The sequence below is a fragment of the Pan troglodytes genome, chromosome 4 (assembly GCF_028858775.2).
Source record: "Pan troglodytes isolate AG18354 chromosome 4, NHGRI_mPanTro3-v2.0_pri, whole genome shotgun sequence".
Taxonomy (NCBI): domain Eukaryota; kingdom Metazoa; phylum Chordata; class Mammalia; order Primates; family Hominidae; genus Pan; species Pan troglodytes.
In genome coordinates, this window is record NC_072402.2 from 17,056,506 (window position 1) to 17,120,168 (window position 63,663).

General features: G+C 42.4%; 1 protein-coding gene and 2 long non-coding RNA genes across 3 annotated transcripts; all 3 read right to left on the reverse strand.

Moving 5' to 3' along the window:
- Positions 1–15,779: 15,779 nt before the first annotated feature.
- LOC134810058 (uncharacterized) lies at positions 15,780–22,932 on the reverse strand. The gene is made up of 3 exons (XR_010157168.1): positions 21,847–22,932; positions 21,450–21,663; positions 15,780–19,627 (listed from the first exon to the last, which is right to left on the reverse strand). It is a non-coding gene; the product is annotated as an uncharacterized LOC134810058 (long non-coding RNA).
- A 7,505-nt stretch (positions 22,933–30,437) lies between these two features.
- Positions 30,438–32,665, reverse strand: LOC134810057 (uncharacterized). The gene is made up of 3 exons (XR_010157167.1): positions 32,404–32,665; positions 30,943–31,138; positions 30,438–30,532 (listed from the first exon to the last, which is right to left on the reverse strand). It is a non-coding gene; the product is annotated as an uncharacterized LOC134810057 (long non-coding RNA).
- Positions 32,666–42,546: 9,881 nt separating this feature from the next.
- On the reverse strand, positions 42,547–57,345 carry ZNF622 (zinc finger protein 622). Its single transcript, XM_003310632.6, has 6 exons — positions 56,038–57,345; positions 54,475–54,735; positions 54,103–54,265; positions 49,507–49,619; positions 44,041–44,184; positions 42,547–42,812 (listed from the first exon to the last, which is right to left on the reverse strand). Exons 1-6 carry the CDS (start codon positions 56,657–56,659, stop codon positions 42,685–42,687), a joined length of 1,431 nt encoding a protein of 476 aa, XP_003310680.1. The 5' UTR covers positions 56,660–57,345; the 3' UTR covers positions 42,547–42,684.
- Positions 57,346–63,663: the final 6,318 nt, after the last annotated feature.

Consider the following 63,663-nt stretch of genomic DNA (forward strand, 5'->3'; position numbering starts at 1 on the left):
TGCACAGCATCAAGCAGTCCTTCTAATTAGTCATGTGAATCCAGAGTATTGGTTCGCCTTTCCTGACTCCACTGTAAATGCCTTCCATCCCTTTGCAGGAACCCAGTATTTGGGTATCTTTAACCCTGAAAAGCAGATTCAGCCTTTTCTGGGTTTTCCTGCAAGTGCTGAGTTAATGGAATGCAAATGCTCTCTTGGCAAGTGCCTCAGGAAAAGCATGAGCAATCCCTGAATACAGCCGACAGGCTGCACCCACACAACCGTGGAGCACCTTATTCACTACCAGACCCTCCATGACCCAGAGCCAGCCATCGCCACTGCCACTTTAAACTTTGATACTCTGTTCCTCTCATCCGTATTCCCTGTGTAGTTAAACACACATCACACACAGACAGACACACACGCACACACACATGCACATATGTGTGTATGTATGCGTGTGTATGTGTGTGCAGCTCATAAGCCTGGTGCCAAAAGAAATGTGCACCAGAAACTATGTCAGTAAGTTGTGAGGAGGGAGCTGCCTTGGGCACCTCTCCAAGGATAATGAGTGTGCAAGGGAAGTTGGGGGTAAGAAGGTATTCAGATGTTTCCGGTTGCAAGTTAGTAAATATCCAATTCAAGTAGCTCAAGCAATAAAGATATAAAACAAGAAGATCAGAGAAAAGGTGATTGCTCAATTGCTGCAGCATTTCATTGATAGGATCCAGGTTCTGTCTACCTTTTTGCTCTGCCACTTCCTGGTGTGGTAATATCTACTCTCAGGGCTATCAGATATCTGCTGCAGATCCCAGCATCATTTACAGTCAGGGACTGGCGCCTGTCCCTGTGGCTCCCTTTTCATTAGGAAGTCAACCTTTTTTTAAGACCCCCACACAGACACACACAGCACACTTTCCCCCTCATGTTCCCCTCTGCCAGGACTGGACCATAAACACAAGTCCCAGCTTGAAGCAAGTCTGGGAGCATGAATATCCAGCAAGTGTGTATCCCTAGAGGGAAGGTGGATCCACCAGGAAAGAAGCAGATGCAGGGCTGAGGTAGGGACAGAATGGGTGGTGAGTAATAGCCCACACTGGATGACCCAGGGACTCAGGAATGAATGAAGAGAAGAACAGAAGCATTTTTCCTGCCTGTAACTTGGATGGTCTCTCTTCCTACTGCACCAGAAACCATAAAGCATTCCAGTAGTCTCTATGTATCCAGATATATCTCAGAGGTGAAGGTCCAGATACTCAGGCCTCACCATTTTTGGTCACTACCTAAGGACATCAAAAGCATTTCACATCTTTCTAGGCACCAAAAGAAACCTGGGAAGGCATTCTCTTTTTAAGTACGTACCCCACACAGACACACAAATTCTATAAAGGTCTGAAAGGTCTGCCTTAGCTCAGGCTGCTACAGTAAAAATACCATGGATTGGGGTCTTAAATGATAGTTATTTCTCCAAGTTCTGGAAGCTGGGAAGCCTGAGTTCAGGGTGCCAGTATGGTCAGGTTCTGGTGAGAATATACTTCCTGGTTTCAACAGTCACCTTCTTACTGTGTCATCACCTGGCAAAAAGAGGGGGAACTAACTCTCTGGCCTCTTCCCAAAGGGCACTAATTTCACTCATGAGGACTCCAACCTCATGAACTAATCACCTCCCAAAGGCTCCATCTCCACACCCCAATACATTGGGGATTAGGGTTCCAACAGATAAATTTGGAGGGATACAATCAGTCTACAACAAGGTCAAAGTGAAAAGAGGAAAGGAGGTGGTAGGCAGTGACTGGACTCACAGCTCACCTTCTGGTTAATAGTGGGAAGAGTCTGCCAAGCACACTGAGTCATGTCTGAGGCTCACCTGGGCTTCCACAGAGGACAGTTAAACTGAAAGAAAATGAATGAGGGCACCAACTATTAAAGAAATTAATTTCAATATAGAGCTTGCGAAGCCTGCAAATTTGTGGATAAGGAAAATTAACAAGGAATGTTAGCAAGTAATGGCTGAAGCAGGAGCTTAGAAGTCCAAATCTGGGCTTGAGTCCAAACCCTGGCCCTGGATCATGGTGCAACCTCAGACAAGGCCCTCTGGATGGCACAGGGCTGCCAGAATATCATATAAACGGTGTGGGGCATGTTCTGAGTTTGCAGTGAGAGGAAACAGCAATTATTCACAGATAGAGGGTGCCGACACATGCAGGCAGCTTAAAAGTTAGGTCAAAAGTCTAATTAATTAGCTCAAAAGGCTAATGCTCATTGACACCAGTGAAAATTGGGCAAGGCATTGCAGCGTTTGGCAATTCTACAAACTTCCATGGCAGTGCTACTTCTATGGAGAAGAGAAGGGAGCCTTCTGGACCCCACTGGCCCTCCTCACATGCTCCACTTAGTCCTTCTCTGCCCTCCCACACAAAAATTGTATCTGATAATTTTATGGGGTCAGGGACCCCCAGTCTTGCTCCCTTAGTCCCCTGAAGCACTTCAACATCTTAGGACTGTTTCCAGTGCCCTGCCCTTCTCTAATTCTTGTGCTTCTTCAAAACTTACCTCTCCTGCCTACCATTACTTCTGAGGCAGACAGGTCACCTAAATGCTTTCAAGCAGGGGTGCTACTAGTTGATTCGGGGTCAAGAAGTGCCCCATCATCCTCTCCCTCTCCCGTGAAATATCTTCCATGGAGTATTTTCTCTCTACAGGGGCCTTCTGTCTACATATAGGAAATTCAATCATGGGAAGACATCTACTGTCCTTGAAATCATTACTCTGTTCTGTCTGTAGCTAAGGCAAGATTTCTCTTGAGAAATTATCATTCTTTTGCTTTAGATGCAGTATAGCAAATTGGATAAAAGTGCAGACTCCAAGGTCTGAGTCACTGAGTTGAAATCTTGATTGTCTTAGTCCATTTTGTGCTGCTATAACAATACCATAGACTGGGTAATTTATAAACAATAGCAGTTTACTGGGCTCATGATTTCTGGAGGGTGGGAAGTCCAAGATCTAGGGGTTGCATCTGGTGAGGGCCTTCTTGCTGCATCTGCATCATAACATGGTGGAAGGCATCACATGGTGAAAAAAGCACATGAGAGCAAGCAAGAGAACTCACTTTTATAACAAGCTCATTCTCAAGATAATGACTCGTTCATTCATGAGAGCTCTTCCCTCAAACCTTTAATCACCTCTTAAAGGTTCCACATCTCAGTACTGTTGCATTGGATTTAAGTTTTCAACACGTGGACTTTGGGAGACATATTCAAACCATAGCACTTTTTCTACCGTTTGTCACCTGTGTAAACTCTGGCAAGTTATTTAACATTTCTGTACCTAAGTGTTTACACAAGAAAGAAAGAGACAGACAGAGATAGAGGTAAAAAGCTTGCTAGTAGATACTTCATTGGATTGACTTGAAGCTTTATTGAGTGTTAATGGACTGAATGTTTGTATGCTGAAGACCTAAATATATACATTGAAGTCTTAAGCCTCAATGTGATGGTATTTGAAGGTGGGGCCTTCAGGAGGTAATTAGGTTTACATGAGGTTATGAGAGTGGGCCGCCCCCATGATGAGATTAATGTCCTTATAAGAGGAAGAGACACCAGAGCTCACTCTCTCCACCATGTGAGGACACAGTGAGAAAGTGGCCATCTGTAAGCCAGAAAGAGAGCCCTTACCTGAACTCAACCAGGCTGGCATCCTAAAGTTGGACTTTCAGCCTCCAGAACTGTAAGAAATGAACGTCCATTATTTAAGACACCCAGTCTACAAGCTTTTGCTCTGGCAGCCCAAACTGACTTAGACAATGAGTTAATGCATAGAAATAGAATAGAACAGAAGACATTGATGTGTGGAAGCACTTATAAGCATCAGTCAGAGGTTAAAGATTTATAGGCAATAACAGGAGGGACAGAGTTTGATGATTTTTTTAATATTTCATCTAAATATTATTTATCTTGATTACTGAGTTTGTTGATGCACCCTTAAATTTTGTGCGCAACATAAGTGCCTTCCTCATCTCACCCACTCCTAGCCCTGGTTACTCTTCCCTGACACTTGGTAAGTGCTCAAGGGCAGTTAATTGTTATTTATGGGGCAGCTTAAAGATAAAAATGTATATATTAATAATATTTTTACAAAAAAAAAATTAGTGGTGTTTGTTTTCCAATTGGTCTGATGAGAAAATACATTTACAGATCCCTTTCCTGGTGTTTTGGGTCATTACTTTGCACTGTGGTTTATGAACAGGTCAGAATATGATTTTTTTTAAAAACTAGCCTGAGTTGTGACACAGCCTGACGCAGAAAGATGTATGACTTGTAATAATGGAAGCAGCCTAAATTCACGTGGAAGAGGTCTGGCCACATCATGAATCTCCATCAGGATCCTTGTCTTAGACGCAGAACAAACTCAGCATGGTCCTTTCTGTTTCTTAGCCCCACTTGACTCATTAGGGCTGACTGCTTACCCTGTTTACTGAACTGGGGCTGACAAGAACATTTCTCACTTTATATGACATTTCAGTCACCCACAATAGACATCCCTTCTGAATATGAGGAACATCATGAAAAACATCACAAAAAATGTTTTGATATGTTCCCCCTGGACTTCTATGGCCCCTTTCTTTCAGGGAGTGTAGATCACTTTCTAGTATGTGTATAGCATTCCTGTGCACCAGGCAAGAAGAGACATGATTTCTTCTTCCTGGTAAGTGCAAATGCTGCATAAAGCAGACTCACACCTCATCACATTGCTGCAGAATGATGTTGTTCAAGCTATTTTCTGAGGCCATGATTCTTGGCCTTCTTTTCACAAACCTTCCAAGTTCATCTTCCTCTCCTCACCAGTGCTTTTACCTCAAGGATTCAAGTATTAAGAGTTCATTTAGAGTTAGTAAAAAGGACCAGATGTTTTTAACTGGGAATCCCATTTCTAAGCCTCATATTAATTCCACAGTTGGTAGAACTCTTCCCCACAGTCATGCATTAAAGGGAATCTTTATGTGATAATCATGGCACCACCATGGTCATTACTGTGGCTATTGGTCAAGAAAGTAAAAAAGGGAAAGTGCAGAGGTAGTGGACGTTGGATGGGGCCAGGGTCCTGATGCAGTGAGCATCTTTGGGGAGAGTCAGACAACCATGTCCACATGAACAACCCAGAACAGGTCACTGGAGCTGGTGAACTGGCCCTGAACTCCTGTGAAGAGAGAAGGGACTCTTGCAGAATTCTGGCCCTGGCCTGGGAGTCAGGAAACCAGAAGCTTCACCTAAGATGTTCCCCTAACAAGCAGGGTGACTTTGAGGAACTCACAAAGCTGGATCTTGGATGCCTAATCCAGATTATAAGGAATTTAGGCTAGACCAGTGGTTTTCTACATGGGTCCCTCTAACAAGTAGAAGTGCCTTCAGGCCACTGTGGGAATAGGCATAGGGACCCAAGCTCATGGGGCCCAGGAGCTGCCATGTTTGCGACAGAGCAGTTTCCCTTTCATCTGCTTTCTATACTGGGATATGACTTAAGATTTTGTCTAAAAAAAGAGTTCTGCTGTTGGTAATAAAGCAAAGTAAAACAAAATTAAAAAGGAAGGAATGAATGGTCTCAAATCTGCCTTTCGTTGTCACTAGTCAATGATTAAATGAAAAGAAAATGATATGGTTTGTAAATTTACCTCTGTCAATACCCTTCAGCCAAAGCCCATCAGGAACACTCCATCATTGAAACTGGGTTTATTATTCATTGCAGCAAGGAAGAGTGTTCTCCAGGAGGAACCACAAAGAGGGTGTTAGAAGGAGCCTATCATACAACTGGGGCTTTGATTTGATTAGATCATTGGCAGGGAGAAGGTCTAAGGAAGTGGGAGCTTGGTTTAGATTGGATGCTGCCAGAATGTGGGGAGAATCCTATTATTTGGTATATTAATATTTTCCATGGGGAGGGCAGACTAGAGCAAGGATAAAACTGTAATTGATAAAGAAACAGCGGTCACTCATTTTAGCTGAGAGAGGGAGATGTTTGGTATTTTATGGGTTGCACATGGCCTTGCTTTGTCTCACTTCATCATGGTCTCAGAGTGACCTTGCTTGGTCCTGGTTGCTCTGTGAGATTGTTTATGTAAGCAGGAGAGCAACAGGGCCCAGCTATGAGCTCCAGGCCAGCTTGCAACAGCACTGAGGTCCAGCTAGGAGTATAAGGCTCCCAGATGGCAGAGACTGCTTTTCATTTCTTTATTTTTTACTTCCCTAAAACAACTCATTTTAACTTGGGGCAGAACGTTATATCAGCACCTCTTCACCTGAGAGTCCCTCGATACAATTAGATGCTTCTCTGAACAACCTGCACAAGATACTCTGTGAAACATTTATGTGAAAAATCATCCTCAAAGTGTCTTCTGCACCAGACACTTTTCTCTTTTCTTACCAACTCCAACTCTCCCCCACCCAGAGATAGCTGATGTGATGCTGAGGTCTGCCTGCTTTGTACCTCCAATCCTCCAATCCCAGAATTTGGAAATTCTGGGAGATGCCAAACAAATATGAACAAAGAACAAAAGGGGAAAAAAATAAAAATGAGATGGAAAAATATATGGAATTTTTCATAAATGTTGCTCATTACACCAACAAGCCAATCAGAGCAAATACTGCCTGATTCTTTTCATTAGTTAGTGACAGGTCAGTGGCCATATTAGCATCAAGGTAGAATTCCTTGTATAGAGAAAATTTGGAGGGTATGTGTGTCCTCTTGAAGGAAGATGGAGATGAAAAGAAAAATGTTTAATAAACAGTTTATTTTTGGGGGGGTGAAATAGAGAAGGGGATATGAAAGTAAATTGCATTTGCGCTTTTGGTACATAGATATAGAAAATTGGTGAATATCAATTAAAAGCCACTGTCACATACATACATAGACAAACATACATGTTTGAGTTTTTTTTTTTTAACACTATATATGATTCCCTTACAGGAAAAGGGTTACTTAGTGGACTAAGTGATGAGAGAAGAAGGAAATATCCAATGAGAACATTTGGCTTTCCTCATTTTTGAGCAGGTCTACATTATTTATTGCTTCTAGACTGCAAATCTGCACAGCATATTACTGTACTGAATACTGTAGGAAATTATAACATGATGGTAAGTCAAAATATGGTATTATAACCTTACAGTACCACCCTTCATATATGTGATCCTTCATCAACTGAAACATCGTTATATGGCACATGACTGTTTATAATACAATCAAAGAAATGTAAACTGACAAGGCATTTGGCAATATTAAATAATTATTGTTAATTTTTTTAGATGTGACAATGATATTGCAGGTATTTTTTAAAAGAGTCTTAATCCTTTAGAAATACAAAATGGAATCTCTATAGATGAGATAGCATCTGGGATTTGCTTCAGAATAATTGCTCTGTGGGGAGGGAATAGATGAAACAAGATTGGCTGGGTGTTGATAATTGCTGAAGCTGGTGATGGGAATGCTGGATTCATAACAACATTCTCCCTACTTTTAGATATACTTGAAATTTAGGGCCAGGCATGGTGGCTCACACCTGTAATCCCAGCACTTTGGGAGGCCGAGGCAGGCAGATCACCTGAGGTCAGGAGTTCAAGACCAGCCTAGCCAGCATGGTGAAACCTCATCTCTACTAAAAATACAAAAATTGGCCAGGCATGGTGGCTGGTGCCTGTAATCCCGGCTACTTGGGAGGCTGAGGCAGGAGAATAGCTTGAACCCAGGGGGCGGAGGTTGCAGTGAGCTGAGATCACTCCATTGCACTCCAGCCTGGGCGACTCTGTCTCAAAAATAAAAGAATTCTGGACTGTAATTTTTAAAATTTAAAATAAACATACACACTCTTTTACACAATAATTTCACTTTTGAGAAATGATACAAATTATAGACAAATTTTCCTTTTAAAATTATTTGTAATAGAAAGAAACTAAGTGTATCTATTTAGATTATAGTAATTCCTTTCATTATAATATGTAGCCTTTGATTATGTCAAGGAGCAATTTTTAAAGACACGAAAATGTGCTTTATTCTTTGTTAACTAAAATATATATCAAGATTATAATATCTCATATAAGTGAAATATATATTACATAAAAGACTGGATTTATTTCTAAATAAGGCCATGATTATTATTAAAGGGCACATATAATTATGGCTAAGATTGCAGGTTCCAGAGTGAATTGGAGCCTCAGCCCAGCCACACAACACCTATGATCTCAGACAAATTACTTTGTCTCCATTTTCTAAACTCCCCAGTGGGGATAAGGATGGTACTTACAAAGTATCTACCTAGTAAGTGCTTAATAAGTCTTGGCTATTATTACCATTCCCAGTATCAAGCATATAATAAATGATGACTATTGGTTGCCTGAAATTTGATTATTTGTATGGATCGTACTGTCAATTTGAAATAAAAAATACATAGAGATGAGTCTCCAGGCAAAAAGGATTTATTTAGGAATAAACAAAGAAATAGGATTACAATTTCGGACAGATACAGAGACCAGTGTGGTCTCTGGTATGTCCAGAAAACAAAGGAAAGTTAGAGTTTTACTAGGGAGAGAGGAGGGTATACAAGTTGTTTTGAAAGAAAGCTCGTTGGTGTTGGCATCATCTAACAAGAGCTGGCAAATTCTGATTGACAAGTGTCAGCAGTTGCTAGGTTGGACTTGTAATCTTGGAGTTATGTTTAAGCCCTTGTAGTTTTGAACTGGGCTTGTGAGACAGTTTTTGAAACAAGCAGGTGTTCTTGTATAAGTGGCTAGCCATCCTTGTGCTGCTAACTTGCCTTGAGTGACTCATGTAGTAAGCTGCGGTTTGAAAACATTTCTTGTGATAGTTCCCATTATCAGGAAAATTGTGCATGAGAGCCCTCCATGGCCTTCCCCAGCTCCATTTGCTAGGGTTTGACACGAGGGACTCCATTTTTGTTATGACAACTTTCACACCACAATTGACCCTTGAACAACATGGGGGCTAAGGCGCTAACCCTCTGCACACTAGAACATCCATGTATAACTTTTAACTCACCAATAACTTAACTAATAGCCTACTGTTGACCAAAGCCTTACCAGTAACACAACCAGTCAGTTAACCACGTATTTTGTACTTTATATATATTATATACTGCATTCTTGACAATAAACTAGAGAAAAGAAAATGTTATTGAGACAATCACACAGAAAAGAAAACCTATGTCCTATTCATTAAGTAGAAGTGGATCATCCTGAAGGGCTTCATCCTTGTTGTCTTCACCTTGAGTCAGCTGAGCAGGAAGAGGAGGGAGAAGAGGGGCTGGTCTTGCTGTCTCACGGGTAACAGAGGTAGAAGAAAATTCTCATCTAAGTGGATGCGCACTGTTCAAACTCATGTCAAGGGTATTTATAATTTTCCAAAGGGCTGTTGCCACCTTATTGCATTTTATTCTAATAATAAGAGTCAGATGATAACTGTTCACAAAATGAAGATGAAAACTTAGCTACAGAGAAGTCGGCCAGACTTTCCTGCATGACCTTGGTAGTCTGCTGGTGATTCAGAATCTCCCTACCTCAGCCTCCTGGCTTCACTCGGCCAAGACTCCTTATCCACCAACAATAAACAGCACCATGTGGCTGGCTGTTCACCACTGTCCATCAGGCCCAGACATTGTTTTTAATCCCTCTACTCTAACAGAAAATGGTTCCAAATTCCAGGACTGGAGCGATAAGAGCTCCCCTGCTAAGCACTCAGAAGCCAGATGCCATTTAATGTGCCTGGGGCCGCCGATAACTGATAGCACTCCACTACTCCAGCTAAATTTAATTTCTCCTGCTTCTGCTCGCCTTGTCTGGGCACCTTCAGAAGAGTGTTGTCCTGACAGCTGTCTTGATTCTGATGAGCTTTGTCTGCACCTGATTAGCATTCTATTTCTATGCAAATAAGCACTTGCCTTTGTGGCTCCTGGATTAATGGACACTGTGAATTGGAGCCCTGGTCTTCAGAATCCAGAGAGCTGTGGAATAGAAGGGGTGGATGGGACTTTACAGAATCAGAAGCCAAATGTCTTCATTTTAAAGATGAGGAAAGTGGGGCTGAGAGTGACCTAGTGGGTTTCCCAGGTGCATATCACTAGTGAGTGCAGTCAGTCCCAAAATTTGGATTATCATAGCCCATATTTTTGTCTCTATGCTATAAGCTCCAGTTCAAATGAAAAAAAAGTTACAGATTTCTGATTACTATCAATTATTCAGTGTGTGTGTGTTTGTGAGAGAGAGAGAGAGAAAGGGAGAGGGAGAGGGAGAGAGAAAGGGAGAGGGAGAGGAAGGGAGAGAGATGCAAAAACAGAGGTAGGAGTGCATTTCTCCAAACTGTAGGACTCACTCCTTTAAAGGGAGTGCTCAGTTAATAAGTTCTAAAAAAAACTTCTATTTTTTAAATAAAAGTTATATTTAGTAAATGTATATGTTTAAATTATTGACCATTTTTATTTGCTGAACAGTTTCATTAAGCTGATACTAAGAGTACAAACACATACTATGAAATGAATGACCAATAAATTTTTTTTTTTTTTTTTTTTTGAGGCAGAGTCTCGTTCTGTCACCCAGGCTGAAGTGCAATGGCGCTATCTCCGCTCACTGCAAGCTCCACCTCCTGGGTTCACGCCATTCTCCTGCCTCAGCCTCCCGAGTAGCTGGGACTACAGGCACCCGCCACCACGCCCAGCTAATTTTTTTTTTTTTTTTTGTATTTTTAGTAGAGACGGGGTTTCACCATGTTAGCCAGGATGGTCTCGATCTCCTGACCTTGTGATCCGCCCACCTCAGCCTCCCAAAGTGCTGGGATTACAGGCGTGAGCCACTGCACCCGGCCCCTAAATATTTTAATATAAAAGGAGAGGGAAGGTTGTGGGGAGAAGCTATAAGTCAAAGGGAAAGATAAAAGAGGGGCACATCATTTGAAGATGAAACAGAAGGGAACCACGATTGCTTCATAAAAAAGTAAATTATTATAACTGACTTCCACCTCCCATAAATAATGGCAAATCAGCCATAGTCCTTGTCAGGCCTCTGAGCCCAAGCTAAGCCATCATATCCCCTGTGACCTGCACGTACACATCCAGATGGCCGGTTCCTGCCTTAACTGACAACATTCCACCACAAAAGAAGTGAAAATGGCATGTTCCTGCCTTAACTGATGACATTGTCTTGTGAAATTCCTTCTCCTGGCTCATCCTGGCTCAAAAGCTCCCCTACTGAGCACCTTGTGACCCCCACTCTTCCCGCCAGAGAATAACCCCCTTTGACTGTAATTTTCCTTTACCTACTCAAATCCTATCAAACGGCCCCACCCCTATCGCCCTTCGCTGACTCTCTTTTCGGACTCAGCCCACCTGCACCCAGGTGAAATAAACAGCTTTATTGCTCACACAAAGCCTGTTTGGTGGTCTCTTCACACGGACGCGAGTGAAATTTGGTGCCATGACTCGGATCGGGGGACCTCCCTTGGGAGATCAATACCCTGTCCTCCTGCTCTTTGCTCCCTGAGAAAGATCCACCTATGACCTCAGGTCCTCAGACCAACCAGCCCAAGGAACATCTCACCAATTTTAAATCGGGTAAGCGACTTCTTTTTACTCTCTTCTCCAGCCTCCCTCACTATCCCTCAACTTCTTTCTCCTTTCAATCTTGGCGCCACACTTCAATCTCTCCCTTCTCTAATTTCAATTCCTTTCATTTTCTGGTAGAGACAAAGGAGACACGTTTTATCCGTGGACCCAAAACTCCGGCGCCAGTCACGGACTAGGGAAGGCAGCCTTCCTTTGGTGTTTAATCATTGCAGGGACACCTCTCTGATTATTAACCCAGGTTTCAGAGGTGTCAGACCATGCAGGGACGCCTGCCTTGGTCCTTCACCCTTAGCAGCAAATCCCGCTTTTCTGGGGGAGGTGCAAGTTCCCCAACCCCTTTTCTCCGTGTCTCTACCCTTTCTCTGCTTTTCTGGGGCAGGGGCAAAAACCCCCAACCCCTTCTCCTTCACCCTTAGCGGCAAGTCCTGCTTTTCTAGGGGAGGGACAAGTACCCCAACCTCGTATCTCTGTGCCCCAATCCCTTATTTCTGTGCCCCAACCTCTTATATCTCTGCGCCCCAATCCCTTATTTTCATGCCCCAACCTCTTATATCTCTGTGCCCTGATCCCTTATTTCCATGCCCTGACCTTGTATCTCTGTGCCCAGACCCCTTTCCCACTTTTCTGGAGGGTAAGAACCCCCGAACCACTTCCCTCCGTGTCTCTACTCTCCCTTTTCTTTAAACTTGCCTCCTTCACTATAGGCAACCTTCCACCCTCCATTCCTCCTTCTTCTCCCTTAGCCTGTGTTCTCAAAAACTTAAAACCTCTTCAACTCACACCTGACCTAAAACCTAAATGTCTTATTTTCTTCTGCAATGCCTCTTGACCCCAATACAAACTCAACAGTTCCAAATAGCCAGAAAACGGCACTTTCAATTTTTCCATCCTGCAAGATCTAAATAATTCTTGTCATAAAATGGGCAAACGGTCTGAGGTGCCTGACGTCCAGGCATTCTTTTACACATCCGTCCCTCCCTAGTCTCTGTGCCCAGTGCAACTCGTCCCAAATCTTCCTTCTTTCCCTCCCACCTGTCCCCAGTCCCAACCCCAAGCGTCGCTGAGTCTTTCTAATCTTCCTTTTCTACAGACCCATCTGACCTCTCCCCTCCTCCCCTGGCTGCTCCTCGCCAGGCCGAGCTAGGTCCCAATTCTTCCTCAGCCTCTGCTTCTCCACCCTATAATCTTTTTATCACCTCCCCTCCTCACACCCGGTCCGGTTTACAGTTTCATTCCGTGAGTAGCCCTCCCCCACCTGCCCAGCAATTTCCTCTTAAAAAGGTGGCTGAAGCTAAAGGCATAGTCAAGGTTAATGCTCCTTTTTCTTTATCAGACCTCTCCCAAATCAGTGAGCATTTAGGCTCTTTCATCAAATATGAAAAACCCAGTCCAGTTCATGGCTCGTTCGGCAGCAACCCTGAGATGCTTTACAGCCCTAGACCCTAAAAGGTCAAAAGGCCATCTTATTCTCAGTATACATTTTATTACCCAATCTGCTCCCGACATTAAATAAAACTCCAAAAATTAAATTCTGGCCTTCAAACCCCACAACAGGATTTAATTAACCTCGCCTTCAAGGTGTACCATAATAGAAAAATGTTGCAATTCCTTGCCTCCACTGTGAGACAAACCCCAGCCACATCTCCAGCACACAAGAACTTCCAAACACCTGAACTTCAGCGGCCAGGCAATCCTCCAGAACCTCCTCCCCCAGAAGCTTGCTACAAGTGCCAGAAATCTGGCCACCAGGCTAAGGAATGCCTGCAGCCCAGGATTCCTCCTAAGCTGCGTCCCATCTGTGTGGGACCCCACTGGAAATTGGACTGTCCAACTCACCTGGCAGCCACTCCCAGAGCCCCTGGAACTCTGGCCCAAGGCTCTCTGACTCCTTCCCAGATCTTCTTGGCTTAGCAGCTGAAGACTGATGCTGCCCGATCACCTCGGAAGCCCCCTAGACCATCACGGACGCCGAGCTTCCGGTAACTCTCACAGGGGGAGGTAAGTCCGTCCCCTTAGTCAATACAGAGGCTACCCACTCCACATTACCTTCTTTTCAAGGGCCTGTTTCTGTTGCCTCCATAACTGTTGTGGGAATTGACAGACAGGCTTCAAAACCCCTGAAAACTCCCCCACTCTGGTGCCAACTTGGACAACACTCTTTTATGCACCCTTTCTTAGTTATTCCCACCTGCCCAGTTCCCTTATTAGGCTGAGATATTTTAACCAAATTATCTGCTTCCCTGACTATTCCTGGACTACAGCCGCATCTCATCGCCGCCCTTCTTCCCAATCCAAAGCCTCCTTCGCGTCTTCCTCTCATATTCCCCCACCTTAACCCACAAGTATGGGACATCTCTACTCCTTCCCTGGCAACCGATCACATACCTGTTATTCTGTTCTGGAACTCAAACATGCTGTCTTTACTATTCCTTTGCACCCGTCATCCCAGCCTCTCTTCGCTTTCACTTGGCCTGACCCTGACACCCATCAGGCTCAGCAAATTACCTGGGCTGTACTGCCGCAAGGCTTCACAGACAGCCCCCATTACTTCAGTCAAGCCCAAATTTCATCCTCATCTGTTACCTATCTCGGCATAATTCTCATAAAAACACACGTGCTTTCCCTGCTGATCGTGTCCGATTAATCTCCCAAACCTCAATCCCTTACAAAACAACAACTCCTTTCCTTCCTAGGCATGGTTAGTGCAGTCAGAATTCTTACGCAAGAGCCAGGACTGCACCTTGTAGCCTTTCTGTGCAAACAACTTGACCTTACTGTTTTAGCCTAGCCATCACGTCTGCATGCAGCAGCTGCTGCTGCTTTAATACTGTTAGAGTCCCTAAAAATCACAAACTATGCTCAACTCACTCTCTACATTTCTCATAACTTCCAAAATCTATTTTCTTCCTCATACCTGATGCATATACTTTCTGTTCCCCAGCTCCTTCAGCTGTACTCACTCTTTGTTAAGTCCCACAGTTACCATTGTTCCTGGCCCGGACTTCAATCCAGCCTCCCACGTTATTCCTGATACCACACCTGAACCCCATGACTGTATCTCTCTGATCCACCTGACATTCACCCCATTTCCCCATATTTCCTTCTTTCCTGTTCCTCACCCTGATCACACTTGATTTATTGATGGCGGTTCCACCAGGCCTAATCGCCACACACCAGTAAAGGCAGGTTATGCTATAGTACAAGCCACTAGCCCGCCTCTTAGAACCTCTCATTTCCTTTCCATCGTGGAAATCTATCCTCAAGGAAATAACTTCTCCGTGTTCCATCTGCTATTCTACTACTCCTCCGGGATTATTCAGGCCCCCTCCTTTCCCTACACATCAAGCTCGAGGATTTGCCCCCACCCAGGACTGGCAAATTAGCTTTACTCAACATGCCCCGAGTCAGATAACTAAAATACCTCTTAGTCTAGGTAGACACTTTCACTGGATAGGTACAGGCCTTTCCTACAGGGTCTGAGAAGGCCACCGCAGTCATTTCTTCCCTTCTGTCAGACATAATTCCTCAGTTTAGCCTTCCCACCTCTGTACAGTCTGATAACAGACCAGCCTTTATTAGTCAAATCAGCCAAGCAGTTTTTCAGGCTCTTAGTATTCAGTGAAACCTTTATATCCCTTATGGTCCTCCGTCTTCAGGAAAAGTAGAATGGACTAAAGTCTTTTAAAAACACACCTCACCAAGCTCAGCCACCAACTTAAAAAGGACTGGACAATACTTTTACCACTTTCCCTTCTCAGAAGTCAGACCTGTCCTCGGAATGCTACAGGGTACAGCCCATTTGAGCTCCTATATAGATGCTCCTTTTTATTAGGCCCCAGTCTCACTCCAGACACCAGACTAACTTAGACTGTGCCCCAAAAAAACTTGTCATCCCTACTATCTTCTGTCTAGTCATACTCCTATTCACCGTTCTCAACTACTCATACATGCCCTGCTCTTGTTTACACTGCCAGTTTAAACTGTTTCTCCAAGCCATCACAGCTGATATCTCCCGGTGCTATCCCCAAACTGCCGCTCTTAACTCTTGAAGTAAATAAATAATCTTTGCTGACAGGACTATGCTGAATCTCCTTAGGCACTCTCTAATCAGATGTCCTGGGTCCTCCCAATTCTTAGACCTTTTATACCTGTTTTTCTTCTTCTCTTATTCCGTTTAGTTTTTCAATTCATACAAAACTGTATCCAGGCCATCACCAATAATTCTAAATGACAAATGTTTCTTCTAACAGTCCCACAATATCACCCCTTACCACAAAATCTTCCTTCAGCATAATCTCTCCCACTCTAGGTTCCCACACCGCCCCTAATCCCGCTCAAAGCAGCCCTGAGAAACATCGCCCATTATCTCTCCATACCACCCCCCAAAATTTTCACCGTCCCAACACTTTACCACTATTTCATTTTATTTTTCTTATTAATATAAGAAGACAGGAATGTCAGGCCTCTGAGCCCAAGCTAAGCCATCATATCCCCTGTGACCTGCACGTACACATCCAGATGGCCGGTTCCTGCCTTAACTGACAACATTCCACCACAAAAGAAGTGAAAATGGTCTGTTCCTGCCTTAACTGATGACATTGTCTTGTGAAATTCTTTCTCCTGGCTCATCCTGGCTCAAAAGCTCCCCTACTGAGCACCTTGTGACCCCCACTCTGCCCGCCAGAGAACAACCCCCCTTTGACTGCAATTTTCCTTTACCTACCCAAATCCTATCAAACAGCCCCACCCCTATCTCCCTTCGCTGACTCTCTTTTCGGACTCAGCCCACCTGCACCCAGGTGAAATAAACAGCTTTATTGCTCACACAAAGCCTGTTTGGTGGTCTCTTCACACGGATGCGAGTGAAAGTCCTCACCTCCATCTACCAGAGTAGGACTAGAAAATGCCCAGGGTCAAAACAGGGCACAGAGAGGACAAAAATGCCCATGCTCTCCTAGACAGAAGGAGATTGAGGAGCTCTGCTGCTGCAAGGATCCTAATGCCACCCAACACTGAGGGACACGCAAATCATAATGCCACTCAACACTGAGGGACACGCAAGGATCCTGATGCCACCCAACACTGAGGGACACGCAAGGATCCTAATGCTACCCAACACAGGGACAAACCGGTGTTGCCTGTACACAGGTCTTCTGGAAGGAAACAGCCTTTTGAGGCATAGCTGATAAATATTGGACTGGGCCTGACAGTGTCCGGTGGAAAACTGATTGCAGCACTGAGAATATCTGCAAAGGCTTGGGAGCGATTTTGGTGATCATGACAACATGCCTGGGAGAGAAATTCAAACGCAAGGCACTGGCTTTAGATGGCAGGATGGCTTTAACGGGCGAGAAGGCCCCAGAAGGCTGCAATGGATGTAAAATGGGCCTAAGGACAGTTCAGAGGGGCCCAGCAAGACCCAGCTGGATTCACACATGCAGTTTGCAGAGCTGTGACCCCTGTGGGCACCCAGGTCCATACACTGATATGCTTGGGAACCGATCAATGTTTTTGGTGCCAGAATGAGGAGAGGGAAGTCATGTGTGCAAAGGGAAGAAAGGAGGCCGAGCCTGAGACAACCTGGCAGCTGTCCCCCTTCCTCCCTGCCCCGCCCCATCCCACCCAGACCAGATTTGAGCCCTAGAAAGAAGTCAGATAAGAGCATGAGGTAGCAATGTTAAAGAATGGGCAGCTGTGGTGGCAGGAGAGGGGGGTCTCCTTCTACAGAAGGCACTGAAGGCACCTTTCTAATCACTTTACATACATGCTGTCACTTAATTTTCATGACATAACAATAGTAGGTACTACTATTATCCATATTTTACAGATATGGAAACCAAGGTACAGAGAAGGTAAGTAGTTCCCCCAAAGACACAGAGTAAGAGGTGGAGCCAAGATTCTAGGAGAGATGATCAACTCAACTACTGAGCAATGCTGCCTCGGCCACACAGGCGACCATGCTCCCAGTACCTGGGTAACACAGGAGCCCCTCGCCCCTTTCCAACCCACTCTTCTCAGAAACTTCAGAGGATTCTTGGCACCATTAGGACCCTGAAGGCAAGCAGCTTTCAGGATGTGGAGTGGAGCAGGAGAGGCCTTGGGGCAGGGACGGCAGTGGCCCCTTGGCCAGGAGCATGCAGCAGACAGGGCAGGCAGGCTTGCTCCTGGTGAAAAAGTGACGCCCACTCAGACACACCCACACCACACACCCAGGGCCATATCCAAATTGATGGCCCATCAGAAATTAAGAAGCCATCCAGAGGAAAGATCTTTTCCCCAGCAACAGGTACATGAGTATGGGCTGTGTGTTGAACAGAAGGACCGAGCTCCCACAAGAGGATCCAAGGAATGTGATTGGTTTAGTCCTGGCCTCACCTTCTCCCTTAAAAATCCAGTCAACAGGACTCACTCATGCTCCAAGCTCTCGAAGGAGATAGTCAGAAAAAGGAGAAAGAGAAACCCCATAATATTCTGCCTTCATTCTTCCTCCATGCCCAGACATTACCCTGACCAGTTCTCTTTGGGGCTAATGTCAATATCCTTAATACCTCAAATTATGGGCATTTAAGGGAAGGAATTAACCAAGCTAACTATACCATCTCAGAAACCTATTCAAATAACCACCAACCTCACTGAGCCCCAGTGACTTAGGAATACTCTCCGGGCTACTAAGCTAGAGTAAAAAAACTAGGCACTTGGTGAAATGGGAGATGTAAAATGTGAAATGGTAGATTGTGTACACCATTAAAAACAAGGAAGCTGGGCACAGTGGTGAGTGCCTATAGTCCCAGCTCCTTGGGAGGCTGAGGAAGGAGAATCACTTGTTTGAGGCCAGCCTAAGCAACATAGTGAGATGGCTTCTTTTTGGAAAAAAAAAAAAAAAAAAAGGAGAAGAAGCCAGCCAGAGCACTATTACTTCTGCTGGAGTCTGGGTTTCTCACCAGGTGTGTCCAATGTCCTTCATTTTGGCCATCAGCAGATTATGTAGTCTGTTTTGGCAGAGGGAGCTGGTCAGAGGTGCCACCCAGGGAGAACTTAGCTCTGCCCCTCCCTCGAGATCCAGGTGAGGATGGCTTCTGAATCTTGCTGCCATTAGGAGAGAGGAGCTCCCCCAATGCAGCCTGCTTTGTGTCCGCAAAGAAAACCAGCGCATTATTATTCCTCTGTCATCCTAAGAGTTGCTGAGCCTTGAAAGCTCCAACAGAGGCGGCTGCTGGAACGTGGCTGCGGGGGCAGTGCCACATCTAATTGCTTCACACGCGGCTGCCAGTTTATGGGTCCTTCGCTCTGCATTTAACACCGTAGCTGCTGATGGACTTTCGCTGTTGGAAAATATGCCCCGGTCCTCTGCACACGGTTTTATAACTGATGGGGGAAGATGCTCTCTCATTTGGTAAATTGTATCTGGCCTTTCCAGCTCAGTGGTCATTAATGTTTGTTCTCATCCAATGAGCAGATTCAAAGAAATACAGCTCTCATTAGCTCCTGCTCAATTAAGAAAAATGCTCATCTGCCCCCATGACTCAAACACAGCTTCCTAGCTGGAGCTGTTTGAGTTCCACAGCTGGAGAGACTGGGGAGGTCATCCAAGCCATCTCTGATGCTTCAGCCCCAGCCCCAGCCCCAGCCCCAGCAACATCCAGACTGCAAATCCCCTCCAGCACCTCCTGCCTCACTCATTCCACACCTGCCTCCTAACGAGCGAGGACTACAATAAGTGACCCTGCTGAGTGCTTGCTGTGTACCAGGTGCTGTCCTAAACGATGTGCATGGCGTAGCTCACACAGGCATGCTTACAAATCTATGATCTCCAAAGTCACAAGAACGCTCTGGAGCAGGGTTCAAGTTTGACTCCTGACACCTATGTATGGGCTGTGTGAACGTGGAGAAATCACAAAGACCCACATTTTTGTACTTAAACCAGATCCAGGTGTAATAAGGTGAATCTCTGGGGTCAGTGCCTCTATGGATAAGTTACCTTCACTTGGTTCTCTTTCCTCAGACTATTCCCAGGCAGCTGACTTCCACATCCTTGTGATTGGCCACCAGGGGCATGAGGGAAAAGGAGAGAATGAATCAGCCAAAATCCCGTCACTATCCTTGGAAAAAATGCCATGTGATGTTATATTCTAAAATTTGCAAGTTGGAGCTGAAAATAATCAGTGGTAGGTGTGTTAACTGGCATGGCCTCTATGGAGGACAATTTGCTAATATGTCAAAATTTCAAATGTACATCCTCTTTGACCTGGCAATTCTACTTCTAGGAATGTATCCTGAAAAATAGGTTTGGTGAGGGAAAGTGTGTGTTCAAAGATATTTATGTCCATATTGTCTTACTAGCATAAGCCTGGAACAATCTAGATGAGGACTGACTAAATAAATTATGGTATATTTGCACAATGCCATATTATGTAGCAATAAAAAGGCAGCTTTAACTAGATTCAAGTGGAACAATCTTCAAAATATTTTAAGTGAAAAAAATCAAGGTGTTATTGTACTTTTTTTAAGTATTTATACTCAGCTGTTTATATATCATAGAATATCTCTAAAACAAAATCAACAATCTGATCATAGTTGCTGCCTCTGGGGAAACACTTTAGGTGGCTTGAAGTCAGGAGTGAGAGATAATTACTTTCACTGTGTAACCTTTTGAATCTTGAATTTATGTCATAGGAATGAACTACATATTCAAAAAGCAAACTATATGTCATTAAAATATTAAAAATATTGATGTTTCAATAGACAAAATGCTTATTATTTATTTAGTTAGTTAGTTGATATTTTTAAAGGGGGAAAGAGGCCAGGCATGGTAGCTCACGCCTGTAATCCCAGCACACTGGGAGGCTGAGGTGGGAGGATTGCTTGAGCCCAGTAGTTCAAGTCCAGCCTGAGCTGGACTCTCTCTCTAAAAAACTGAAAAATAAATAAATAAAGACAGCCATGATGATGCAGACCTGCAGTCCCAGCTACTGGGGAGGCTGAGGAGGGAGGATCACTTGAACCCAGGGGGTTGAGTCTGCAGTGAGCAGTGATCTCACCACTACACTCCAGCCTGGGTGACAGAGCAAGACCTCTCTCTTAAAAAAAAAAAAAAATTAAAGGGCCGGGCACAGTGGTTCACACCTGTAATCCCAGCACTTTGGGAGGCCGAGGTAGGTGGATCACCTGAGGTCAGCAGTTTGAGACCAGCCTCACCAACATGGTGAAACCTCATCTCTACTAAAAATACAAAAAATTAGCTGGGTGTGGTGGTGCACACCTGTAATCCCAGCTACGCAGGAGGCTGAGGCAGGAGAATCGCTTGAAATCAGGAGGCAGAGGTTGCAGTGAGCTGGGATTATGCCACTGCACTCCATCTCAAAAAAAAAAAAAAAAGAACCAATTGAAAATCATAAATCTGCAGAGGACAATGAAAAAATAATAAGGTAAATATGCAGAGAAATAAACTGGCATTTTTAAGGGAGATGGTGAGGCCAGGACTAAACCAATCATATTCCTTGGATCCTCTTGTGGGAGTCCTTCTGTTCAACACACAGCACATACTCATGTACCTGTTGCTGGGGAAAAGATCTTTCCATGGGATGGCTTCCTAATTTCTGATGGGCCATCAATTTGCATACTTTGGGAGCAGCTAAAGACCTGTTCTCAGGCTTCTTTGAGTACTGTTATGTCTCCTAACCAGCTTTCCCCCATGAAGCCTCTCCCCATCTGTGATAATTCATTTTATGTACTAGTTTGGCTGGGCTATGGTGCCCAGTTGCATGGTCAAACATCAGTCTAGTTGTTGCTATGAAGGCAGTGTGTAGATGAGATAAACATTTGCATCAGTAGACTTCAAGGAAAGCAAACATACCTTCTCTAATGCGGGTGGCCTCATCCACTTGGTTGAAGGACTTAGGAGAAAAAGCCTGAGATCCTCCGAGAAAGAGGGAATTCTGCCTCTGCACTGCCTTCAGACTAGAGACTGCAGCATCAACTCTTCCCTGGGTCTCCAGCCTCCTGACCTGCCCTGCAGTTGTTAGACTTGCCAGCCCCACACTTGCATAAGCCAATTTCTAAAAATAAATCTCAAGAGAGAAAGAGAAAGAGAGCAAGAAAGAGTGAAAGAGAGAGAGAGAGAAAGACATACTGTTGATTCCATTTCTCTGAGAACCCTGACTAATACACCATCCAGAGGAATGGCTCCCCACCATCACCCATCCCACTTCCCACATCATACTTGGTGAAGCCTCTGCTATTCTCTTACCTACCAAAGTGCGTATGTCCAGTCCTGCTGCCTAGGCTGGAAGGTCCTCATGAGCCGGTGCTGTGTCTCCATCATCAATGCATTTCTAACATTCAATGGAGTACCTGCAAGTGCTCGATAAGGATGTGTTGTTGAATGAGGCTGCAGTTTTAGTGACAGTGCTCCCAATGCCGAATGCTTAGGTTTGACTCATCTGTAGGTTCATATACAAATCAGCACATCGATTAGGAAGAAGATGAAGGAAAAGAAAAAGAAAACAATCCTTACCAGTTGTTTTCAATTACCAGGACCCTTTGTTTTCCTTGCCGCTTCTTACCCAGCTACCTGAAGACCTGTCAAAGGCAATTTACTGTTCAGAATTAATTGAGCAGGCCACCGTAGTCAAGATGCCACAGTGTTGGATTTAGCCTACACTGTATCCAAAATTAAAAGCAAGAATTCTCTTTTGAAATAAGATATATTCAAATAGAAAAAAATTATAAGAAAAACTTATCTGTGATCATCACCCTTCCTTGTACTCCAAATGTGTGCTGAATTTTAATGTCCATTTTAAAGAGGAAATTATGACCCTCAAGCCCAAGATCAAAATATCATTTCTGAAAATCAGATTGAATCTGAAATTAGAAACTTCTGCAGACATCTTCCACAAAAGTTTTTTTTAATCATTTGTCATATTTTTAAAAGATTACAAGATGAATTCATCTTCGATTAGTCAATCTGAATCCTCAGGTGAATAAAGAACCAATTGTCTTAGTTTTCTGATCAGTAAGACTATTTTCAATGAGCACCCAACACCAACAATCTTGTCCCATAGGAAAACTGATTTATAAGCATGTCAAATGGAGATTTTATTTTATCCTGCCTTCAGCTGTCATCGAAAGACTTAGCGGCTCTCCCCAGGGAGCAAGGAGACGAAACAGTAGGAGACCTTCAGAGGTCAACCTTGAAAGCAGGAAACACTCAGTTTTGACCTGGTCTATTGAAATCAGTATGGCATGGCATAGAGAAAGGAAGCAGATGGCAGAGTATACTTACATCAATATTTTTCTTTATTACAGAATTTGCATTAAATTTTGTTAAAGGACAAGTGGATTCAATTGACCATCAGAGATACAAAAGGTATATGCCATGAATCATATCTTAAGTGAATTTTAATCAACACAATAGGATTTGCAGTACAGGCTTATTTTTCTTTGAACAAACTTATCTTTTTATTTCTATTCTTTGTTATGTAGAAAAATACAGTATAAGACATAAAAAAGAGAAATATAACCTGTATTCCCACCATCAGATGATGCCATCAACATTGCAGCATATTTGATCACAATAGTTTCTTTATGCATTTTATATCATTGTGAACTCTGCTTTTTCCACTTACACTAGAGTAAAATAATTTTCTGTTATTACCTTTCTCTTCCTAATAGGAGTTCCTATTATCATCATTTTGGGAGGTTAAGCCTTTTCTAAACCCCAGAGTTCATAAGCAATGGAGCTGAGACTGTAACCCTGACCTACCTACCTTCAAAGACCATACTGTTTCCACTAAGTCAAACTACCTTAAAAATACTTATTCCTTTTGGCTCAGTAAGTCACCTTTTGGGAATCTACATGGAATCTGAAATGTACGAGATGAGCCTGGGACATTTTGAGATGCAAGAAACAAGAAGCTACTAAATACTAAATAGGTCACGTCAAAAGGAAGCAAACGAAAAAGATCCCAAATTGACACAATGCAGCTACCCAAAAGAATAATAATCACTCTCCGTTAAATCATTAAACATAAAAATCAAGGAGTTCATAATGATACTTTTTTAAAACTTACTTATGAGAGCACCAACTCATTACTCTGAAAATTGATAAATACATAGAAAGAATCAAGAATTTATCCTTTCTTGTACAAATTGTAATTCAGGGCAGCCAAATACTTGATGAGGATAAGTCTTTATCGAAGAATTATGGATAACTAATGCAGAAGGAAGGACAGATTAAGAAAATTGCCATTTCAATCCCTCATGAAACCCTGGATCTGTCAATGGTCGTCAGTGAATGTTAAAATCACAGGTGAAATACTTGTGGGAGACTTTTAGAGGACGGAGCATCCTGACATCACCAAGACTGATTCCTGGCATTACCAAAAGTGGAGCAAACAGATGTCATGAGTTCATGGTATGATTCCACGGGAAGTACATAGCACCAGAAATATTATAATCTAAAAAGCATTTTAACCTTAATCGATTTAAGGCTCAGACCTAACTATCAGTTTATAGGACATAGAAAAAAACAGAGGAACAAGTTAAAAACATCACAGAGAAACAATTATGCAAATCTAGATGTAGATCTAAAGGATAATCTGATTTTTCTAACAAATTCAATGGCATGAAAACAATTGAGGAGTGAGGAGGAGGGACAATGTTGACTGAAATAGCTAAGAGAAATTATTATTAATATTATTCGAATAGGCCAACCGTAAAAGAACAACTTTCAGACAATTAAAGACATTTGAATATGAATTGATATTAGAATATTTTTGATATTTGTGTTATTTGTTTGGTATGATAATACCTAGGTGGTTTTTTTTTAAAGTCGGGCTGCTTAAATGTATATAAAGAACTTACAAAGAAAATAATATGATATCTAGTATTTGCTTCAAATATTCCAGGAATAAAAAGTGTGTGTGTGTGTGTGTGTGTGTGTGTGTGTGTGTGTGTGTGTGTGTCTGTGTGTTTGTATGTGGTGGGAGGGAGAGAGGAGACGGAGATGATTAGATGAAACAGGAGTTGCAAATTGTTGACAGCTGCTGAAGCTGAGAGATGAGTCCATGAAGATTCATTATCCTATTCTCTCTACTTTCTGTATGTTTGGAACATTCCATAATAAAATTTTTAAAAACCCTAAAAAATGATGCATATGAGTACATCAAAACCTATAGAAATGAAATTCCATATATGCCAGGACTAGAAAGATATGGAATAAATAACTGTAAAAAAAAATGTGAGAAAATCCTACTCCATATGTTATATGCTGATTTCTGATCTGCATTTTAAATGGAATCGCTCCAATATTATCTGATTAGTTTTGAAATTGATGATTAAAATAAAAGATTGATCATCTTCTACATTTTTTGGCACCTTACACCATCACCAATTTAAGTATTAATAGAAGGAGCATCAAAACTATCAATCTAAGAAATTCAGAATGAAGAGGTCTGTGATATGCTCAGTGAACATGTCTTTGTTGTGGCAATGAAATAATTTGGAGATGGAAAGAGAACATAAATTCTGCAGAACAATTTTCTGTGCTCCTCTTTAAACAGGTTAAGGTGCTGATTTGGTTTTTCGAAAACTGAAGCTGTGGATCACAAAACAAAGCAAAATTAATTGTGAGTAAATGGAAGAAAAGATCACTTGTAATGACACTTCTTTCCAGGGATATGGTTAAGCAAGATAATAGCATTCAGAGGGTAAAAATAAGTCCATTCACTAATGCCCACACACATTCCATATAATGACAGATGGAGACCTAATTTTAAAAACATACTACATTGTAAAAATAATTTGGAAATATCTAACTAAACAGTGGATTAGAACTTGATTAAAAATAAATTATTGAAATGCCAAAAGCTCATTAAAGGGAAGATGCTATGTGGAGTTGACTCCCCACAGAAACAAAGCCCTTTGTGTTCAGTAAAATATTTTCAGCTGAATGAAACTACTGAATATTTTAATTTTCAGTTTGTGAGGGAAAAATTATTTACACTTAATCACTGGTTTGTTTTTAACCCCAGAATTATAACAATTAGGAAAATAAGAGGCATTTATAAGATGCTTAAAGCAGGTCACACTCTCAGGACAGGTTCCCAGGAACTGGACTCTGCGATGGAAAGTTACATGCAGGAGCTTTACTGGGGAATGTTCTCAGAAACAGCACCTGGGAGGGGTGAGGGAAGCAGGATTGGGCACACGGAGAAGTAGAACTGTGATGCGGTTGCAAGAGGCCACAACAGATACCACGAGAAGACCAAGCAGAAAGGCCCTTCAGAGCTTTCATAATCTAGGCAAGGGGGGCCAGGCCCTTGTATTCTCACATAAATCCAATACCCATGGAAGTGGGTATTGGAAGAAGTAGCTCCTTTTGGCCAAGAGTCAATCCCAAGAGGAACTCATGGATGAGTACCTTTGCAGGAGTGAGAAACCAATGCTTCTGACTGCTTGGAAATGAATGCTTTGATCCTGAAGGAAACATGTGGGGAGTGTATCTCCCCTCGCATTGCAGCCCCCACCCTTAGCCTCCCTCCTTCATGTAATAACTTCATCCCCTCTGAGAATAGCTCCATGGGATTCTCAATGATCTATTTCTCTTTGGAAACTGGTAAGAGGAAGGTTATTGGGACAAATCTCAGCCCCTTTCAGTGACTACATCTGGTGTCATGATCTCCCTCCTCTGCTTTCACACTTTTAAACAGCACTGCTGTAGTCTGGGGGGCTTACCTGGTGGGATGACCATGATTTTCATCCCAGGAGACCCTAAGCCCTGCCTTACCATGAAAACATGGCTTGGTGGCATAACCAGTTCCAGCCATGGCTACTGCACTTGCTCATTTACAATGAAGATCTGGCAAGGGGGTACCAAGAGACAACCTAGTGAGTCACCTGGGTGGCTGTGATCACAACTGGACAGCAGCTGTAGCTTAAAGTGTAATGGAATTCTTGTGTTCCCTCGTAGAAGCATTCTCCCCTTGGAGATAAGGACCCGGGAGAGACTAAATGTGCAAGGACAAGCAAGCACAAATTCCTCAAGCAGGTCATTGGGAGTAATGGTAGTGGAGCCAGACCTACTTCCAATCATTGTTTTCTTATTGTTTTTTTTCTCGCTCTGTCACATGGCTGGAGTGCAGTGGCGCAATCTTGGCTCACTGCAATCTCGCCTCCCAGTTCGAGTGATTCTCTGCCTCAGCCTCCCGAGTAGCTGGGACTACAGGCACACTCCACCATGCCCAGCTAATTTTTGTATTTTTTGTAGAGACGGGGTTTCACCATGTTGGCCAGGTTAGTCTCAAACTCCTGCCTCAAGTGATCCACCAGTCTTGGCCTCCCAGAGTGCTGGGATTACAGGCATGAGCCACCACACCAGGCCCCAATCATTGTCTCCTGAGGCCATCAATCCCACCTATTGGAGATGTAGCACTATATAACGGGCATTGGTTCAATGCCACCCTGTCCTTACAACATATTGAGAGGTGACAGCGTGCTGGCAGCCCTCACAGCCCTCGCTTGCTCTCGGCGCCTCCTCTGCCTGGGCTCCCACTTTGGTGGCACTTGAGGAGCCGTTCAGCCGGCTGCTGCACTGTGGGAGCCCCTTCCTGAGCTGGCTGAGGCCGGAGCCGGCTCCCTCAGCTTGCCGGGAGGTGTGGAGGGAGAGGCGGGGCAGGAACTGGGGCTACGCACAGTGCTTGCAGGCCGGGTGGGTGTGGACTCGGCACGCCTGGCACTCGGAGCCTCCGGCCATCCCTGCCGGCCCTGGGCAATGAGGGGCTTAGCACCGGGGCCAGCGGCTGCAGAGGGTGTGCTGGGTCCCCCAGCAGTGCCGGCCCACCAGCGCTGCGCTGGATTTCTCGCCGGCCTTAGCTGCCTCCCCTCAGGGCAGGGCTCAGGACCTGCAGCCCACCATGCCTGAGCCTCCCACTCCCTCCGTGGGCTCCTGTGCACCCAAGCCTCCCCAATGAGCACCACCCCCTGCTCCACGGCACCCAGTCCCATCGACCACCCAAGGGCTGAGGAATGCGGGCGCACGGCGCGGGACTGGCAGGCAGCTCCACCTGCGGCCCCGGTGCGGGATCCACTGGGTGAAGCCAGCTGGGCTCCTGACTGGTGGGGACTTGGAGAACCTTTATGTCTAGCTAAGGGATTGTAAATACACCAATAGGCACTCTGTGTCTAGTTCAAGGTTTGTAAACACACCAATCAGCACCCTGTGTCTAGCTCAGGGTTTGTGAATGCACCAATGGACACTCTGTATCTAGCTACTCTGGTGGGGACTTGGAGAACCTTTGTGTCCACACTCTGTATCTAGCTAATCTAGTGGGGAGGTGGAGAACCTTTGTGTCTAGCTCAGGGATTGTAAACGCACCAATCAGTGCCCTGTCAAAACAGACCACTCGGCTCTCTGTAAAATGAACCAATCAGCAGGATGTGGGTGGGGCCAGATAAGAGAATAAAAGCAGGCTGCCCGAGCCAGCAGTGGCAACCCACTGGGTCCGCTTCTACACTGTGGAAGCTTTGTTCTTTCACTCTTTGCAATAAATCTTGCTGCTGCTCACTCTTTGGGTCCACACTGCCTTTATGAGCTGTAACACTCACCCCGAAGGTCTGCAGCTTCACTCCTGAAGCCGGCGAGACCACTAACCCACCGGGAGGAACAGACAACTCCAGATGCCCCGCCTTAAGAGCTGTAACACTCACCGCGAAGGTCTGCAGCTTCACTCCTGAGCCAGCAAGACCACAAACCCACCAGAAGGAAGAAACTCCAAACACATCCGAACATCAGAAGGAACAAACTCCAGACACGCCGCCTTTAAGAACTGTAACACTCACTGCGAGGGTCCGCGGCTTCATTCTTGAAGTCAGTGAGACCAAGAACCCACCAATTCCGGACACAGTATCACCTGCAGGCTGGCACTTTAGCTGTGCTTTCAAAAACCTCTAGAAGATAGGCAGTTTCTGGATGGTGTTATCCTATCATCATATGTCCATTGTTGTCCTTCTTTTGCTATAAAATGGGGCCAGTGGTCCACAGTCACATTATCCAGGATTCCATGTCAGTTTATCATATAATCTATAAGCCTACAGGTGGTCATGCTGCCTGAGTCCCTGTGGGTAGGAAAGGTAAAGCCATCTCTGGAATATGTGTCAATTCCAGTCAAAATCAATTACTGCCATTTCCAGATTGAAAGGAATCCGATGTGATCAAGTTGCTAGCAAGTGGCTGGTTAGTCTCCTCTGGGGACTGTGTTTGTTGAAGAGCTCAGTGTTGGTTTCTGTTGCTGGCAGGTTGGACATTTGGTAGTGGTAATAGATATATTAAGTAATTACTTGACTTCATGGAGATCCACTGTCAATTATCAGGACCCCTGGTTCTGAAGGGGGACAGAGTGATAATTAAATGGGGACATGATGGGGACCACTTGTAGTGTTGAGCATGTTTAGAGTGCCAGATTTCTTGGCCATTCCCCTGGATGTGATTTTTTTTAAAATTTATTCTCTTGGCCATGGTAAGAAAGTTTCAGAGGCTTCTATGTAGCCCTCTTCACTACAGACCATACTGGTTGGCCCTACAAACCAAGGAACTAATGAGAAGATTCTGCTGACTACTACGGATTTCAATTATACATCCAGAGACTGAATAAATGACCACCAGGTGGATCCATGGAGTCAAAGAATCCCTTGTGAAATCAACTAGGTCTGGACTTCTTATTTCTTACTCTTCATAAGCTCCCGCTTCAGCAAGGGGCCTGGATGAAACAAAACTTCCTGAATACCAGTGGAGACTGGACTGTGCCCAAGAGTCCTGGAAATATCTAGGATTGCCCTTTTTCCCATTGAACAGTTACCCAAGTAAGTGGCCACAGATCCCTTTGAGTAAAGACTGGGGGAACTGTTATCATATGCACTTGCCATAGTATAGCAGGCTCCTTCCTCAAACCAGCCTCTCCAGTCAACAGGTTCTGGGTCAAAGGACAGGCTCAGATCTGGAAATTGGCCATGACTCTTCAGTGAAGTGTTGGCATTATTCTTATGTGTCCCTGTATCTTGCCCTTAATAACACTGTGGTCTAGTAACCATCTCCACAGCTCTCTTTGGGTGAGGACTCCTGGCTGCCACTCCAACCTTTCCATTCATGATAATAATTGCATCCTTCTTGGTCTGCTACCTATAGTCTACCACCCGGCCTCTATCAATCTGGGATCTTACCATCCCCATTGCTGTTATATAGAAGCCCATTGCTGTTATATAGAACCATCCCAGTTATATAGAACCCCAGCACAATATACAGTATCAGCCCTCCCCTAGAGGGGGTAGCCACCATTGAGTTTCTCATTGACACATTGCCCTCTCACCAGCTCATTTCTTACAGCTTTGGTAAAAGGTTGCCTTCTGGGTGCCCCTGTGAAATACAGTGAACTGGTAGATTGTTCGGTCTTACAAAGTACAGTAGGCCCCCATTATCTGTGGGAAATACATTCCAAGGCCACCCCACAGGTGGATGCCTGAAACCGCGAATAGTACCAAACCCCATATATATGATGTTTTTTCCTATACATGCACTGTGGCACTTTTGCAGTTTGAGGTATAACCACAAAACTAGCATAAATTTCTTTGTCCTTCTTCACAATTTCACAGGTAAAAAATTTGTTCTTACCATGGATCTTAGCAACCTCAGCATATAATTTTTTTTCCTTAAGAACTTTTACCTTTTCACTTAAAGGAAGCACTTTATGGCTTCCCTTTGGCATATTTGAATCACCAGCATCACCACTCTTGTGCTTTGGGGCCATTATTAGGTAAAATGAGGGTGCCTTGAACACAAGCACTGCGATACCTTGACAGTCCATCTGATCACCGAGATGGTGAAGCGGCTAACTGGAGGGAAGTGTAGACAGTGTGTATCCACTGGACAAAGGGACAATTCACATCCTGCGGGGGACAGTGCAAGACTTCATCACACTACTCAGAACAATGTGCAATTTAAATCTTACGAATTATTGATTTCTGGAATCTTCTATTTAATATTTTCAGCCCACAGTTGACTGGGGGTAAACAAACTGTGGAAAGCAAAACCATGGATAGGGAGAACCAGTGTACAGTTGTCCCTCAGCATCCATAAAGGATTGGTTCCAGAACCTACCTTGGATACCAAAATCTATAGATACTCAAGTCTGTGATATAAAATGGCCTAGGATTTACATATAACCTACACACACCCTCCCATACACTTTAAATCACCTCTAGATTACTTATAATATCTAATATCATGTGAATGCTATGTAAATAGTCACTATACTATATTGACTAGGGAATCATGACAAGGAAAAAAATGTCTGTACATGTTGAGTATGGGATGCCACTTTTTTCCCAAATGCTGAATATTTTCAGTCCGAGGTTGAATGAACCCACAGATACAGAGAGCTGACTGCATATCCACCATAGCATTCCTGCTTCTCGGAGCCTTTTGATCTCTTTCTTCATCGTCTGCTAAGGCATTTCTCACATATCTCCTCCACATAGTTGATCATTGCATTTCTAAGAAAGAAAAGAGTCAACAAAGATACCCTAAGAGTCAACCAAGAAGAGTGCTAAATTCTCTATCTCAGGGGAGTGCTCCCACATAGATAAAGTTTCCAGTATCCAACTATATATTGCATCCTTCTTAACCCAGGCCCTTCAGGATTCATCCCATATATATTCTTCCACTCCTGCTAGTACTTGCTGGCTCAGTCTTGCATCTTCTTTGGTGTCTATTTTTTCCTTCCTTATCACAATCAGCACTTCTCCTGTCAAGTTTTATTGTACTTGACTCTAGTTCAGGGTCTGCAAACTTTGCCTGTAAAGAACCCGATAGTAAACATTTTTGCTTTTGTGGGCCATATGGACTTTGTCGTGACTACTCAGTTCTCCCATTGTAGCATGAAGGCAGCCATAGGCAATGTGTCATTGAATGGATGTGGTTGTATTCCACTAAAACTTTATTTACCAAAATAGACTGCAGGCTGGATTTGGCCAGGAGACTGCAGTTGCTGATCCCCATTGTATTTACTGGCCTAGTGTCCAGGAATGGAGTTGGGATCAACCCTGAGTTAAGAACACGCTATCTTGCAAGAAAAAGCTCCTGCACTGTCTTCAAGCAAGGGTAGCACTAGCCTTTAATAGGGAGCAGTGGGCCCAGACGGTTGAGGGGAATCTGAAGATTCGAGATTTTTGGTGCAGGAACACATATATCCTTATTCCAAGTCTCAGCATCTCACTCCTTCCTAGTCAGGGTCCTGACCTTGGCATAGCACACTTACTAGGATTGAAAATTTTAACCTTCTCTGGAGCCCTCCTGGCCTTATAATTAAGTTCTAGGCTTGATCCTGGCTTTTTTCTACTTCTGGCTGCGGGAGATGAGAAGCTCTTTATAAACTGCCATAGGCCCTCTGACTTTCACACTTAGCCTTAAATTGGTAATTAATCATTGTATCCTTTCATCCCCTTTCTCTAATTCATTTTATAGCACTCAGAAACAGCCATCCAATTCTATTGTGCTTACAATTACCACTTCCCCTGAACCCCTAGATATCTCGGATACTAGACTTACCAATGCATTGCCTTCCAGCAGTTACATCACAGTGAATGTTGCAACAATTGCATAGTTACAGCCTGCCAGGGGCTGTAGGTAATCCACCCACCCACCCCTAGTTATGGTGTCCTCCCTGCTGGCTGGTCAGCTGGTGACCCAGTTCCAGATTCCATTTTAGAGTCTCCTTCCTCGGACCATTCCTAGCACCAGTGGTTTTAAGAATGCTTACCTGAGAAACAGGGTCTGAGGTGGAGATTTACATGCAGGACTTTTACTGGGGAGTGCTTTTAGGATCAATACCTATAAAGAAGAGAAAAAGGATTCCATAGAGGGAGAAATTGAATTATGATTCTGTTGCAATAAAGGCCTTCAGCAATCCCATGGACTGCTGTCAGAGTTGTCTAGACAAGGCAAGGGGCCAGCCAGCCACAGGATGCGTGCTGCCCCCCAAACCCCAACTGCAGAGGGGGTAGGGCCTTGGGCAGGGCAGCTCTCTTCTGCTAAGGGAGGGATTCCTAAAGACAGACTCATTTGTGAGACAACAAAAGCCAGCACTCCTGGCAGCTGGGCGAATGAGTGCCTGAGTCCTGGAGGGGAGATCGGGGCTGCACACCACCGCATCCACTACAAGCATGTGCAGTGGTTGAGTTCATGTCCACAGTAAGCGTGTCAGATAGGCATCCATGAGCCCAGCTTTACTGACACACCCTAGTTACCAGGAATCCTGGGAGAAGCCTTGGGTTCAACTAATTGTTGCGATTGTAATTGTGGTTCCTGAAGGAATTCTAGATGATAAACGCAATAAAGTAGCAGTGATTTATTGTATATAGAAACTTTAAAACCCACTTTTGAAGGGTAAAATAACAAGAAAGAGGAAGGAAAGAATAAAGGAAGGAAGGAAGAAGAGAAGGAAGGAAGAACGTAAGGAAGGAAGAAGGGAAGGGGAGAGGAGGGGAGGGGAGGAGAAAGGAGAAAAATCAAGTCCTCTCAACTCACTAGAGCAGCCATATCTACTTAACTGGAGACAGGTATTATAAAAAGTTATTTTTCTACTTCCCTGCCTTTTAACAGACAACATTTTCTGCTTTTTGGCTGGGGAGAGGACATTTGAAGTACCATGAAGCCAAGTTTGTGACAGTGACAAACTTAAAGAGGTTACAATTTTGAAATATGTAAGTATTTAAGTTGGAATCAACAAAATACCTATTAATGTGTGTGACATGTACAGATGTCCAAATAAATGTAATTTATTTCCTATAAAGTCAGAATAATTGTTTAGGTAGAGTTAGAAAACATCATTTTAAATTATTTTGTCATTGAAGCTGCAAATTATTATAAAATCCCACAGAAATTGATAGTTGAAATGATTTTGAGATTCTCAAGTATTATCATAATACTTGCATAATTTGAAATTCTGATGAGTTCCTCAGAAGTTTATTTCCAAGTACCTGTAATCTTTTCATGTTGTTCAACATTAATTCATAGCCAGGACTTATCTTCAGGCAACTTTACGGCTTGTTCCTCTGTGAAATTCTGTAAGTTGGAGATTATAAACATGAAAACAATCAGTTGGGGCTCTTTTTGGCAGATTTTGAAATGTTGCCATTTGTTCAATTTCTATCCCTATAAACGTAGCAGGTACTGGATCTTATTGGTATCCAAAACATATCATCTCACCTTACATTTATTCTTCAGGAAATTAGGCTCATAGCTAGGTGGATTTTCAACAAGTTAAATATAAACTTTCTGTACCCTCATTATTTGTTGATGCTATTGAGTTCATCTTGAAACACACACACACACACACACACACACACTCCATGTGTCTAACTCCTCCTCCATCCCTCTTCAAACAAAATGAACATTAGGACTTTAAATTGCAGGCAACAGCCATAATCAGAAAGCCAGAAGCCACTGCTCCAATCCTGAGGTCCTCTACAGTTGATTGCAAGGCAAATACTAGGCAAAGATCTCTCTAGATCCTTAGATGTCTGCTTCTTGCTCATGGAGTTGAAAGGATGAAATGAAAGGGCGTGGGCACAATCCCTAGCTTGGTGCTGGCACAGAAGCCCAATAAGGTCCACAATTCCTCATCTACAGTCCCAAATCCCAGAGTTCTGAACACTGAAATATTTTTTGTAAATCCTTTGGCATCAAAACCTGACCAGAGAGAAGGCTATTTCTAGGCCTCGGTATGAGTGGAATATGTCCCTCTCTAGAAGTATAAATGTGTTTGATTATCAGATGGTCCTCCAAGTCTTATGGAGGTCTGACAGTATCTACAGTATATGCACCCCAATAAATTCCTAAAAGTCCGAACATCTGAGTCTCTAAACACCTGGCTTGAAAGGCTTCTAGCTGGGAGTCTGTGGATCTGTCCTTGGTGGCTCTCTTCTCCTTCCCTTTTTGCTGGTCGTGGCCCCTCTCCTTCCTCCCTGGCCATCATTAGTCTATCTGAAATAAAAACTACACTTGGTCAGACATCCTCTTGTGTCAGCACCTGTTAGGCACCTTATCACATATTTTTTGGAAAGCCTGGGATGACCCTGGAAGGGATTGGTAATGAGCCTCATTTTAAAGATAAGGAACCTGAGATGGAGAGAACTTAGTGAAGGTCAAGAACTCCCATGCACAGAACTAGGGTTGCACCCCAGTCTCTGGCTACTCAGCCTCTGCTCCTTCTACCACAGCAGGCTGGGATTTACTTGAAGAAACACTGTTTCTTAAGGAACACTTAAAATTCAACCAAGATATTCTCCCTGTGTACTCACAGGCAGTAAAGTGTACTGCCATAATTCTCAAAGTATGATCTCAGGATGCCTGGATGTCCCTAAGACCCTTTCAGGGGCTTTGCAAAGCCAAAGCATTTTTTGTAATAATAATTATATGTTATTTGCCTGTTTCGCTTTTGTTTTCCTATCAGAAGACTATGGAGTTTCCAGGGTTGGCATGACATGTATTATACAACAGATTGAATGCAGAAGCAGATATGAAAATCCAGTTGTTTCCTGTTAAGCTGGACATTAAAGAAATTTGCAAAAATGTAACACAAAAAAAACCCACTCATCTCACTATAGTTTTTTTTTTTTAAGGAAACATCGTTGTTTTTTTATAAAAATACATTAGGGTTAACATGCAATGGTTTTATTACTTTTAAATGAGTTAAACATTTTTTAATTTTCTCCTTCTTAATTTCTAATACCATATATATATATCAATAAATGCAACCAACAAAAACGAAGCTCATCAGAGTCCTCAGTACTTTAAACAGTGTGAAAGGGATCTGAGGCCCAAAAATTTAAGAACTGCTAGTGCAGTGTTGAGTGCAGACCTAGAATCCTAACTACCTGAATTCATACCCCAATTTTGCTACTTAGTAACTATGGAAGTTTCTTTATGCCTTAGTTTCCCCACCTACAAAATGGGGATAATATATTATCTACCTCCTAGAGTTGTGGTGAGGACTTAATGAGTTTGCACATGTAAATCACATACAACAATATCCATCACTGAATAAGCTCTTTGTTTTAGATTTTATGTTACCAAATTGTTACCTACTCTATATATTTGTGTTTATTTCTAGGGAAAATCCCCCAACATTCAAGATGAATAAAAAGAATAAATTACTGAATTATCCAAATAGGTTTCATTTACTTGAATTAGAAAAAGAAAAAACATCTTGGAACTGAAGTCGTGTTTCAAGCATAAATGTTAAAATAGTTTCCATTTACTCTATTTACTGCCAATTTAATAATCTCATTCTCTGGCACTAAGCATTAGAAAAATCTTTTTAGAAAAGCTAAAATCTCTCACCTTTATAAGTCGTCTCATTTTCCACATTTGCCGATGCTGTTTAGAAAATGAGTAAACTAGGGTTGGGCAACATGTCTGAGACACGTTACCCCAAGTAAGAATGGTATATGAGATTGGAATACCAAACGTGGTGATTAATAATAAAACAGAATGCTTTCAATTCACAACTTAGAAGTCTTATTCAATGAAATCAAAAATGTAGGTTTTTTTAAAGCACAGATTCTTAAATAAATGTATTCTTGAATATAGTTTTAATGCTTTTAATATAGGTTTAGGTATATGCTAAATATAGATTCATTCTTTTCCTCTAAAGAAATGCATCGTGCTTACTCAGTAAATAACAGTTTATACCAAAGAATTTTTTAAGGAGTTGAAAACGGTTTGACTTTGCAGAGCAGCACAGTGGCTAGCACACACACTTAGAGAAATACGTTTCTACCTTACTCTGTCAATTACTAATGCATACCATGGCTGAATTTCCTTATGCCCAGATTCTGCTGTGTAACCACAATAGGAGGGAATTGACCGAGGTCAGTTCAAGTATGTCATGAAAGTCTAAAATTCTGACTCCTGAAGCCTCTCAGCACTGACAATAGAAAGCACAGTAATTAAGAGCAGTGTGACCTTGGGCTGTTACACCCAATATTCCTGAGCTGTAAAGCGGGAATAATAATTGTATCTACTTCTTAGGTGTGCTGCGATGATTAAATAAGGTATTATAATGTATGTAAAGTCCTTACGCTTAAAACAACATTGACGGGAAAGCTCCACCACAAGGTGTTTAAGTGGAATCCAAGATTCAACCATGTAACATATGTGATGGTGTAATAGTGAGGTGTTCCAGGTACTATTGCTGCATAAAGTTAGTGTTGTAAAACTATTTCATTATGCTCATGGATTCTATGGGTCACGAATTTTGGAAGGCCTCTTCTAGATAGTTCTTGCTTGGGTCTGTTCCAGGATTGCCATGAGTTGGTGGGGGCAGCAGTCATCTGAAGGCTCAACTGGGCTGGACATGCAAGATGGTGCCCTCAGGTGCTGGAAATTGGTGCTAGATGTTGACTGAGACTTTAGCTGGGACATCAAACAGAGAGCCTACATGTGATCTCTCCATATGGCCTGGGATCCTACATAGCATGACTTCCTGGGGGCGTCAGACTCCTTACACTGGTCGAGAGTCCAAGGAAGCCAACTGGGAGCTGAATTGTACTTCTGCTGCATTTAATTGGATATGAACAATTAATAAAGAGCAGCCCAACATCAAGGGGAGACAGACCCTACCTCTCCAGGGAAGGAATGTCAAAGAATTAGCGGGCATGTTGTGAAGTTGCCATATGAGGGAAAGAAAAATATTATTTTTCTGTCTGTATAGTCTCCAAAATAAATTAATAAAAGGGACAATATTGAAAATATTGACCTGAGAAAGTCCCGAATGATCATGAAGCAAGCACTTCCTAACTGTCCCCAAAACCAACCCTGTGTAAGAATTTAGCCCACTTCTAGCTGGGGGTGGTGGCTCACACCTGTAATCCCAGCACTCTGAGGCAGGCTCACTTGAGGTCAGGAGTTCGAGACCAGACTGGTCAACATAGTGAAACCCTGTCCCCACTAAATATACAGAAGTTAGCTGGGCATGGTGGTGGGCGCCTGCAATCCCAGCTACTTGGGAGGCTGAGGCAGGAGAAACTTGAACCCAGGAGGCAGAGGTTGCAGTGAGCCAAGATTGTGCCACTGCACTCCAGCCTGGGCAACAGAGTGAGACTCCATCGAAAAAAAAAAAAAAATTAGCCCACTTCAGATTGAGAACAGGGGCAAAGGGAAGATAAGAAACAGCAATTGCCAATTCCATCTACATTTGAATTATGCCAGGTCATATTAGCATTATCATGGATTTTTACTCTATCAGATTATAAGCTAGGTTACTGTAACTAAAACATCACAACACAATGGCTTCAATTTATTTCACTAACAGTCCAGTCAGCTCCAGTTGGCAGAGCACCTCTCCTCCCTAATGTCCTTCCATACTATTGCTCTGCCATTCCCTGAGGTATAGTCCTTATCTGCATGGGTAACACTGGTGCACCTTACTTCCAGTTCGGGAGAGGAAAAACAGGCAGCGAGTAGAAAAGCAGCTTATCTCAGAGTTGTGAGGATCTGTAGTCAAGTTGCATCCATTGCCTCTGTGCACAACCACTGGTCCAAACTTAGTCACATGACCACGCCTTGCTGGAGGCGGGGCTGGGAAACAGTTGCTGCCTGGTAAGCCACATGCACGAGGAGAGAACAGATTAGGGGAACAAGTGTGCCTCACAAACAATAAATAAATAATTATTCTAAAATTTTAACTGTTTGCAGCATTAACAAGCTAATCAAATCTTAATCTCCATGAATTTCAGTGTCATAAATAACTAATGTGCCAATTGCAAATTAGTCTGAATTAAATGACATGTATTCTTCTAAGCACTTACAAATTTCTCTAGGACTGCCAGCAATTCTCTTGCAAAAATGACTGCACATTGAAAGTTGGCAACACAGCTCTTACCTGGACTCCCACATATGAATTATTGTGAATTCCAAATTAATAATGTTCAATGAGATCTTAACAGAGTTTAGAAATGATAATCAAGGTGGAGGAAAACAGCTTAACAATGAAGACTCCACAAATAACCAAAATTGGGGCAAATTTTGATCACCTTCTAGGGAAGAAAAGGTGATATTTTCTTTCATGTATTAATGTAAATGTAAGATTGTATGTATTTTCGGATTTAAAATGAGATTTTTGCACAGCTGCTGCAAATCTAATGGACTTGAGTACATTTTTATAGCCCCACCTTCTCCCCAAGTGTGCTCCTTAGGCTGGGATGACGCTGAAGACACTGCACAGGTGTGCTGCAATATTAAGAATGCAGGACACTTTGGGAGGCTGAGGTGGGCAGATCACTTGAGATCAGGAGTTCAAGACCAGCCTGGCCAACATGGCAAAACCCTGTCTCTACTAAAAATACAAAAATTAGCCAGGCGTGGTGGTGCATGCCTGTAGTCCCAGCTACTTGGGAGGCTGGGGCAGAAGAATTGCTTGAACCCAGGAGGTGGAGGTTGCTGTGAGCCGAGATTGCACCACTGCACTCCAGCCTGGGTGACAGAGCGAGACTCTGTCTCAAAAAAAAAAAAAAAAATGCAGAACAAGAAATTGTCACCTCTGGCTTCCTTTTGTGTCTCCTTTAAAAAGTTACTGAACTCCTCTATTTCCTCATCTGTAAAATAGGAATACTACATATACCCCACAGTGGAGAATCATAAAACGGCACTTTATACTCAGTAAAACACAAAGCAGAAAGATTAAATCAACACTGTCCAGTCTGTAGGCGGGCAGCAAAGGCAGCTAGGGGTTTCTGTAACATGCATGGAAAGGGACAAGATTATGTTCTCTCACTTTTGATCCCAGTCTTGATGTCTCAAGGTAAAGACTGAAAAACACTTGCCGGCACCATCTGGTCTTGCAATGCCTCCCAGGAGGAAAGGCTCCACACAAGTTGCTGGCAGCCAGCTGCAGCAGCCAGCGCTGGCTTGGTACTCACTAAGAACCTTTTTTGTTTGTTTGCTTTTGTTTGAGATGGAGTCTCACTCTGTCGCCCAGGCTGGAGTGCAGTGGCGCGATCTCGGCTCACTGCAAGCTTCGCCTCCAGGGTTCACGCCATTCTCCTGCCTCAACCTTCCAAGTAGCTGGGACTACAGGCACCTGCCACCTCGCCCAGCTAATTTTGTGTATTTTCAGTAGAGACGGGGTTTCACCGTGTTAGCCAGGATGGTCTCGATCTCCTGACCTCGTGATCGGCCTGCCTCGGCCTCCTAAAGTGCTGGGATTATAGGCGTGAGCCACCACACCCAGCCGAAGAAGAACCTCTAACATGACGACTCTGGCATCCACTGTAAGTTTAGATAACTGTTTTAAGGACAATCGGTACTGTGGCAGGACGGGGGGTGTATGTCAATACAGATTAGATTAGCTCTTTTCATCAAAAAGAAATGTGGAGAATAAAAATTTGAAGAAATAATGATGTCACGCCTGTATCAAAACATCTCAAGTACCCCATAAACATATACACCTGCTGTGCACCCACAAAAATTTTTTAAAAATTGGAGGAACAAAAGCGCTATGTCAATACCACAGTGAGGGTAGAGAAATGTAAGAACAGAAGCATTCCCTAGGCTTTACACTTGGATCTTTGTTTGGCAGGTTCAGCCCACATGCATATGTTCACTTCTCCAGTGTGATAGGCATAAGATACCAGAAAAGGATCATGTAGCTGTGAAAACACCAAAACAGGGAGAACTGATGGTAAATGACTATGTGTGAATGGACCAGGAAGCCCAAAAAATCCTAATACAGAAAACAGAGTGGGGAACAGAGTGCACCTAGAGAAAGAAAGATAAACACACCCCAAAGGAACAACAAGCAAATAAAATATCAAAGACATCTCCACATTTTCTTGTACCACCAAGAGGCTCCCCCAAAATAACAAGTCCATTTGTCATGTTTCCTGTCTCGTTCACTTAACTATCAGGAGATAAGGTTTAAATCTCTTTTTGTTTGCTGGGCCCCCCTCCATCCTCCATCCTGCAAATAGAATTCTACTCCAGAAAAGCAAATAAATTGAATTTTATAAAATTACAGTGTGGATAGAAGTGAGACAATGGATTGTTCCACAAACCCAAAATCAGAACTAAGGTGTCTCCTGAAGCCTGGAAGAAGTAGCTAATTAAATAAATGAAGAGGCTGGGCGTGGTGGTTCACGCCTATAATCCCAGCACTTTGGGAGGCTGAGGCATGAGGATTGCTTCAGCCCAGGAGTTCAAAACCAGCCTGGGCAACATAGTGAGACTCTCTCTCTGCAAAAAAAAAAAAAAATTAGTCAGGCATGGTGGTACAGACCTGTAGTCCCAGCTACCAGGGAGGCTGAGGTGGAAAGATCACTTTAGCCCATGGGGTCGAGGCTGCAGTAAGCAGTGATCACTCCACTGCACCCAGCCTGGGAGACACAGCAAGACCCTGTCTCAAAAATGAAATAAACAGAGATAGTATTAGTATTTTACAGGTTAGTAAACATGCTGTTCTCATTGCCTCCCATGCCCCTCACCAGATAAAAGAGATGACAAATTAAAAGACGACATAAATGTATATTTATATATATTCATGTATATAAGTGAGGTATGCATTAACAGTGCTAGCTGGTATGGTGATGTGGAGTTGAAGGCAATCAAGGTGTCAGCTCTAGAGAAAGCAGTAAGGAAGGTGTGGTAGACGCACACTATAGAATACCAGGCAGCAGTCAGAAGTAATGAACTAGACACTGCTAGATGTGGAGTGAAAAAATGTTGAATGAAAAACAAAACTGAGAAGAACTGTAACACAGTATCATGTACATTTGGTTAAGCATAAATTAAAAACATACCACATGCAAAGCACTACACCATTTTCTCGGGCTATAGATTTAAAGTTGTGTCAAACACAACAGATTGGGTCCTTCTGTGGGGAGAATGGTAGAAAACAGGATTGAAGGAGCAAAATTAAAACCAAGGAGTCCTCATTGTTGGATAATAGGGAACCTGGGCACCAATGGGATGTAATTAATTCAACTCTGCATCCAAAGTTTAAAGAAAAAGACCTATGTCTAGCAAATGAGGTCTGGTTAATACACCGTGAGGGCAACCACATTCTCCTGGCATGCTTGAACCCACCACTCAGTATACTGCACTGACTAAAACTCACCATGCCTTACTCAGTGTGGTATATTTGCTCTGTAAAAGAGAACTTTAAGCACTAACTCTGCCAGGGACTCAATGAGTGTTGGGTCCTTTAGCAGATTTATTTAACCCCAACAGCCTGTGAGATAATAAACACCTCCATTTTACAGATTTAAAAAGCCAAGTCACTTTTCCAAGGTCACAAAGATAACTCAGTGGATTTGAACTTCATGTTTAGCTTCATTTCCACTATATCAGTGCCTTCCTCTAAGCCACCTAACCTGAGAATTTCTCCCGAGATTTGACCCTGAGGTAGTCTTTCTAAAATGATACCTAAACATTTTACCTTTACTTTCCTCCTAGACTAACTGCACCACTGGAAACTGCATCAGACTACACAGTAGTCACTCTGTGCAGTCATGTTTAGAAATAGAAAACCTTTACAGCAAGCTATTGATGTGCTTTTTAACTTAGCCTGGATTTAATGCAAGTGCCCAAAGATATTCCCTACCTCCTGTACCATGATACATTCCATGAGTGACATTCAACTTTGCCCCTACATAAGCCTTCAAGCCCCCTTACATAGGTCCCAGTGCCATGACATGGTGAGTTACTCTGAAAGTTAAACTAAGTTTGGGGCACACAAGTCATTCCTGATTCCTCACATTACTCTGACAATCATAAATCATTTAAAGCTGAGGCGATGAAGCAACTGTCAGGCAGCAGTGCAAGTCCCAGGGTCCAGTAGACACAGGACTTACCTTGTGAAAACATAACCTTTCAACACTATTCAAAAATGACATCTGAAAACTCATATGATTCTAACTTTTATTATTAGGTCAGAACGAATGAAGTAGCAGCAAAAGGGTCTCTCCTATGATCTGTCTTTCACTGGTCCTCAGGGCAAGGAGGAAACTTGGGCAGGAGATGATTGCTCAATCCCAGCAGACTCTCAGAATCTCACTTGGACCCGAAAGTGCATCTGCTTGGTGGCATTGTTCTTCATTCCTGTCTTCAGCATCCATTTTGATTTCATCCTTTGGACATACTGCATGTCTCGCTCTCGCATAAGAGCCGCTCCTATGATTGGAAGGCAGTTAAGAAATTAGGCAAAGGTCTGTTATTTGTGATCAGAGAAAATCCAACCTTGGCAGAGAATTCAAAAGGTTAGTTTGGGGTAACTAGGTTCTTGTATTTAAAACAGAGTTGCTAACTTGGGGTCTCTAAGCCATGCGCCTCAGGGGTCTCTGTGGACCCCAGAATTGCATACCAGAACTTTTGTATATATACATTTATCTGGGATTAGCAGCTTTAGTTTTCATCATCTGGAAGAGTTTATAAGCCCAAAAGGTGAAGCCCCATTAATCAGAAAGGCAGAAGCTATATATCGAGTCAGACAATACTTCCTGATAAGAGTAAAATGAAGTCAAGTCTCTGCCAGATTCAAGTGGCCACACAGCTCACAAGCAGCCACAGTGAAGGAAACCACATATAAACACAGTGCCTTTTCAAATGGATTTTAGTTGCCTAGAGCTTCCCAGGCCATCAGAAGGCAGCCCTCCTCTTATCTTCTCCACAGTCCTCAGTTGGATAGATGCTTTCCCTGAAGATCTAAGGATATAACCAGCTTCATCCAGCAGACACATCAGAATAGATGTAAAGAGTACCATACTGATGAGGTTTCAAAACTCAACAATTGCAGTGGCATGCTTTACTCTTCTAACTTTTGCTAAATTTTCTATGGGAAAATTACAAAAAAGGGGACTGATAGCTAACCTTGACTATGGGCATGCACTATATCACACATGCGTGACATTCAACCCACTCAACTCTAAGAGGTAGGTCTTATTACTATCATCTCTGTTTTATAAATGAGGAAACAGAAGCTTACATTAATTAAATTACTCATGCTCATCATATAAGAACCTCTAAGTACATCACATAAGTCACGTCTGACTCCACAGCTCAAGCTATTAACCACTAGGATACTATCTAATTCCTCTGCATAACCTCCAGGATAATTTCAACCTTTGGTGATTACTAAATAATTCTTTTTGTAACTATTATCTTCTGAAAAAGTTAATGGTATATAAAATCACTGTGCCAGGGATATGAAATTTCTAAGTCATAGCACTTTGGGCTTATTGCCTTAAACATATCAAGTGGTAATGGAAGTCCCTGGAGCCAAGACGTTAAGTTTCCCCTAGAGAGGATCCACATGGACAACATAAATGGAAACAACTTTCCCCAGACCCCTTCTAGAAATACAAGTTCTCAGACTGGTCTGTAGTTGTAAAGATCAATGTACCTGTGCTGCCAGTCCATCCCAGGGCTCTGTACTGCTGAAGTACTCGGCCCACGGCCTTCCGATTTTTGGCAACTGCCACAGCTCTTGACAAGCCAAATCGCTGTTTGTAGTATCTCATCAAGGAGCGATGACCCACTCTGGCACCTGTTTTTCAAAAGAGCAATACTGAAACACTGAGTTGGATAGTTTTTTCAAGGCAGAGCTATAAAGCAAGGGCTTTCCAAATCAGATCTTTTAGTATATCTAGATGGAAAATCGATGTACCAGAAGAAACAGTTGTTCTATCTACTAAAGACAGATGAAGCAGCATGTAAAATAAAAATAAAAAGTGAAAGAAAGCAAGCATGCAACAAAAAGAAAACCAAACAATAGATTTTTTAAAAAGAAAATGACAAGTCACTGTTAAGTGAAAAACTTAGCATTGTGTACTTACTTGCATACAATATGCCTCCCCAAAAATTCACATAGAAACCCCTACTAATACAGATAATAGGGGCCTAGGAGATAAGAGATTTTTAGCGTTTTATATATATAAATAAATAAAAATTATATATATATATATATATATATATATGGGAAGAAGATTAAGCACAGAGAGCAGTTCTGATGTTTGGGACTACAAGCCACAGTCAGGATCTAAAATAGAAATCAATCCACCTTTCCTTTGCTTAAACTCTCTATTGCAGTGATTCTCCAATGGGGATTTTATCCAGCAAGGGACATTGGGCACTGACTGAACACATTTTTGGTTGTTACAGCTAGAGGGGTACTACTGGCACCTAGTGGGTAGAGGCCAGAGATGCTATTAAACATCTTTACATGCACAGGACAGCCCCCCATAACAAAGAATTATTCAGTCCAAAATGTCAATAGTGCCAAGGCTGAGTAACCCTGACCTATTGCTTCCTAAATGATGGAAATCACCTGGTGAATATGAATTTTAAAAGGTGATTAAGTTGAATTCTGTCTATAGCCTTTGCTTATTTAGTAGGATCTGGTAAAACTATGTGAGTCAATCATGCTTTCAGAAATGAATTTCTAAATTTAATTTTCAAAGTATGCTGATGTTATTACAACACATGATTGTATATCTCATTATCTCATAGGCCCACTAACTTGTAACAGAGTGAGAAAAAAGAAAACAGACTCTGAATATTTCAAATAAAAAAACTATGGGACAGGGCTGGGTGGGGTGGCTCATGCCTGTAATCCCAGCACTTTGGGAGTCCTAGGTGGGCGGATCACGAGGTCAGGAGATCGAGACCATCCTGGCTAACACGGTGAAACCCCATCTCTACTAAAAGTACAAAAAAATTAGCCGGGCGTGGTGGTGGGCGCCTGTAGTCCCAACTACTCAGGAGGCTGAGGCAGGAGAATGGTGTGAACCCGGGAGGCGGAGCTTGCGGTGAGCCAAGATCATACCACTGCACTCCAGCCTGGGCAACACAGCAAGACTCCATCTCCAAAAAAAAAAAAAAACTATGGGACAAAGGTATTGGCCACCAATTGGAAATTCTGTAGCTGGAATAATAAAAACCTGAGGTAAGTAAAGATATCTACTGGAGGAACAATTCAAGGTTCTTATTTAAGGGTGAGGCACATCTGATATATTAATCTAGGGGTGGCAAACTACAGCCAGAGAACCAAATCTGGCCAACCGCCTGTTTTGGTTTGTTTTACTGCCACACAGCCACGCTCAACTGTGTAGGTATTATCTCTCGATGCTTTGGTGCTTGCTACAACAGCAGAAGTTGCTGCAGAGACAGAATTGCACACAAAGCCTAAACGATCACCTCTGGCCCTTTCTAGGGAAAATGTCCCAACCCATGTGTCATAAGTTCAAGGGAGATGACCTGAAGGGGGCTGGGTTTAGAGATGACTAATTCCAGGCTCCCTCAGAGCAGTGGCTCTCCAAAGGTGGTCATCAGCATTGCAAAGCCAGTGTCATCAGCATTACCTAAAAGCTTACTAAATACACGCTATCCTTTCACAAGAATATTAATTAGGACAAAAGTAATCAAATATCTTCCCAGACAGACATAACCATGCAGATATTTAACAACAGCATATACATAAGGCACGAAAAAGCCATTTCCACTGAAAATGAATAAAGGATAGTTGGCTAGGTAGAACCCTGTGTACAGTTTCCAGGAAAGATTTATATTTACCTATGCAAAGCCATTTCTTTCAGAATCTTTTGTGTAAAAAGACCATGAACCAGATACTATAAATATTGTGGAAGTCTGTATTTGCTTTTAGGATCCAGACTTTCAATTTGCATAAGAAAATTATTTTGGTTATTTTAAGTCCCTATACCTGCCAAAATAACTGGAAAATAATTTGCTTGCTACACAGATATGGAAAAGTAGTTACTTTCAGTTGCTTGTTTTGTTATCATACTCAAGAGATGACAAAAAGAAGCTTTCGATTCAAAGACATGGTCTTTGGATACTAGTGTGGATAAAAACATTTTCCCTAAACCTGACTGTTTTGACAGCATAAGAGTTAACAAAGCTCTTAGACCACAAGAAATAGGTGAGATGTAGTTGATGGATAAAACACAAGCTTAAATGGAGGGTCTACAGGAAATTCCAGCATTGTTCACTGTGATGTTCTATTTATAACGTTAGGTCTGGACACTCCAGGTTTGCAAGGTGATAATGTTGGTCATTAGTACATAAGAATTCAATATATGTATATTCTTAAGCAACATGTGGAAACACATCCTACAGCACGTTGGCCTTTTAAAGCGTCCTTGAAATGGCTTCATTACTCAATGCCAAGGTTTCCAACAGCTGGTAAGAAGGAACTGAAAACAGCATTCAGAGCTCCCCCTAACCTGTGCCAATGACAGTGACCACCTGATATTAGCACCACGTATGATGGGCTAAGGACAGCTACACTTGAAGGCCCTCATCAAGGAAAAGTATTTTCTAGAACACAGGGTGACTGCCCAATAAATAAGGGATTGGTTATGTCTAAGTCATGGTGAAGCATGCGACCTGTCCATCTAGCTTTTGACACAGCAGTAGCCACTTATAGACCGTCCACTCCTTTTTTTCTTTTTTTGTTTTTAGGAGACAGCATATTGTTCTATCACCCAGGCTGGAGTGCAGTGGCGTGATCATGACTCACTGCAGCTTTGTGACTCTTGACTTCCTGGGCTCAAGTGATCCTCCTGCCTTAGCTGAGACTATAGGCACACACCATCACACCAGGCTAATGTCCACTCCTTCTTAACAAAAGGCATTACAATTTCTGACATCCAATTGAATGGGCCTTTCATACCAACTTACTCCAAAAGAGCTGAAGAGCAACGAAGCAAACCCAAAAAAACCTTGCCAGACCACAATCTTCAAAATAAATGCTCACAGTGCCCTCTAGTGGATACTTTTTGTCATTAGCTTTGAGATAGCCTGCTTGATTTTACTGAAGTCTAATCTGAGTAACTAGATTTAGTGTCCCAGCAGCAGGGGAGAGACTCTTGTTACCCAGTAAATGGACAGAAGATGAGTTCAGGAAGCCTTCCCAGAGGGTTGAATCTAAATAAGTTGAATCTTACAAGAAAAGTAGGAATAAAAGAGGCACCACACATATAAACACCCAGAGGAAGAGAACTGTATGTGGGTGGGGTAGAGGAATAGCACTACACACCTGAGGGACCAGAAGCGAGAGAAACTCAAAGTTACCCTAAAGGCAATGGCTCCCAGTGGAGGAACTACAGAGGGTAAAGAAAATCTACTGGTGTTTTAGAAAGAATGTTTTGGTGGCCATGTGGAAACCAGATTAGAGATGACCAGACAGGAGGGTATAATGGTGACACAGATAAATGAATAAAAAAAAAAAAAATACTCAAAAGACATTTAGGAGTTACTAAGCCATCTGGATGTGGGAGAGAAAGATCTCTCTAAGATCTTTCTAAGGCTAGCCAAAGCCAAAAATGGGCTTGGCTTTGGCGGTCAAAATGGGTATCTTTTTAGATACCTTAAAAAACTCAGTCACCCAGGACAAAGCTGAGGATTCTTTATTTTTTATAAGTTTCAAAAATTTAAAGTCTAGATGAAAACTTCTCTGAAACATCCTAGATTTCTTGAATAGATATGCTCACGTTATGCTAAGGTTTGTAATATATTGTGCTAAAGTAGATGCAAAATGAAGCAAACACTATAGTGATCCTACTACACGGCAGACACTGCTGTACTAGGATTGTCTTATTCAATTTACTTAAGGTCTACGGTTATCTGATTCTACCGTTTAAGAAGCAGAAGCTAAGGAGACAACAAGTCAAACATATAGTTCTGGAAAATAAGTTATTAAACATATTTCTGATGTTCTATATGGGTACTGTCACCAGAGAAAGACTAGAAAAAGTTCTCTGGGATTTAGGTTTTACCACTGTGTATTAGATAGGCCATAATAATATATTGCATTATAACCTTCTTATCACTGTAGAAAGAACTGTCATCTTGAAAATAGGTTCTGCCTGACCTTTCCTCCTATTGCCACACTCTAAAGCTGCTCTTGGCCTTACAGGGTTATCATTCTGAGCTAAAGATAGTCATCTGTACCTAAGCAGTGACATTCTATGTGGAAAGCCATAAGACAAGGCTGCTTCATTGCGGACCTCTCCACCAGCAGGGTGTGTTGTTCCTGCCTGCACCGTTACTGCAAATCTCCCGAGGCAGTATACAGATTTTGGAAAAAGGCTTTGCTGATTAGGCATGTGATCCTGGTAAGTTACTCAGCCTCTCTAAGCTTCATATGTAAAATGAAGATGCTGGAATCTAACTCACGTTGGCCTATAAAGACAAATACATCTGCCTGAATGTGCTAACTGCTCAGTAAATACCAGACATTAAGATCTTATTATCATCTCTACCTTTCCATCCCCTTTCATTTCTCAAACATGTCTTCTGTAGCTTCTCCTATTCTTATCAGTTAATCACGATTCTTTCTTCCTACACAATAAACAACCATGTATGCTTCTCACATTCATGGTTATTCTTCATCTTTTCATACCTCATGGTGGCTAAATTTCCACCATGAGTCAGATACACCCACACCAAACTACCATTTGGAAGTCTGAGCAACAAAAGGAAACAGGAATCAGTTCAAAGAATAACAGTACGGTTACAATTAACAGGAGAAACCTAGACAGGACCAAAACAGATAAATAAATAAAGAACAGAATAGAAAAGGTCTACATCTAAAAAAAAAAAAAGAAATGCCTGATCAAACATTCTGAATCATAACCCAGAAATGAACAGAAACACTGATCAAATTTAAACAAAACAGGCAACTTAGAGCTGAGCAGCAACCTTCAGGGTTTACACCGTACATGGGAACCCAAACATATACTTTAAGCTTATGGTCTATTTCCCTCAGTATGGAAAGTAATTGATGGAGATATGCTTCTCCCTCAATCCCACTGGCATTAAGCTATTTATTTTTGACAAATGCACTTACCAGAAGGCAGAATCAATTCCATGGTTTCATCATCATATTCCAAGTTCTTTTCTGAGGGCAACTCCTCAGGCTTATTGGGGTCCTCCCCTTCCTTGTGATCTGGATAGCTACTCCTATAACAGAGAAATTGCACTAATAAATAGACTAATATCTCAAATTGAACTAAAAGACATAAACTCATTTGCAAATGTGGCAAACTTCCTAAGCTACCTAAAAGGGAGAGGGGAGGAAGCAGCTGTAGGAACTACCAGCTAAAAGGTTTTGGGAGAAAACAACTCGTTAGCATTTTGTCTGTAGTAGAAATGAGCAAATGACATATAACAGAATTCTATTTGTTTTTCCCTAGAAAGGCTGTCTAACAGAGAAGAAGGAGAATGTAGAGCTGGACATGCAGCTATACTCAATTTAATCATTATAAAAACAAATTATAGAACAGTGCTGTCCAACAGAACTCTGTGATGACAGAAAACGTTCTATCAATATGTCTTTGTGTCTGATACAGTAACTGCAGTCACATGAGCTTTCCAGCACAGAACTTTGAAATGCAGGTAGTCTCACTGAAGAACTGAATGTTTAAATTTTTAATTAAACTTCCAATTTATTTAAATAGCTATATGGGTATACCCAGTAATTACTATATTGGACAGTGCAGGTCCACAAGAATCTCTATATTCCTAAAAATGTTGACAAAGGCTATTCATAGATACACATGAAAAAATAATTGGAAAAGTGTACATTAAATTATTAACAGTAAACCAGACAACCTAATAAGAAAATAGACAAAATGCTTGATCAGATACCTCACATAAAGATATCCAAATGGCCAATGAATATGCAAAAAGGCTCTTGATTGCAGTAATCATCATCAGGGAGATGCAAATTAAAGCCACTACACACCCACCAAAGTTGCTAAGATGAAAAACTCTCCCTCACTACAAGTGGGAGTATAGAAAACCACTTTGGAAAACAATTTGACAGTATTTTCTAAAATGGAACATATGTATATCCTCTGGCCCAACTCCTACATATACACACAACAGATAACCTATAAACATTTGCCAAAGACACATTAGAATGATGTGGCAGCATTGTTTGTAATAGCCCCAAATTAGAAACCACTCAAATGTGTATCAACAGTAGACTAGATGTTGTGGAGCAGTGAACAGAACACTCTGTAACAGTAAGAACTCTCCACAGCTATATAAAATAGTATGAATGGGTCTCCCAAACATAAAGTTGAGCAAAAGAAGCCACACCCAAGAGTACATTCTTTGTGATTCCATTTATATAAAGTATAAAAACAGGCAAAACCAATCTATGCAGCTATAAGTCAGAATAGTAGTTACTCTTGGAGAAAGGAGGGGTAGCTTCTGGAAGGACACACAAGAGAAATGTCAGGGTATTATTAACATGCTGTTTCTTGATCTAGGTGCTAGTTATATTTAAAATTTCACTACACTGAATCATGATATCACAAGTACGGTCATCCCTTGGTATCCATGGGGGATTGGTTCCAGGACCTCCCTAGGATACTAAAATTTGCAGATGTTCCAGTCCCTGATATAAAATGGTATAACATTTGCATATAACCTAAATCATTGCATACTTTAAATCATCTCTATATTACTTATAATACCTAATACATTGTAAATGCTATGTAAATAGTTGTTACACAGTACTAAATGTTTAGGGAATAATGACAAGAAAAATAAGTCTGTGCATGTTCAGTATGGACAAAATTTTTTTCGAATACTTTAGTTTGGATGCACAGATGGAGAATCTATAACTACAGAGGGCCAGCGGTATACATATATGCACTTTTCTGTAAGTTTATTCTTCAGTAAAAAGTTTCAGGTCCAAAATAAGTAAACAAGTTACCTTGTGAAGGGGAGTGAAATTATAGGTAATTTGTCATTTTTTAGCTGAGTGAATCCACATAAAATGCTTATTAGAACAGTGTCTGGCAGTCAAGCACTCCATAAACACTAGCTTTGTATGTAAAGGCTTTCTATTTTCCAAGTTTTCTTTATTAAGCATTATCAACTTTTTTTTTTCCTTTTTTTCCCCTAGAGACAGGGTCTCACTGTGTCACCTAGGCTGGCCTGAAACTCCTGGCCTCTGGTGATCCTCTTACCGCAGCCTCCTAAGCAGCTGGTACTACAGGCTCATGCCACCACACTTGGCTGACTTTTATTTTTTTAAGACAAACAAATCATTTAATATTCATTTTTAGGAAGAAAAGTTCATATAATTTCTCATTTCTAGGCACCAATAGAATAAAACTGTAAATGGAATGAAAAGTACATCATTTGGACTAAGGGAGAACCGTTTCCATCAGTTACATATTTTAATTCAAACTAATGGTTTAAGCAACACCCAGTAAAGAACAACAGTAACAACAACAAAAGGCTAGGGCTTAAAGCTTAGATTCTAGAAGGAGGAGACAATAAATAATATACAATACACACAATGGCAGTAGGGGATATAAGGAAAAATAAAACAGGATAAAAAGGATTGGGTAGGTATTATTTTATGGAAGGTGGTCAAAAAAGGCCACACTGAGAAGGTGAAATTTATGTCAAGGCCTGCAAGAAGTGAGGGACAAGTCAAGTGAATATCTAAGTGAATACTATAAACAAATACAGCAGCAAATGCAAAGGTCTTGAGAAACACACTTGATGCATTAGAGGAATAGTTAGGAATCCAGAGAGCAACTAATACAAAACCACAGAACCACAGATGCTCCACATTATGTGTAGGGCCTTGCAGGCCATTATACTTTGGCTTTTACTTTGAGTAAGATAGGTAGTCTTTGAAAGAATCTGAGCAGAGTTTGACCTCACTTAATGTTTTAAAAGGATCCCCCTAGTTACAGTTTTGAGAATAGAACATAGTGGGTAGTAAGGATGTAAATATGGAGACCAGGCAGGAGGCTACTGTAGGAAGTCAGGCGAAAGATGATGGTGCCCTGGACCTGGGTAGTAGCCATAGAAGTAGTGAGAAGCAGTCAGCCTCTGAAGATAGATAGTGCAAAAGCAGATAAAGCAGAATTTGGTGATCGATTCTAATGTAAGCATGAAAGAAAATAGAAGAATAAAGGAAGACTGCATGGCATTTGGCTTAAGTAACTAGAAGGACAGAGATGCCATTTACTTACAGAGAGCAGATTAGGATGCATAGCAGGAGCTGATTTTGGACAGGTTAAGTTAATGATCCCTTTTGGACACAAGTAGAAATATCAAGGAGGCAGCTGGATATCTTCAGTTTACAGCTGAAGGGAAGGCTATACTAGAGATATAAATGTGGGGGTCACGGGCCTACAGAAGATATTGAAATCTATGAGACTGGGTAGGATTCTGAATATAACCACAGGATGAGAGACTGAGTGCTGGGCATTCCAAGCCTACTGCTGATGTCAGCTGCTTAACTATCCATGGTATTTGCTTTGACCACTCTGATTACAACATCAGTCAAAAGGTCATAAACACTGCTGTCTAAAAGGAAACTTGAGAGGGATAAATACTGAAAGAGGATGCTTCCCACCACCAGCAGACATTCATTGTCTTCTCTACTGCCACAACCTCTAATCCTCCCCTCTACCTCCACCCAGTCATGTCCACCAACTGCAAGTCTCCAGCTGCAAAATGAGAAATCAGGGAGAAAATGCAAAAGGAAGACTTAAAAGACTGAGACTTTTCTGAACATGGTATCACTTGGTCTATGCATGCCTGGCATGGTAATTATACACATCTGCTTATCTCCTGTGCTAGCTCACAGGAATTTTGACAATTAGTTGTTCACAAGTACTTAACATACATTTGCTAAATGACATACAAAAAAATTCAAGAATTCTAGTTAGGGCCGGGCATGGTATCTCACACCTGTAATCCCAGCACTTTGGGAGACTGAGGTGGGTAGATCACTTGGGCCTAGGAGTTCAAGACCAGCCTGGGTAACATGGCGAAACCCCATCTCTACAAAAAGTACAAAAATTAGCAGGGCATATTGGTGCACACTAGCTGCTGGGGAGGCTGTGGTGGGAGGATCATCTGAGCTCAGGGAAGCTGAGGCTGCAGTAGGCCATGATTGTGCCACTGTCCTCCAGCCTGGGTGACAGCAACAATCTTTCTCAGAAAAAAAAAAAAAAAAAAAAAAGATTCTAGTTAGGGGTGAACCACCAATGGGGTAATCTCACCATCAGATGCCTGGTTTGGGCCTGGTTTAGCAACTGTCTCAACTTCTTCAGGAGACAGCTGGTGATGCAAGGACTCTCCAGGAACCCAATATGTGAAACCTAATTTCTGTACCTCTGTTCAAGGGGTAACTGGCAAAACTGAACTCTTGATGTTTTAACAGAACAAAAACAAAAACAAGTCAAACTTCAGTCTGGGTCTAAGGTCTTCTCTTTACTAGATGTGTTAAACTCTGTTAAACTGAGTTTCTCAACTACAAAAAAAGAACTACCTAATACAGAGGTGTTATAAGTGTTATTAAGGATATGTTGTACATTGCCAAACATATCCAGCACTGGCACACCTAATATCACTTCAAAGCAAATATGACCTCACTTTACTTCATATTACAAACTATGCTTACCTAAAATCATAGAAGTCTGCAAATTCCAAAGCAGCATCGCCATCTGTGAAGAGCTTACAGTGGCTTTTGTCATTCATATGTGCCTGTACAGCTTCTGTGGAGTAGAAGGACTTCCCTTTCTCGTTGCACCACAAGCAAATCTTGCCAACACCAACTTTCTCTCCTAGAAAAATAATTTAAGGAAAAAACATGAAAAAAGCTTTTTGCAACCAGATGAAATCTCACTATTTTTCACCAAAACTCAAAAATCATTCACAAAATAAGCAAGCAATTATATCAGATTGATAAAAAACGCAAAACTAATGTTCCCTTGAGACCAGTCCCCCAATAATGTGATTATTTCCTCATTAAAAGGAAAACTATTGTACTTACCCAAGTATTTAATCAGTCCCTTAATATCTGAAAGATATTCTATATCAGGAATAAAGAAACTGTGGACTTTGGTCATATGAGCCACATTCTTCATGAGGGAGCTGGAATGATGGGAACAAAATAAGCAGTCCGTGATAGGGATGGCACCAAGGGGTGGGCCTTCCTCAGCCTCTTCCTCCTCTGCATCCTGCTCCGCCACATCGTCCATTGCTTCAGTATCCTCACATTCCAATTCTTCATCAGAATCAATATCTTCCCAATCTGCAAGCCAGAATTTTGAAATATAAAGTTTAAGAAAAGTAGTAGCAAGCAAAGATATCACAAAAATTCACATGAGGTGATACAGTCCTATATTTGGAGAAACAGCCACACCCCAACTCCCAAGGACAACTCCTCTTTCAAGATCTCAATTTTAGCTATTTGTTTACCACAGACTCATCTGAATGGCCGTGAAATTCCTTAGTCTTTCTTTTCCAGGAAACAGGAGTCTTTTGTTTGTTTCTTTCCTATGCCTTACAGCACCTAGCCCAGTGCTGAACATATAGTTAGGAAGTCTCCTATCTGCCTGAATATTTTTATAAACTTCTAAAACAATGCCTCTATCTACTATTTCACAAAAGTACTATGGGGTGTGTGTATGTGCTGGTAGGGTGCTCTATGAACGGCTATGGTTTGAATGCATGTTTCCCTCCCAAAATTCAAATGTTGAAACTTAATCATCAGTGAAATGGCATTAAGAGGTGGGGCCTTTAGTGGGTGATTAGGTTAGGCAAGCACTAATCCCGAATGAATGGATTAGTGCAAGGGAACTGGCTAGCCCCTTTTTTGCCTTCTGCTTCTTCCACAATATGATGATACCATGAGAAAACTTCATCTATAGAACAGGCCCTCACCAAACACTGACTCTGCCAGCACCTTGATTTTGGACTTCCCAATTTCCAGAACTATGGGAAAATACATTTATGTTGTTCATAAATTACCCAGTCTCTAGTACTTCGTTATAGCAGAGCGAACAGACTAAGACATGAACACCTACACCAGCACTGTTAATAGGATGTGGGATGAGGGAAGTAAGGAATAAATAGCTCATAAAGGCAAAGAGGTGAGGCTGCTGGCTCCAGCTCCAAATTTCTGGCTGAGTTGGTTTTGATCCCCTCATTCTGTTTTACTCAACTAAATTAAGTGCAAAACCATCATAACTGGAAACCCACTAGAATCGCAAATTACACGGCAGCTGGTATGACGATAGCATGTCCTCCTGTGCATATGTTAAAAGCCTCTTCATCCAAAACACAGAAGGCATCAATTCATTCTCCAAATATGCATTAAGCACTTCTTTTTCCAGACAAGGTTTCAGGCCTTGGAGAATGAATTGAGTGAACTAAACAGCCAAACCTGCTGGCCAGATAAGGCACTTCAGAAAGCGTCTAAACCACCTTCCCTCATCATTTTTACTTAAAAGCTCTCAAACACACACACACACACCCATCTCGAGTATAAATCTGGAAACCTAAGGGTGGGCCAAGTTCCTCTTTACCCTCCCCGCCCAGACAGGGCCATCACCGTCTCCATCCGGGTCCTCTTCCTCCTCCTCGCTGTCCTCCTGCTGCTTTGCCAACTTCTTCGCCTGCTGTTCAAACCACTGGAGCCGGGGTGGTTTCTCACTCGGGTCTCGGTCGCGGGTCCCACGGCCACCAGTACCCACGGCCACGACATTCCTGGCCTCCTTTGCAGGCGCTGGGGGCGCCTTCTTGGGAGACATGGACGGCTGGGCCTTGATGGCCTGCTGGATGGCCGCGTTCATGGCATCCTTGTCCACACTGTCCACGCCCAGTCCTTTCTCCAAGTTCTTTTCATTCATCATCTCCACTTTCCGATTCACTGCCTGCACGGCCTTCTTCTCCAGCTCAACGTGACGCCGGGACTTGAGGTGGTTCTCGTAGGCGTTGAAAGAGGCAAACTTCTTACTGCAAACGGTGCAGTAGGTGGCCGAGCCCTTGCTCTCCTCCTCCGCGACGGCCCGCTGCGCCCGCACTCGCTCCTGGAAGCCCTCGGCGGTCACTGGGGCCATGCTGGCCACCTTCCGCCGCAGGTTGTAGCGGTGCCAGTCCGTCTTATAGTGGGCCCGCTGCATGTCCGCGTCGCGGAACGCCACCCGGCATGTTATGCAGGTGTACGTCGCCATTGCCAGGCGAGAAATAAGAGCTGACCAAGCCAAACACCTGGTGATCAGCGCCCTGGCCCCACAAGACCCTCAGACCTTAACCCGCCTCAGCAGCCAGGAAAAGCCACTCGACACGCCGACTTCCTGATTGTCACTGAGGAAACTTCCGGCACACGTCGGAAGTTATTCACAACTGGACAGGAAACCCGCCTCTCAGGCTGTGGCCACGCCTCCGCCGCCGTGAGGCCCAGGAAGCCGAGGGAACGCTGTGGCTGAACGGGACCTGGGTCCGCTCAGTCAGCCCGAGGTGGCTGTTGATTGAGGGAGGTCGCGCCCTCCCAGTTACCTTCCCTGGTGGTTGTGCCACTCGGTGTGACGCGGTCAAGGGGACGGCTACGCGAGAATGGGGGAGTGGGGCGCCCGAGGCTGCTCCTGGGCCCTGGGAAGCCCCCGATTAATGAATGGTCGGGTCAGCGACGCGAGGGTCGGGGTTTCTCTGAGGACCGCGCGCTGCACCTGCGGAGCCGGGTGAATGGATGTCGCGAAGGCAAGGGCTGCCCTTACCCCTCGGGGCCGACCTCGGAGCCCTCGCCCGTGGTTGCAACGCTTTCCCGGGAAACCGGAGAAGCCAGGCCGGGGGCTCGGCCTTTCTGAGGCGGCCCTTCCGGCGGAGGACACCGGCGGAATTTGAGTGCACAAGAGTGCGCGAGAGGAGCTCCCTGTAGACACACAGTCCAAGGCACGTAGGTAATTCTAATAGCAGCCACATTTTTAAAGAGTAAAGAGAAATCGGTGAAACTGCTTTTAATGTGTTTAATTTAGCCCATCCTGTCATTTCAGGATGTAATCAGTCTAAAAGAACTAATTAGATCTTTTACGCTCTGTCGTTGGTTCTAAGTCTTGGAAATCCAGTGTGTGTTTTAGAGTTAACAGCCTATCTCAATTTGGACTAGACCCGTGCCAGGTGCCCAGTTGGCTGTGTACCCTCATGTATATAGGACAGCAAAGTTCTGTAGAAAAGAACTTCAGGCCAGGCGCGGTGGCTCACGCCCGTAATCCCAGCACTTTGCGAGGCCGAGGCGGGCGGATCATCTGAGGTCAGGGGTTCAAGACCAGCCTGGCCAACATGGCGAAACCCAGTCTCTGCTAAAAAATACAAAAATTAGTCCCGGCGCAGTGGCGCAGACCTGTAATCCCAGCTACTTGGGAGGTTGAGGCAGGAGAATCGCTTGAACCCGGGAGGCGGAGGTTGTGGTGAGCCGAGATCGCGCCACTGCACTCCAGCCTGGGCAACAGAGCAAGATTCCATCTCAAAAGAAAAAGAAAACATGAACTTCAAATGCTTGGGGAGGTCGTAGATTTCATCCACACAGCCTGGTTGAACCAGAGTCAGCCTTGTTAGAGTCGAATGTTGCATGCTCGGAATCCAGGCTGCCAAGAGAAAACCAAAAGAAGATGGCGCTTTAAAAAACCTTCCAGTGCCTTCCCTTGACTCAATCAAATTCAGACACCTTACTTTTTATTCTGCGAGGCTCTACCCCTCCCTCTGATGTCCTGCCACACCCCCTTCTCTACCCTGCTCACCCTACTTGAGTCGCAATGACACATTTGATGTTCTTCTAACAAGCACTTTAGTTGATACTAAGTCAGAAATCCATTACTCTTCTGCTTGGAACATCCTTTTGCTGGCTTGCTTCCTTATTTTTTGGATCTCTGCCCAAATGCCTTTGTAAGAGAGGCTTATCCAAATCCACTTACCAAAAATAGTGCCTACCTTCCTAAGTCCTTACCAGGCATAACTTTTCTCCAGTACTGTATTAGTTATCTACTACTCTGTATTAAATTACCCCCAAATTTAGCATCAAGCTTTATTTCAGTTTCTGTATGTCAGGTATTTGAGTGACTCAGCTGGGTGGTTCTGACTAAGATCTCCTAAGAGGTTGCAGTGAACATGCTGTCCAGGGCTAAAATCATCTGAAAATCTGACTGTATTTGACTGTGGCTGGAGAGTCTCCCTTAAAGATGGTTCATTTACATAGCTGATAGCAAGAGGTTTTGGTTCCTTGACAAGTAGGCCTCTCCATAGGGCTGCTTGAGTGCAGCAGAGAGCCACATGAAATTCATAGACCTAGCATTGGAAGTCACACAGTCGTTTCCACAATGTGTTGTTACTTTTGCAGGTCAGCCCTATTTAATGTGAGAAGGGTTAACATAAGGGCATGAATACCAGGAAGTGGGAAGTTGGGGGCAGGGTGGTTTTAGGGGATCATTGGGAGATCAGCTACCACTAGCATTTGTTGTCACTGATTTCCCAGGCTTAGCACTGGAAGTCCTGCATCCCAGGAAATCCCTCAATCCTGGGCAAACCAGGATGTCTAGTCACACTGCATGTTAGTCATCTGCGTCTAGATAGAACATAAGCTCCATGACAGCAAGCACTCCTTTGTTGTATACCCTAATGCTAGAACAGTGCCGGCAGATCAACTGTTCAGTATTTGTTAAACGAATCTTTTGCAGTGCAAAAGTTAAGTCAGATGGTGATTTTTATTTCTGAAAACTTATTTTGAGATTATCAGTATCTTTTAAAATAGCTGAGCCATCTGGATACTCACTTTGAGAAATGTAGCTAGTATTAGTTGTTAACTGGAATAAGCAAAGCAGAGTATATTTTCAAGCTTTCCTAAAAAGTAAAGCAGAAGATGGCTATAAAAGTAAAGAACTTCTGGTTTTACTTTTGCCTATTATCATTCTTATATGGCTCTTCCAGCATCTGTTCTTCAGGTCACTATTTCCTCCCTGCCTCCTCTAATCTATTTTCATGTTCCTCCTATTTCAGCATCATTGAACTCTCCAGTTTCTTTACTTTTCTTCTTTAAAGGGGTGTTGTTTCCTCCGCCATACTAATTTTCCAATGTACTGTTCTTCTGCAGTCTCCAAGATAACCTTACTCTTTCCCCGTACCCCCCTCTACAGTAAATACAGGTAATCAGTAATTTTCCTGTAGTATTTTTTTCATATGTCACTTTTTCTGTTCAAGAATAGTTGTCTGATGCCCATAAGATAAAGTTTAAATTCCATTTGTATCTTTCCTTTCCTGGCTTTCGTATCTCCCATAGTCTCTCCCACATGCTACGTATTTTTTGTAATATTCTACTGGTTCTAAATTAAGGCATTCCTACCCTCACGAAGTTTGTTTTTTTTTTTTTTTTTTTTTTACTTCTTAGGGATGATAAAAAAATATTTACAGTTAAATAGCTGGATCTAGTACAATGAAATATAAAGAAAGGGCTAATGAGTATTTAGGATAGAGAAATCTCATGCCATTAGAGAGATCAGAAAAGTTTTCATTAAGGAGTAGACATTTCAGATGGGTCCTAAAGGAGAAGACTGAGGACTCTGCAAGTGGAAAGGGAGGTGGAACAGGTTGAAGAAATACTGTGGAGGGAGGAAAATCAAGGACATATTTAAGAAGAGTGTGTCTATGTTGGATGAAGCTTAGGATACAAACAAGGGAAAATGAGACTAGAGAGAGCCACGATATCATTGGCAAAAGACTTGGATTGTTGTGTTTACTGTTCATGCTTCATTTGATGGAGAGTCACAAAATGTTTCAGCTTGTATGGCACCAGGAATAGAAGTGGGCCTTGAGTAAATCCAGCAGCAGTATCTGGAACTAATTGGAGGAAAAAAAAAAGAGTAGGTCTACAGCCAATACCTCCTTGGTAAATGCAAGGGACTGTTGAGTAAAATCTCTGCAGCACATCCTCAGCACTCTTAATGTGTCTAACCTCTGCTGACAGTACTGCTATCAAAAAAAATTACGAAATTGATCACTCTGAAGAATTTAAACTAAGATCACTGATATAGTTTGGATGTTGTCCCCACTTATATCTCAGGTCAAAATGTAATCCCAGTGTTGGAAGCAGGGCCTGGTGGGAGTGATTGGATCATGGGTGTGAATTTCTCAGCACCATCCCCTTGGTGCTGTTCCAGCGACAGTGAGTTCTCTCAAGGTGTGGTTGTTTAAAAGTGTGTATCACCTCCCGCCTTGCTCTCTCTTGCCTCTGATTTTGGCATGTGAACTGCCTGCGCCCACTTTGCCTTCTGCCTTGAGTAAAAGCTCCCTGAGGTCTCTCCAGAAGCAGAGGCCACCATGCTTCTGTACAGCCTGCAGAACCCTGAACCAATTAAATCTCATATAAATTACCCAGTCTCAGGTATTTCTTTATAGCAATGTGAGGATGGACTAATACAACCATCTATGACAAAGAAAATTAATTTGAAAGTATTGAAAATTAGAATTCCTTCTGTATGTCATGACATAGCCCTTAAAATAGTTCACGTAATTCTTAAACTACTAGAGTTATGGTGCACACTGTAACAGTGACAGTACACACAGTAACATGGTTCTTGTTTCAGTCTTGGAAGACTTTGGGATATTCATCCTTGATAATTACATAATTTAAAATAAAAGCTAATAAAGTTGCCTTCAAGTCATTTTGTATGCTGATCACAATATTCTCTGTGACAAGTTTACTGCTGTTCACATTCCTATATCGCAGTGGCACCTTGGTTTTTAAAAGGAAGGCTATGAAGGGGATTGGGTTGGTTGAGGGTAACCTTTGGTGGGGGTAACAAATACTGAAATATAAAAATTAATGTACACTTATCACATGGTTTACAGTTTCTGTGAATTCTGTGTTTATGAAAACGTTAAGTCCTGTGAGAGATTTTCAATCCCCAATTGTTTTGGCTGTCTACATATGCAAAGTCTTGTCTTAATTTAATAAGGAATTGAAATTTACAGCAAAGCCTGTTTACACAGCATTTAAAACAGTATAGATCAACTGGTTTCTGCAGTCTTTGAAAAAAGAAAAAAACTAAAATAAAATCAGTATTTAATACTTAGTGAAATTCTGTTAAACTATTTAAAATTATGATCGCTGTTAATGTATCAAAAAGCAAAACCAATATACTAGTATGATACATTAGAAAGAGAATAGGCTTTGGGGTCAGGCTGGCTTTTTCCCTGACTAGCTATGTGACCTTGGACAATTTATCTACCCTGTTCTTTGGCAAAATGTTCTTAATACCACTTAACTGTAGAGTCATGAGGGTTAAACAGGATCCTGTTTTCTATGTCTTAGACCAAGAGTTTGCACACTTTTCCTGTAAAGGGCCAGAAAGTAAATATGCTTTGTAGGCCTGGGTTCTCTGTCACAGCTAATCAGCTTCATTGTTATAGCATAAAAGCAGCCATAGACAATACATAAACAAATGAGCATAGCTGTGTTCTAATTAAACATTATTCACAGATGCTGAAAATTGATTTTCATTTATTCTCATGTCACAAAATAGTCTTCTGATTTTTTTCAACTACTTCAAGATGTAAAAAATCGTTCTTAGCTTGCAGCCCCTACAAAAACAGGTAGCAGGCCAGATTTGGCCCATGGGCCATAGTCTGCCAACCCTAGCCTTAAGACACTTAATCCTTGTAACACTCTGTGAAGTAAATGGTACTACATTTTTATTTTGTAGATGAGGTAAATAGGTATGGAGTTATTAGGTGATTTTCTCAGAGTCCCATAGCTAGTAGGTGTTATAACCATAAAAATTACTATTATAGAACCTTACGCTTGGTCCACAGAATCAACTGAAATAGTAGACATTTTTGCAACACTTCCATCCATTAATTCCACAAGGATTTCTTGCACTGTGAGGCTGATACAGTGCTAGACCCATTAAAAGAACCTTATGGTTCTTGTAAGCTGTTCCTTGTTGATTGCCTTTGTTTTAATGTTTAAAAGAATGGCTCAGTTGAAACACAGGCAGGAAAAAATCAGTATCTTGGTTTTATGCAGCCTTTCCACACACACACCTGCCCCCAACGTGCTTCAGATACTTTTTTTCATTCATTCTCTAAACATCCGTGTGTGATAAGGTAAGAATTAACTTCCCTATTTAATGTTTGGGGAAACAGGATGGAGCTTGGGGACGTTGTATGACTTTGACACTGTGTCTCAGGGCCATAATATTAACATGAGAACCAGAACTCTTATTTTCAACATCTTTCTTAGTACAAATGCTACAGTGGAAATGGAGGAATAATACACAAAAATATAGCTCTGAGGCTAATTTCATCACGACACAAATGATCTAAGACAACAGTAGTTCAGTAAAGGTTTTCAGAAGAATTTCCTATCTTGCAATGAACACAGCTAGAGCAGTGTAAAGAAGTATACCCATCTAGATTATAAACATAATACAAATGTTAAAATCACGTTTTTCTTAAATGTGGATTTGCTTCTTGACTAAAATTAGTGGCATGCTGGCATTTGCCACTTTTTTAAATGGAAGAAAGTTGCATTTATTTCATATATAAGAGTGAGATGCCTAAATATGTTGACTATATTTGCCAATTACAAAACCTTATAAAAGTTTTCCTAATATTTTATTAAACCGGGAAGCAGGCAGTTAAAAAAAAAAATCCCTTTTGAAGCTATGTAGGGTAAGAAAAAAACAAAGGTATTTCAGAATGAGAATATTCAAGCCTGGATTGATCTTCCAAAGCGAGCTTCAGCTTCTTGAGCACTGCTTTATTGCTTCAGATTAAAATACATGCTCAATGTATGCTATTGCCATTGTGTGATTTTGCTCAGTACTTTCTAAAGGAAGTAAGCAGAACTTCTCTACAGCTTTCAGTTTTAAAAATATATATCCATGGTTCACATTTTAAGTAATTCAGTCCACTTAGACTTTACAAACCACTCATTATCAGTTCTTTCAGATGTTGGGGAAATATTGCTATTTATATTCTCATAGTAAAGGACATGTAGTCCTCTACTACACTGGATCAATCACATATGAAATGTATCTGCTCCTTCATCTTTTAAAACCAGAAACAGTGACCCCCCACCACCAAAACACACATATACACAAACAACCTTCAACATCCTTGTGTTTGTTTGAATTAATAGTTGTGAGAAAGTCCCATTATTGTATTGTGTAAATTTGTAGTCATACAG

Excerpts from the sequence above, each read along its gene's own strand:
- ZNF622 (XM_003310632.6), bottom strand. The coding sequence starts at position 56,659 with ATGGCGACGTACACCTGCATAACATGCCGGGTGGCGTTCCGCGACGCG. Across the intron at positions 54,266-54,474 it reads GGGACTGATTAAATACTTGG|GAGAGAAAGTTGGTGTTGGC; the intron begins GTAAGTACAATA and ends TTATTTTTCTAG. Across the intron at positions 49,620-54,102 it reads GCAGACTTCTATGATTTTAG|GAGTAGCTATCCAGATCACA; the intron begins GTAAGCATAGTT and ends TCTCTGTTATAG.